The 72089-nt window shown below is 45.0% G+C and overlaps 1 pseudogene across 1 annotated transcript; it reads left to right on the forward strand.

The window, feature by feature from the left end:
- Positions 1-33927: 33927 nt before the first annotated feature.
- LOC308627567 (uncharacterized protein C2orf78-like) lies at positions 33928-46754 on the forward strand (annotated as a pseudogene). Its single transcript has 9 exons — positions 33928-34063; positions 34338-34403; positions 35703-35742; positions 37427-37482; positions 37989-38109; positions 40304-40596; positions 41035-41203; positions 42167-42912; positions 44191-46754. The product of its transcript is annotated as an uncharacterized protein C2orf78-like (transcript).
- The last annotated feature ends 25335 nt before the right edge of the window (positions 46755-72089 follow it).

The raw sequence follows: 72089 nt of genomic DNA on the forward strand, positions 1-72089 counted from the left end.
TTCCTCCCTTCTAAGCATTGTTAACAAGAAGTAGGATTCTGCAAGCTGTTTCTTCCTTAGCTTGCATGTATGTGGGCTGATCTGTTAATGTTTGACAGTTCCTGGATGGTGAGCTGCAGACTTAAGGAATTTTTTTTTCCTAAGAAGAAGATGTTTATAGGTACTTTTTTTTTTTTTTTTTTTAGCTCAGTTAAGATCCAGAAAGAATTAAGAGAGCTTTAAGTAGAAGAGCAGAAAAAAATCCAAATTTGAACTTCTTAAACTTAAGAGCGCTTCAAAAGGAATTGTTTAAGCTATAAATAATGAGTTATATGTAGAAAAAGAAATGACGGTTCTGGTACAGATTCTGTATTCAGAATAAGAAATTGCAGGCAGTAAGATAAGGCATTCTGATGGTTGAGTCACTTCCTGAGCAAGTATGATTCTTTGCTTTCCTAGAATGTAAGTCGAAATTATCTATATTTTCCCCCAAAGCAGGAATCTTGATATTTTGTTTTTTGTTTTCTTGCGGTACGCGGGCCTGTCACTGTTGTGGCCTCTCCCGTTGCGGAGCACAGGCTCCGGACGCGCAGGCTCAGTGGCCGTGGCTCACGGGCCCAGCCGCTCCGCGGCATGTGGGATCTTCCCAGACCGGGGCACGAACCCGTGTCCCCTGCATCGGCAGGCAGACTCTCAACCACTGCGCCACCAGGGAAGCCCAGGAATCTTGATTTTAAATTAAAATCTTAGAAAAGTTGGAGCTACTTACAGAAGTTTCCATGTAGATATTTACTTTATTCTTAAATCTGGAATAATTTACTCCAATGTTTTTCAGACTTTTAAAAATAGAAGAACCTGTACTGTTGTGAGGTTTAAATGAGTGCTTTTATACATACCTGAGGTTGTATTATAATTGGTTATTAGCTAGACTGATTTCCCAAAGAAGGGCACATTATAATATATTCGTGTGTTATTTATTTCCTAGTATTGTAGAAAAGTGACTTTAAGTTTTTTAAATTAATTTTTATGGGAGTATAGTTGCATTGCAATGTTGTGTTAGTTTCTACTGTACAGTAAAATGAATCAGCTATACATATACATATATCCCCTCTTTTTTGGATTTCCTTCCCATTTAGGTCACCACATTGCATTAAGTAGAGTTCCCTGTGCTATACAGTATGTTCTCATTAGTTATCCATTTTATACATAGTATCAATAATGTATATGTATCAATCCTAATCTTCCAATCAAAGTGACTGCTTTAAAATAAAGTATTTCATAACCATATTGAATCATCAAACCTTGCCAAAGTGCTTTTTGAACTGTAAAGCGATGTATAAATTTAAGATTATTAACCCCATAGTCACAGAAATAGACAGTGTGGTGGTTTTCATACTCTGTACATTAGAGCCCAGGATTCCAGAGGTGCCTCAGGGACAGTAGCAGTAAGGCATACACAAAGGGGAGGTAGGAATTCCAGACCCTCCCCCAACACAGCTCAAGTAGAACGACCCCATTTATTTTACCTGTGCTACTGCTATAAAAAAGGTTTGAGGGCAAGTGTGCAGTTTGTGTTCTTTGAAGACATTGTAAGTTTATCCTGTGATGATTTGTGTGATCCATTGTCCTTTGTGATATTGACTTTTCCCCTTCTCCATTTGACAGACAGATGTACTGGTCCTGAGCTGTGATCTGATAACATATGTTGCCTTACATGAGGTAGTGGACCTGTTCAGAGCTCATGATGCATCGCTTGCCATGTTAATGAGAAAAGGTCAGGATGGCTTAGAACCAGTTCCAGGTCAAAAGGGGGAAAAAAAAGCAGGTAAGGAGACTAGAGTTTGATTTATTTGTTTGTTGGGTCCTTATAATTATTATTATCATTCATGCTTTCACTTAAGAAACATTTATTGAGAACTGACTCTACTGTGCTACAGGTTGATGACATAAAGTCAAATAAGACACAGTCCCTGATTTGAAGAGGCTTATAACTATTTTTTTTTTGCGGTATGCGGGCCTCTCACTGTTGTGGCCTCTCCCATTGCGGAGCACAGGCTCCGGACGCGCAGGCTCAGCGGCCATGGCTCACGGGCCCAGCCGCTCCACAGCATGTGGGATCTTCCCGGACCAGGGCACAAACCCGTATCCCCTGCATCGGCAGGCGGACTCTCAACCACTGTGCCACCAGGGAAGCCCTGAAGAGGCTTATAACTATTGATTAGATTCTGTACCATCCAAGAGGCTTTTGTCTGCAGAGAGGCGCACTCAGAACTGTTTGCATTGTGTTTAAAACTCAAATAATTGAATACATATACTAAGAAACCAAAAAATCTAATTTAAGATCAATGTTTAAAAAATAACTAAAATTTGATTACAAATTAAATTAGATATCTTTAAGCAATTAAAATTATTATTACAAATTTAGTATGGTTGATTCTTCTGAATACACCAATCACCCTGAACAGCCAATAAACAAAATAGTCATTAACCATGCTTTGTCTTCTTAGGATTACAACATACTTATCTTGATATTTCCTAGGATTCTAGTAGTGGTTTTTTTTTTTTTTTAGTCTTCAGAGAGTTATAGTAATCTTACCAGACCAAAAAGAAAAGGAATAATACTCTAGTCCAGCCAGGGTTATAGAATTTGGGTTATTGACTTGTTATTGATTTTTAGTTAAGGCATAGTTCATGATTGCTTTTCCCAGAGTATTTCAAACCTGAGTCACTGATTCTATGACTGGGCTACTTTTAATAACTGAACTTATGGGACTTCCCTGGTTGCACAGTGGTTAAGACTCTGCGCTCCCAATGCAGGGGGCCTGGGTTCGATCCCTGGTCAGGGAACTAGATCCCACATGCATGCCACAACTGAGTTCGCATGCCACAACTAAAGAGCCCACATGCCACAACTAAGGAGCCAGTGAGCAGCAACTAAGGACTCTACGTGCTGCAACCAAGACCTGGCGCAACCAAATAAATAAATATTAAAAAAAAACAACACTGAACTTATGACCAAAAAGCTTTGTTAGATCATACTTTTTATATAGGTTTTAGTTTTTCCTGGAATGATGTGCTTTTTCCCCTGGAGTTTTCCCTGGAATGATGTGTTCTTTAGGTTTTTCTTAGTCAGAATTATGTAACCCATTGTCCTGTCATTATACATTGACGCAGTCTGTTGCAATTATTAGAAGCTATGTATGGCTTATTAGTATCTGACTATTATTGATAGAACCACCTAGAATGTTCATTCCTAGGATTTGAGTAATGTAGTTTGTACTTTTAGCTCTCTTCTTCAGGGCATTTGGTTAACTTGTAATTTTGGATTATAGCATTGAAACTTCTTTCTAGTTGCTTTTTGTGTTAAAGCAATCACGGGTGCAGATCAATTGTTGAATCCTCTTTCTACCTTGTTAGTATGTATGCTTCTCACATGGATCAGTCCTTTTGTTCTTGACATAGTTTCTACTTCTGTGAGGTCTGGTTTGCTTACAATTCCCTGTATTCAGCCTTTTCTACCTGTACAGATAAAAACAACTGTGTATCCAGACTTTATAAACATATGTATATTTTAGAAATATTAATGTTTTCTTTTTTCATACTCCTCTACTTATAACAATTAAAAAAAATCAAATACCCTACTATAGTTACTCTTCTTGGTATTATAACTTTTTATTACGTTACATATTAGCCTTTATCTCTTAAGTATCATTATAAATGTGTAGCTTTTCACAGTTTTATTTTAAATTAACTGTAACTATTATCTATCTATTCATTTTAAAATGTTTTGATGCTTAAGTTGTTACAACATGGTTAGTGGAAGTTCCTTTATGTTGGCTCTTCTATTCTCTTTGAAAAGGTATGATGTATACTGGTAACTTGCTGTATGGTTATAGTGTGAATATGGAGGGCAGGGAAGCAGGAAATGGTACTGGAGAGAATACAGGGATTAGACTAAAGAGTTTGAACTTTATCCCCAAAACAGTGGGGAGTTGTTTGAGGAATTTTAAACAAGAAAATGTCATAATCAGATTTGCGTATAGAAAGATTTTTCATTCTTAACATGAAATTTTGAACTCCTCAATATCTGTATTTTGTTATGTTTGATGGCTAAGTTTCACCTAAATGACTGAGTTTTAAATTCTTACCATGGAATGCTATGCATTTCAGTGATAAGCATTTTTTTAAAAGAATCCTAAATTTCTCATTGTGTATTTGGCCTGCCTCTTGGCTGCTCTTATGTGCCAGAACAGCCTGCAGTTCTCTCGTTCTCAGATATTGTTCAATATAGTCTAGATCCCTTAGGTCCAAGTTTCCCAAGCTGTGTTCTTACTGGCTGATTGGAGAATGCCTGATGGCAAGATGTTTCAGGAGCCATCGTTCTCCCTGTTGCCACTTCCTTCTCAGATTTGTAGGAGCTGTAGATACTGAGGAGGGCAGGATCAAACTTATGTTTGGATTTTTTTTTTTTTCCTGCTACAAGCCTTTACACATGATGTTCTCTACCAGAAATGCTCTCCCCTTACCCACAACACATGCACTCTAAATCCAGCTTAGCCTTCAAGTTATTTGCTGAGAGAGGTCTTCCTTGACCCTCTAATATGAAATTATAGCCCCTTGTTTGCCTGCGTATGGCAGCCCTACTCTCTTACTTACTCTCTCCTCTACTGGACTATAACCTCCGTGCGAATAGGGGTCATGTCCAGTTTGTTCACTTTATCCCCAGCGTCTGGCTCAGTTATGGCCGGTGGTGACCTGTAAGTAGATATTACTGAATGGGTTGAAGGGCCTGCCTATAAAGGTAGCTCTTTTTGCCCCCGAGGTAAGAGAAAGTAAATTCAAGCCCTAGATGTTTAAATCCTAAAAATTTGAGTCTGAGCTGTAGTTAGATTCATGAGTGGGTATTATAAGAGCCCGAGTTTCAGCAATATAGGTTTAGCACACTGACACTACATTGCCTATTAATTTTTTTTTCTTTTCTTTTTTTTTTTTTTTGCCACACCACGCAGCTTGTGGGATCTTAGTTCCCCTGCAATGGAAGCATGTAGTCCTAAACACTGGACAGGGAATTCCCATTGCCTATTAATTCGTGTTTAGAAATGTTTTCAAGATTTTTAAATTAAACAGCTACTGCTGTAGCATGGTTGTTAAAAGCACAGGTTCTGGAGTTCAGACTGTGTGGGCTTCAACACTCAAAAACTGTGTGGTCTTGGACAAATTGTCTAACTGACCTGAACTTCATTATCTTTAGCTGTAAAATGAGACTGAATCCTTTGGGGATTTTTGTGTGAGAATTAAATGAGATGTTTGTAAAGCATGTGATCTGCTACTTGACACTATAGTTGGCCCTTCGTATCCGGGTTTCGCAATATGGATTCAACCAACCAGTTGTGCAAAGATTATTAATTTCCACTTACCATCCCTTGCTTGTTAGAAAATCCAAGATTTCCTTCTTTCTCAATTTCAGTGAGAACATAGTATGTTTATTTTGCTTAATTACAGATTAACATGTTTACTAAGGGGCTTTTTTTTTCTGGACATTCCTGTGTGCAAATGTTTAATGCTACTATGATTTTATGACACAAATTATTGACTATTATCTCTATAGTTCCACCGTGTCTCTTGGGATATATGAAATGGAAAAAGTTCTAGGAAATTGTTTTTTAACGTATCCAGTTCACCATAGTATTTCTCAAACTCCTTCCTAGTTCTCAGAGTTATATACAGCTTTGGTTTGGACTAGAATTAGTATATATCAAAGTGCTTCAGAATCTCACAAGTGAAAGCTGTCACTTGGTTGTCACCTCTCAATCAGCTTAGCTCCCTCTGTATTAACAAATGCTGGCAGGCAGTTCTGAGCCTATATTTCTTTTGCTTCAGCTTCCTTGAATTTTCTCAAAGCTCTACTGCAAAAAAAAAAAAAAAAAAAAAAAAAAAGCAAAAGCCTTCTATTCCTGCTTAGGCATCTACTTATCTTTTTTCTCTTCTCAATCCTATTCTCACTGCCCCCCCTTTTTTTTCCTAATTATATCCAAGAGAAGTGACTTGAAATCCCTGCATACTCAAAACTGAAATTCTTGTGATTGAGGAAACAGTATACAGAAATAAGTTCAAATACGCTAGAAATTGTGTGTTACAATGTGACAAGTACAATAATAGGAGCATGTACAAAATACAGGGAACAGTTTAATGTCTTAGTTACAGGGAAATATGTTTTAAAGACATGATATTTGAAAAAAAGGAGTTGAGCAATTTACTTAGGTACAGATTGGGTAGTTGGTATGAAATCAGATCCCTGACTAACAAATGCATTAAATTTTGATGTAGTCATTGAATTTAGGACATACTATGTATAAAATCTATGCTAAGTCCTATATGAGAAGCATAAATAATCAAGATTTGCTCATAAGGTAAAATCCAATGAATGGGGCTAGGTAGTTTTGTTATTCACCAACTTTTATATCCATCTATGGCCTAATAGCACTTTGTGGATAGTTGTTCAATATCACATCAGTGGTAAGTGGTAGAATCAGAACTTGAACCCGTGTCTTCTAACTCCATAGCCTGGGCTTTCTACTTCTTTTTTTTTTAAATTTAGTTTTAATTTCTATCAATGTTTTATATGCCCATAATTTTAAAAGTGATGTAATTCTCCAAGGTATATTATAATAAATAGCAACCCCCATCTTGTCTCTCCTCACCTCACTCAGAGGCAGCCACTTTCAACATTTTTAGCTAATTTTTTTTTCACATTTAACCCCACCTCTCAAATAACATGCTTTTGTTTGTTATGTCTTGATGTTTTTAGTTTTTGGAATTATCTATTTACTTCCCACTATGAAAGTGAAAGATTTAGTTCTATTTTACCACACCTTCTGCCCCCACCACACATATGGAAACTTCCAGTCTCCTCAGCTTCCTAATATAGTTACTTATATTGTAGTGTTGATTAACTGAATATTTGATGTTTACATTATTTTGAATGTATAAATGGTATTCACAGCTGAACCTGTAGTGTGTCGTTACTTTTCTCTTTCTTCCTTTTATTTTCCTACAAATTGTCTCATTTTTTCATTTGTTTGTTTTCTATGTATTTATTACTAATTCAGCCTTAACCCCAGTTGTGTGAATTTCCTCTCATTACTTTCCAACACACTGTTTCCCTCAATTTCAAATTCTTAAAGATCTCTCTCCTAGATTTTGGACTAGTTGCTCTGCTGTGTAACTGTCATTTTAGGTTCACCCTTCACTCTCATATCTTGAACCTCATATTTTCCTCTTTCTTAGTTTATATCCACTTTTTTTGCTGGGGGCGGCTGGGTATAAACTTCCCTTGGAAATCCTGTCCCCTCAAAAATTTGAAAGTATTATTTCACTATCTTTTAGCTTTTCTATTAAATCCAACACCATTGTGATTCTTGATTCTTTTTGTATGAGACCATTTTTTTTCCTTTCTAGAAGTTTATAGGATCTTATTATTTCTAAACTTCTAAAATTTCACATTGATATGCCTTAGTATAGTTTAATGTCATCTCCTGTGTTGGATGCTAATGGGCCTTTCAATCTGAAAATTCAAGTCCTCAGTTCTAAAAATTTTTTCTCAGATTAATTACCTTTAAAAAAAATTAAGTGAACTTTTATTAATACATTTCATGTTCTCTTAGACTGTAATTCTCTATTTTGTTTGCCTGTTTTATTTTCAGTGAGGTATAGTTGGTTTACAATATTATATAAGTTTCAAGCATATAACATGGTGATTCACAATTTTTAAAGATTATACTCCATTTATAGTTATTTTAAAATATTGGCTATATTCCATGTGCTGTACAATATATCCTTTCAGCTTACTTATTTTATACATAGTTCTTCGTACTTCTTAATCCCTACCCCTATCTTGCCCCTCCACCTTCCCTCTCCCCACGGGTAACCACTAGTTTGTTGTCTATATCTGTTAGTCTATTTCTTTTTTGTTATATTTTCTTTTTTGTTTTATTTTTTAAGTTCCACATGTAAGTGGTAACATACAGTGTTTGTCTTTCTCATCTGACTTACTTCACTAAGTAAGCATAATACCTTCCAGGTCCCTCCATGTTGTTACAAGTGGCAAAATTTTCATTCCTTTTTGTGGCTGATTAGTATTCCATTGTGTGTGTGTGTGCATATATATATATATATATATATATATATATATGTATGTGTATATATATATATATATACTACATCTTCTTTATCTATTCATTTGATGGACACTTAGGTTGCTTCCGTATCTTAGCTGTTATAAGTAATACTGCTATGAACATTGGGCTGCATGTATCTTTCCAGAAATGCAAATCAAAACCACAATAAGATGTTACCTCACATCTATCAGAATGGCTGTCATCACAAATTACAAGCGTTGGCAAGGCTATGAAGAAAGGGGAAACTTTGTACACTGCTGGTGGGAATGTAAACTGGTACAGCCACTGTGGAAAACAGCATGGAGGTTCCTCAGAAAGCTAAAAATAGAACTACCATATGATTCAGCAGTTCCACTCCTGGGTATATATCCAAAGAAAATGAAAATACTAATCTTTTTTTTTTTTTTAACCCACCACTCAACTCAAACTTTAAAACGTCTACCAATGTGATCTTACCCCCTCCCAACTCACTACTGTCCCCATCTAAGGTAATTATCAACACCTTACTGAATCTTATTTATCTTTTTTTTGGCTTTCCTTTATCTCAGCTTTATGTATTCTAAAAATATATATTGATATATATGTAATTTTAAATTTTTATTTATTTATTTTTGGCTGCATTGGGTCCCTGTTACTGTGTGCAGGCTTTCTCTAGTTGCGGCAAGCAGGGGCTACTCTTCGTTGTGGTGCACGGACTTCTGATTGCAGTGGTTTCTCTTGTTGCAGAGCATGAGCTCTAGGCACGCAGGCTTTAGTATTTGTGGCACGCCAGCTCAGTAGTTGTGGCTCACGGGCTCTAGAGTACAGGCTCAGTAGCTGTGGCGCACGGGCTTGGTTGCTCTGTGGCATGTGGGATCTTCCCGGATCAGGGATTGAACTTGTGTCCCCTGCACTGGCAGGTGGATTCTTAACCACTGTGCCACCAGGGAAGTCCTGATATATTTTTTATTTGCTTCTAATTTTATTTAAAAAGATAGCATGATGGATGTAATCTAGTGGGACTTACTTTTTCCAATATTATATTACAGGCAGCTACAGTTTCTTCATTTTGAGTGCTATACAAAATTGCACTGTATAAGTACACTACAGTTTATTTATTCACTTTTCAAGCAATGGGGGTTTAGACTGATTCCAAATTTTTGCTATTGTCACCAGTGCTGTTATGAACATTTATACATATTGTTTAATGGGCACATGTAATTGTTTCTTAATAGAATTGCTGGGTCATAGAATATATGAATGTTCAATTTTGGGGGTAATGGTAAACAGTTTTACTCTTTTCCAAAGTGGTTATATCAGTTTCCCCAACTACCAGAGATTTAAAAGAATTCATTGCTCCATCTACCCTCCAGCACTCGGCGTTGTCAGATTCTTTGCGTCAGTTGAGCAGAAGTAAAATGGTATCTTATCTCATTGTGATCTTTGTGTACATTCCCTTGTTCTCTCGAGGTTGAACATTTGTTCACTGGTCATATTTCTTTTCTCTTCTGTGAAATGCCTGTTTATATATTTTGCCTAGTTTTCAATGAGTTATTTGCACTTTTCTTACTGATTTGTTTCTTACCACTCATTTGTCAGTTGGACATACTGCAAATAGAGTTTCCCAAAAGAAAATGGGAAAACTTTTCTCACTTTTTTTTTTTTTTCTTTTTTTTGCGGTACGCGGGCCTCTCACTGTTGTGGCCTCTCCCGTGTGGAGCATAGGTTCCGGATGTGCAGGCTCAGCAGCCATGGCTCACGGGCCCAGCCGCTCTGCGGCATGTGGGATCTTCCCAGACCGGGGCACGAACCCACGTCCCCTGCATTGGCAGACGGACTCCCAACCACTGTGCCACCAGGGAAGCCCCTCTCACTTTCTTTAAAACGTCTTATGAACAAAAATTCTTAACTTTAATATAATCAAATTTACCAAAATTTTAAAAGCATCTTTTGTGTCTTGAACTCCTTACTGCAAGTTCTGAACAATGTTAACTTATATTTTCTTTTTTATTTTTATTTATTTATTTATTTATTTATTTTTCGCTGCATTGGGTCTTTGTTGTGGTGCACGGGCTTCTCATTGCGGTGGCTTCTCTTGTTGCAGAGCATGGGCTCTAGGTGCGCAGGCTTCAGTAGTTGTGGCACGTGGACTCAGTAATTGTGGCTTGCGGGCTCTAGAGCACAGGCCTCCATAGTTGTGGCATATGGGCTTAGTTGCTCCGCAGCATGTGGGATCTTCCCGGACCAGGGCTCGAACCCATGTCCCCTGCATTGGCAGGTGGATTCTTTTTTTTTTTTTTTTAATTAGTTTCTGCTTTATAACAAAGTGAATCAGTCATACATATACATCTGTTCCCACATCCCTTCCCTCATGCATCTCCCTCCCTCCCACCCTCCCCATCCCACCCCTCCAGGCGGTCACAAAGCACCGAGCTGATCTCCCTGTGTTCTGCGGCTGCTTCCCACTATCTATCTACCTTACGTTTGGTAGCGTATATATGTCCATGCCTCTCTTTCGCTTTGTCACAGCTTACCCTTCCCCCTCCCCATATCCTCAAGTCCATTCTCAAGTAGGTCTGTGTCTTTATTCCCGTTTTACCCCTAGGTTCTTCATGACATTTTTTTTTTAAATTCCGTATATATGTGTTAGCATACGGTATTTGTCTTTCTCTTTCTGACTTACTTCACTCTGTATGACAGACTCTAGGTCTATCCACCTCATTACAAATAGCTCAGTTTCGTTTCTTTTTATGGCTGAGTAATATTCCATTGTATATATGTGCCACATCTTCTTTATCCATTCATCTGATGATGGACACTTAGGTTGTTTCCATCTCCGGGCTATTGTGAATAGAGCTGCAATGAACGTTTTGGTACATGTCTCTTTTTGAATTATGGTTTTCTCAGGGTATATGCCCAGTAGTGGGATTGCTGGGTCATATGGTAGTTCTATTTGTAGTTTTTTAAGGAACCTCCATACCGTTCTCCATAGTGGCTGTACCAATTCACATTCCCACCAGCAGTGCAAGAGTGTTCCCTTTTCTCCACACCCTCTCCAGCATTATTGTTTCTAGATTTCTTGATGATGGCCATTCTGACTGGTGTGAGATGATATCTCATTGTAGTTTTGATTTGCATTTCTCTAATGATTAATGATGTTGAGCATCCTTTCATGTGTTTGTTGGCAGTCTGTATATCTTCTTTGGAGAAATGCCTATTTAAGTCTTCTGCCCATTTTTGGATTGGGTTGTTTGTTTTTTTGCTATTGAGCTGCATGAGCTGCTTATAAATTTTGGAGATTAATCCTTTGTCAGTTGCTTCATTTGCAAAAATTTTCTCCCATTCTGAGGGTTGTCTTTTGGTCTTGTTTATGGTTTCCTTTGCTGTGCAAAAGCTTTGAAGTTTCATTAGGTCCCATTTGTTTATCTTTGTTTTTATTTCCATTTCTCTAGGAGGTGGGTCCAAAAGGATCTTGCTGTGATTTATGTCATAGAGTGTTCTACCTATGTTTTCCTCTAAGAGTTTGATAGTTTCTGGCCTTACATTTAAGTCTTTAATCCATTTTGAGCTTATTTTTGTGTATGGTGTTAGGGAATGATCTAATCTCAAACTTTTACATGTCCCTGTCCAGTTTTCCCAGCACCACTTATTGAAGAGGCTGACCTTTCTCCACTGTACATTCCTGCCTCCTTTATCAAAGATAAGTTGGCCATATGTGCGTGGGTTTATCTCTGGGCTTTCTATCCTGATCCACTGATCTATCTTTCTGTTTTTATGCCAGTACCACACTGTCTTAATTACTGTAGCTTTGTAGTATAGTCTGAAGTCAGGGAGCCTGATTCCTCCAGCTCCGTTTTTCGTTCTCAAGATTGCTTTGGCTATTCGGGGTCTTTTGTTTTTCCAAACAAATTTTGAAATTTTTTGTTCTAGTTCTGTGAAAAATGCCAGTGGTAGTTTGATAGGGATTGCATTGAATCTGTAGATTGCTTTGGGTAGTAGAGTCATTTTCACAATATTGATTCTTCCAATCCAGGAGCATGGTATATCTCTCCATCTATTTGTATCATCTTTAATTTCTTTCATCAGTGTCTTATAATTTTCTGCATACAGGTCTTTTGTCTCCTTAGGTAGGTTTATTCCTAGATATTTTATTCTTTTTGTTGCAATGGTAAATGGGAGTGTTTTCTTGATTTCATTTTCAGATTTTTCATCGTTAGTGTACAGGAATGCCAGAGATTTCTGTACATTAATTTTGTATCCTGCTACTTTACCAAATTCATTGATTAGCTCTAGTAGTTTTTCGGTAGCATCTTTAGGATTCTCTATGTATAGTATCATGTCATCTGCAAACAGTGACAGCTTTACTTCTTCTTTTCCAATTTGGATTCCTTTTATTTCCTTTTCTTCTCTGATTGCTGTGGCTAAAACTTCCAAAACTATGTTGAATAAGAGTGGTGAGAGTGGGCAGCCTTGTCTTGTTTCTGATCTTAGTGGAAATGGTTTCAGTTTTTCACCATTGAGGACAATGTTGGCTGTGGGTTTGTCATATATGGCCTTTATTATCTTGAGGAAAGACCCCTCTATGCCTACTTTCTGCAGGGTTTTTATCATAAATGGGTGTTGAATTTTGTCAAAAGCTTTCTCTGCATCTATTGAGATGATCATATGGTTTTTCTCCTTCAACTTGTTAATATGGTGTATCACATTGATTGATTTGCGTATATTGAAGAATCCTTGCATTCCTGGAATAAACCCCACTTGATCATGGTGTATGATCCTTTTAATGTGCTGTTGGATTCTGTTTGCTAGTATTTTGTTGAGGATTTTTGCATCTATGTTCATCAGTGATATTGGCCTGTAGTTTTCTTTCTTTGTGACATCCTTGCCTGGTATTGGTATCAAGGTGATGGTGGCCTCGTAGAATGAGTTTGGGAGTGTTCCTTCCTCTGATATTGTTTGGAAGAGTTTGAGAAGGATGGGTGTTAGCTCTTCTCTAAATGTTTGATAGAATTCGCCTGTGAAGCCATCTGTTCCTGGGCTTTTGTTTGATGGAAGATTTTTAATCACAGTTTCAATTTCAGTGCTTGTGATTGGTCTATTCATATTTTCTATTTCTTCCTGAGTCAGTCTTGGCAGGTTGTGCATTTCTAAGAATTTGTCCATTTCTTCCAGGTTGTCCATTTCATTGGCATAGAGTTGCTTATAGTAATCTCTCATGATCTTTTGTATTTCTGCAGTGTCAGTTGTTACTTCTCCTTTTTCATTTCTAATTCTATTGATTTGAGTCTTCTCCCTTCTTTTCTTGATGAGTCTGGCTAATGGTTTGTCAATTTTGTTTATCTTCTCAAAGAACCAGCTTTTAGTTTGGTTGATCTTTGCTATCGTTTCCTTCATTTCTTTTTCATTTATTTCTGATCTGATCTTTATGATTTCTTTCCTTCTGCTAGCTTTGGGGGTTTTTTGTTCTTCTTTCTCTAATTGCTTTAGGAGCAGGGTCAGGTTGTTTACTCGAAATGTTTCCTGTTTCTTAAGGTGGGATTGTATTGCTATAAACTTCCCCCTTAGAACTGCTTTTGCTGCGTCCCATAGGTTTTGGGTCGTCGTGTCTCCATTGTCATTTGTTTCTAGGTATTTTTTAATTTCCTCTTTGATTTCTTCAGTGATCACTTCGTTATTGAGTAGTGTATTGTTTAGCCTCCACGTGTTTGTATTTTTTACAGATCTTTTCCTGTAATTGATGTCTAGTCTCATAGCATTGTGGTTGGAAAAGATACTTGATACAATTTCAATTTTCTTAAATTTACCAAGGCTTGATTTGTGACCCAAGATATGATCTATCCTGGAGAATGTTCCATGAGCACTTGAGAAAAATGTGTATTCTGTTGTTTTTGGATGGAATGTCCTATAAATATCAACTAAGTCCATCTTGTTTAATGTATCATTTAAAGCTTGTGTTTCCTTATTTATTTTCATTTTGGATGATCTGTCCATTGGTGAAAGTGGGTTGTTAAAGTCCCCTACTATGATTGTGTTACTGTCGATTTCCCCTTTTATGGCTGTTAGTATTTGCCTTATGTATTGAGGTGCTCCTATGTTGGGTACATAAATATTTACAATTGTTATATCTTCTTCTTGGATTGGTCCCTTTATCGTTATGTAGTGTCCTTCTTTGTCTCTTCTAATAGTCTTTATTTTAAAGTTTATTTTGTCTGATATAAGAATTGCTACTCCAGCTTTCTTTTGATTTCCATTTGCATGGAATATCTTTTTCCATCCCCTTACTTTCAATCTGTATGTGTCTCTAGGTCTGAAGTGGGTCTCTTGTAGACAGCATATATATGGGTCTTGTTTTTGTATCCATTCAGCCACTCTGTGTCTTCTGGTGGGAGCATTTAGTCCATTTACATTTAAGGTAATTATTGATATGTATGTTCCTATTCCCATTTCCTTAATTGCTTTGGGTTCGTTATTGTAGGTATATTCCTTCTGTTGTGTTTCTTGCCTAGAGAAGTTCCTTTAGCATTTGTTGTAAAGCTGGTTTGGTGGTGCTGAACTCTCTCAGCTTTTGCTTGTCTGTAAAGGTTTTAATTTCTCCATCAAATCTGAATGAGATCCTTGCTGGGTAGAGTAATCTTGGTTGCAGGTTTCTCTCCTTCATCACTTTAATTATGTCCTGCCACTCCCTTCTGGCTTGTAGAGTTTCTGCTGAGAGATCAGCTGTTAACCTGATGGGGATTCCCTTGTGTGTTATTTGTTGGTTTTCCCTTGCTGCTTTTAATATGATTTCTTTGTGTTTAATTTTTGACAGTTTGATTAATATGTGTCTTGGTGTATTTCTCCTTGGATTTATTCTGTATGGGACTCTCTGTGCCTCCTGGACTTGATTAAGTATTTCCTTTCCCATATTAGGGAAGTTTTCAACTATAATCTCTTCAAATATTTTCTCAGTCCCTTTCTTTTTCTCTTCTTCTTCTGGACCCCTATAATTCGAATGTTGGTGCATTTAATGTTGTTCCAGAGGTCTCTGAGACTGTCCTCTGTTCTTTTCATTCTTTTTTCTTTATTTTGCTCTGCCTCAGTTATTTCCACTATTTTATCTTCCACCTCACTTATCCGTTCTTCTGCCTCAGTTATTCTGCTATTGATCCCATCTAGAGTATTTTTCATTTCATTTATTGTGTTTTTAATCGATGCTTGATTCATCTTTAGTTCTTCTAGGTCCTTGTTAACTGTTTCTTGCATTTTGTCTATTCTATTTCCAAGATTATGGATCTTGGAATTAGAATCTTGGATCAGCTTTACTATCATTATTCTGAATTCTTTTTCAGGTAGACTGCCTATTACCTCTTCATTTGTTAGGTCTGGTAGGTTTTTATCTTGCTCCTTCACCTGCTGTGTGTTTTTCTGTCTTCTCATTTTGCTTATGTTACTGTGTTTGGGGTCTCCTTTTTGCAGGCTGCAGATTCGTGGTTCCCGTTGTTTTTGGTGTCTGACCCCAGTGGCTAAGGTTGTTTCAGTAGGTTGTGTAGGCTTCCTGGTGGGGGGGACTAATGCCTGTGTTCTGGTGGTTGAGGCTCGATCTTGTCTTTCTGGTGGACAGGTCCACGTCTGGTGGTGTGTTTTGGGGTGCCTATGGCCTTATTATGTGTTTAGGTAGCCTCTCTGCTAATGGGTGGGGTTGTGTTCCTGCCTTGCTAGTTGCTTGGCATAGGGTGACCAGCACTGTAGCTTGCTGGTCGTTGACTGAAGCTGGGTGCTGGTGTTGGGATGGAGATCTCTGGGAGATTTTCGCTGCTTGATATTATGTGGAGCTGGGAGGTCTCTTGTGGACCCGTGTCCTGAAGTTGGCTCTCCCACTTCAGAGGCACAGCACTGACTCCTGGCTGCAGCACCAAGAGCCTTTCATCCACCCGGCTCAGAATAACAGGGAGAAAAAGTAGAAAGAAAGAATTAGTAGAAGAAAGAAAGAGAGGGGGAAAGAAAGGAAGAAGGGAAGAAAGGAAGGAAGGAAGAAAGAAAGAAAGGAGGGAGGGAGGAAGGATGGAAAGAAAGAAGGAAAGAAGGGAGGGAGGGAGGAATGAAAGCAAAAGGAAGAGTGAATGGAAGAAGGGAGGGAGGGAGGAAGGAAAGAAAGAAAGGAAGACAGGAGGGAGGGAGGGAGGAAGGAAAGAAAAAGAAAGTGGAAAGAAGAAGGGTGGGAGGGAGGAAAGAAAAAGAAATAAGGAAAGGAGGAGCGGAGGGAGGGAGCGAGGAAGGGAAGGTAGGAAAAAAAGAAAGAGCAGGTAAAGTAAAATAGAATAAAGTATGAAATATAGTAGCGTTATTAAAATTAGAAAGTAATTATTGAAAAAAAAAACGGACCGATAGAACCCTGGGACATATGGTGGAAGCAAAGCTATACAGAGAGAATCTTACACAGAAGATTACACATACACATTCACAAAAAGAGAGCAGGGGGAAAAATCAAAAATCTTGCTCTCCAAGTCCACCTCCTCAATTTGGGATAATTCGTTGTAAAAAGAGGAAAAGGGCGAGAAGTCTGAAATCTTGCTCTCTAAGTCCACCTCCTTAATTTGGAATAATTCGTTGTAAAAAGGGGAAAAGGGGGGAAAGTCTTAAATCTTGTCCTCAAAGTCCACTTCCTCAATTTGGGATGATTCGCTGTCCATTCATGCACTCCACAGACGCAGGGCACATCAAATGGACCGTGGAGCTTTAATCCGCTGCCTCCGAGGCTGCACAGAGAGATTTCCCTGTCTCTGCTCTCACAGCTCCCGGGTCTCAGCCTTGGACCTGGCCCCGCCTCTGCGCGTAGGTCGCCGGAGGGCGTCCGTTCTTCGCTCAGACAGGACGGGTTTAAAGGAGCCGCTGATTCGGGGGCTCTGGCTCACTCAGGCAGAGGGGAGGGAGGGGCGTGGTGTGGGGCGGGCCTGCGGCGGCAGAGGCCGGCGTGACGTTGCAGCAGCCCGTGGCGCTCCGTGCGCTTTCCCGGGAAAGCCGTCCCCGGGTCTCGGGACCCCGGCCGTGGCGGTGTGCACAGGCCCCCCGGAAGGCGGGGCGGACAGTGACCCGCGCTCGCACACAGGCCCCGCGGCGGCGGCGGCAGCGGCGGTGGCGGTGGCCCACGCCCGTCTCCGAGGTCCGCGCCTTACCCGCGGCTCGCGCCTGTCTCCGGCGCTTCCCCAAGCAGCCCTCTTAAAGCCCTCTCCTCGCGCACCAGGAAACAAAAGGGAAAAAAGTCTCTTGCCTCTTCAGCAGCTCCAGATCTTTTCCCCGGACTCCCTCCGGGCTAGCCGTGGTGCACTAACCCCTTCAGGCTCTCTTCCTGCCGCCAGCCCCAGTCCTCTCCCTGCGCTCCGACTGAAAGCCGATACCCGAGCCTCAGCTCCCAGCCCCGCCCGCCACGGCGGCAGAGCAGACAAGCCTCTCGGGCTGGTGTGTGCCTGAGGGCACCGGTCCTCTGTGCCAGAATCTCTCCGCTTTGCCCTCCGCACCCCTGTTGCTGTGCTCTCCTCCGCTACTCCGAAGCTTTCCCCCTCCGCCACCTGCAGTCTCCGCCCGCGAAGGGGCTTGTAGTGTGTAGAAACCTTCCCTCCTTCACGGCTCCCTCCCACTGGTGCAGGTCCCGTCCCTATCCTATTGTCTCTGTTTATTCTTTTTTTCTTTTGCCCTACCCAGGTATGTGGGGAGTTTCTTGCCTTTTGGGGGGGTCTGAGGTCTTCTGTCAGCGTTCAGTAGGTGTTCTGTAGGAGTTGTTCCACGTGTAGATGAATTTCTGATGTATCTGTGGGGAGGAAGGTGATCTCCGTGTCTTACTCTTCCGCCATCTTCGGCAGGTGGATTCTTAACCACTGTGCCACCAGGGAAGCCCTTAACATATTTTCTAATAAGAATTTTAAAGATTTATACTTGACACATAATTTCTTGATCCAAGTAGAATTGTGCCTTGTATATGGTGTGAGGTTGGCATCCAGTTTAATCTTGTTTTCCATATAGATGTCTCTTTTTCCTTCCTCCATTTATTAAATAGACTCTCCTTTCTCCAAGGAGAAAGGGTGAGACTCTTCTAGCGACACATAAGTTATGAACGTATGTAACCTAATCACAAAAGTAACATCTGATTACTTTTGCCGCTTTTTGTTGGTAGAAGCAAGTAGCCAGGCCAGCCCATACTCAAGGGGAGGGAATACAGAAGGGTTGCATGCCAGGAAGCAGTTATCATTCTTAGAGCCAGCCTGCCACAGCTGAACTCACTAGTATGTCTAGGGCCTTAGCTGTGACAGCTGAGTTTCTCTTTCCATTTAGTCTCTTATCATACAGGAGGCTAGCCCAGACTTGTTCACATGGCAGCAGCAGCAGCAGGTTCTAAGAGAATAAGAAAGAAGCTACAAGGTCTCTTGAGGCCTAAACTCAGAACTCACAGTGTCACTTCCTCTGCACTCGTGTTAGTCAAAGCTAGTCGCTAGGCCAGCCTAGATATTAAGGATAGGGAACTAACCTTACTAACCTTACTTCTTTTTTTTTTTCCTGTGGGCACTTTTTTTTTCTTCAAATTTTTTTGTTGTGGTAAAAAACACATAACATAAAATTTACCATCTCTTTTTAAACATAGTTCAGTGGTAATAAATACATTTATAATTTTGTGCACCCATCTCCATAACTCTTCTCATCTTGTAAAACTGAAACTTTATAACCATTAAATATAAATCCCCATTTCCCCCTCCTCCCAGCCCCTGACAAATACCATCTGTTTTCTGTCTGTATGATTTTGGCTACTTTCAGTACCTTATATAAGTAGAATCATACAGTATTTGTCTTTCTGTCACTGGTTTGTTTCACTTAGTATAGTGTCCTCAAGGTTTACCTATGTTGTAGCGTATTTCAGGATTTCCTTCCTTTTTAAGGCTGAATAATATTCTCTTATGTGTATATACCACATTTTGCTTATCTATTTAATTCATAGATGGACATTTGGGTTGCTTGTACATTTTAGCTATTTTGAGTAATGTTGCTAAGGACATGGGTGTAAAAATATCTTGTCAAGACCTTGCTTTCAATTATTTTGGTTATATACCCAGAAGTGGAATTGTTGGATCATATGGTAATTCTGTTTTTAATTTTTTGAGGAACCACCATACTGTTTTCCACAGTGGCTACCATCTTACATTCTTGACCCTATATCTTGATGGGCAAAGCTACAACAAATTTGTAACCCTTTTAAATCTACTACATAGACTGTTAGTTTTGATTTGTTAATGTTTTGTTTTGCCTGTAATTTTCCTTTGTCATATCTTTGTCTGGTTTTAGCATCAGAATCATGCTGGCCTCATAAAATGAGATGGAATTCCCCACTCCAAACATAATGCCTGTCACTGGGGTGGTGCACAAATATATTTATTAGTTGAATGAATGAACGAATAAGTAAATGACTGTAGAGGAGACAGAGAAGTAAAAAACAACTGGAAAAATATATGAATAGTTGATTATGACAGAATTTTTAAAGATGGAAGTTCATAGTTTTGACTGCCTTCTTAACCTTATTTGTATAATCTTTCTCTTAGGATGGACATTCTAATGTTCTTGCTCTGCTTCCCAAGTGACCAGGGCTTGAAACCATGCCTCCTGCATTGGCAGGCGGATTCTTAACCACTGCGCCACCAGGGAAGTCCCCTACTTGTTTAGTTTTGACAAATAAAAATTCTGTATTTAAGGTATACAACATGATGTTTTGACATCATATGTAGATGTTGTGAAATGATTACCCCAATCAAACTAATTAACATATCCATCACCTCCTTAACTTTTAATTTTTGACACAATTTTACATTTACAGAAGGTTACAGGAGTAGTATAAAGATCACAGATATCCTTTACCCAGATTCCCCGAATGTTAACATTTGCTCTAGTATTCTCCCGCTTTCCCTCTTATAATATATATTCAATGTATATCTAATGAATATACAATATATTATATATGTAATTATTATTTTTCTGAGCTATTTATGAGGATAAATTGCAGATATGATTCCCTTTGCCTTTAATACATCAATGTGTATCTTTCCCCCACACCCCACAGTCTCTTAAAACTGAAAATTACATTGGTACCATACTTTAATCTACAGACTTTATTCAGGCTTCACCAGTTAACCTAATAATATCCTTTAGAGCAATACAAAAAAACTTTGACTGCCCACGTTTTAAACATTGTGGTGAGTATGTATTCCATAGCACTCACTCCTGTATTTGGTTCTAAAAGCAATGTGAGCAGGTGCCCTCTCCCCTGACTTAGTCATACAGGTGGGGCAAACGGCTTTGTTTGATTTTCCTTTTTTGTGTGTGATTCAGTGGAGCAGCGTGACTTCATTGGAGTGGACAGCACAGGAAAGAGGCTGCTCTTCATGGCTAATGAAGCAGACTTGGATGGGGAGCTGGTCATTAAGGGATCCGTCCTGCAGAAGTAAGCCCTGGGGTTTTTCTTTTGGGCAATTCTCCTTGTCTTAAAACAAAATAAAGCCACCCAGTGGATGGGAAAGAGGGAATGAAAACTAGATTAAACAGTGTGAAATTGACAAAAGTATGTGAATGTTTTCCCATGAGATAGGATGGAGGCTTTTCTTCACCACACAAGCTTAGCTTTTCCCTGTGTCTTTTCCTGCCAAGGTAGAATCAAATCCTGCATAGGAGCGGGGCACAGCAGCTGTGGAGAGAACAGGGAACCGGACTGTCTTTCCGACAGTGTTATAGAACTTCCTTTTTTTTTTTTTTTTAAATTGTGATAAACACACAACATAAAATTTACCACCTTAACCATATTTAAGTGTACAGTTCAGTAGTGTTAAAAGTATGTGGACATTGTTGTTAAGCAGATCTCCAGAACTTTTTCATCTTGCAAACCTGAAGCTCTGTATCCATTAAACAACAACTCTCCCTTATCTGCTCTCCCCAGGCCCTGGTGACCACCATTTGACTTTCTGTTTTTCTGAATTTGACTACTTGAAGTACCATTTATAAGTGGAATCATGCACTATTTGTCTTTTTGTCACTGGCTTATTTCACTTAATTAGTATAATATCCTCAAGGTTTATCCACATTGTAGCATGTGTCAGAATTTTCTTCCTTTTAAGGCTGCATAAATTCCATTGTGTGTATACACCACATTTTCTCTATCTGTTCATCTATCAATGGACGTTTGGGTTGCTTCCACCTCTTGGCTATTGTGAATAATGCTGCAGTGAACATGGATGTGCAGATATCCCTTTGAGATCCTGCTTTGAATTCTTCTGGATATATATCCAGAGGTGGGATTGCTTAATTTGATAGTTCCTTTTTTTTTTTTGAGGAACCTCCATACTGTTTTCCATTTTACACTCACACCAACCATGATGAGGATATAATTTCTTCATATCCTCATCAAAGCTTGTTATTTTCTATATTTTTGATAGTAGCCATCCTAATCGCTGCACCTAGGCAACCTCGTCACATTTTCTTCAATCAGCATTTTATTGACTGCTTGCTCAGAAGCCACTATACTCAGAGCTTTACTGCCTGATGCCAATACATAGGAATGCTTAATAAATGTTTGGAGCCTGGATGAAATGAATGTAAGAGGAGTAAATTGGGAAAGAAAAATGTCTTACTGGTTGGTGGGTTTTTTCCTGTTTGTTTGTTTGTTTGTTTGTTTTGCTATCCAGCACAACAGAGGTAGGAGGCATATTTCAGAGTATATATTTTAATGAAAATGAAATTAAACTCTAGGTTCAGTTGGCCCAATTACCCCTATGGATAAGAGTTCTATATTAGAGCCTTACATAGAAACACTTGTGGATTAAAGTGGATGCTTCAGATTGCATCACAGAGCTTCCTACTACTAGTTTCTAATTAAATGTGAAAAATAAATTAATTTTAAAAATGGCAGAAATTTCAACAGTAGCAAACACAGTAAGATAATCAAACATAATAAAGCTTAAAAATTGGTGGCCAAGGAAAGAAACAAGATCCTGGTGAGGAACAAAAAGGAATAACACTAGGCTCCCAACTCCACCCTATCACCACTCCCCAGAAGCCATACTGATGTGTTAATGAAACCCTGCAAATTCTCACTAATAGCTCCAGATCTGGAAAGAAGCAAACTGAGTACATATCTGTACATTTATCTTCTTCTGACTGAGAAGCAATGGGAACAACTGCTGGGGAGTAAATGATGCAGCAGGGAAAATGAACAATGAGGTTGACTCTTTAACAGAAACAAAAGATCTAATCCTAAGAAAATGAATAGGTGAAATAATATGAAGCTGGAGACTGTCCTTCCATAGGAATGGGGTAACCCCTTACGTATGTGGAATGAAACAAGAATATTTAACAGAATCTCAGGAAAGAGAAATAATTGGACAACGACTCTACAGTACCTTGGTGAGTTCCCTATACCCTTTCCATCCCTCCCACTCACATCATTCCCTGAAGCCATAGAAAAGTACACAGAACACAAAATAACCAGCACTCACATGGTAGCCAGTCTCAGATACATGAGGATGAGAGATAAGAATTCATCTATAATATATCAAAATAAATAAAACAATCATGAACAAGACCAAAAGAATCAGTGTGTCAACTGTGCAAATGTATAGCAAAAATGAAAGCAAGAAAAATGCCCTGCAAAAAAACAAAAACCTGCCCTGAGAAAAACATAACTCAATGAATAGAAAGAATTTCCTTACAAATATACAATTCTACCACTGCAAAACAACTCAGTAGAATATGAATTTCATAAATAAGAGTTCAGTGATGAGATGATAAAACAACAAAATGAGATAAAAGAAGATATTATAGAACTAAGAAAATAAATTGAGGACCAAATAACTTAATTACAGAATTAATTAATTAATTAATTTAAAAATAGCAAAGAGAATTGACACCACTGAAAATCAAATTATATACATAGAGGAAAAGTTTAAGATATTCAGTAATTTAGATGAAAATAATTGGAATTAGAATCTAACAGAAATCAAAGACAAAGATGAATCAGTATAGTTAACGTCTCTGAAATAGAGAGCTGAACATGTGACCAAAAGATGCATTCAAAGATATAAGGGATTCTTGGTAAAGTAATTTAATTTAAGGATTTTAATATAAAGTTGTAAGGACTGGGTAAATATGACTTCTGAAACCCCACTAAGACAACAGTAAAGGGATTTTAGAAGGGTGTAAATCCAGAAGGCTAAAGAAAATGAAAAAGGAAATAACAACACCAGAAATTGGGAAGCAGAAAACCAGGACAATTTAGCATACCTGAGAAAGCTGAATGCTAAGCCAGAAGTGGGGAAAGGAAAGCTGAGATGCAAGCTGATTTGCACTATAAAACTCTCAAAAGAGTTAAAAACTGATTTGCACTATAAAACTCTCAAAAGAGACTGGCTACCATGTGAGTGCTGGTTATTTTGTGTTCTGTGTACTTTTACTATGTTCTGTGTACTTTTCTATGGCTTCAGGGAATGATGTGAGTGGGAGGGATGGAAAGGGTATAGGGAACTCACCAAGGTACTGTAGAGTCGTTGTCCAATTATTTCTCTTTCCTGAGATTCTGTTAAATAGTCTTGTTTCATTCCACATACGTAAGGGGTTACCCCATTCCTATGGAAGGACAGTCTCCAGCTTCATATTATTCCACCAAGTACATCAAGTAGTGAAGCTAAAAACAGGATTACTTCAAAGTTTGTCTAAAAAGTAGATCCTTAGATTTCCTCCCCCAGACCTCACAACTCTAGTAAGAGACTGGAGATTTATTCTTAGAAGAGGGTAAAATAGAGGATCTCTGGATTGGGGCACCAGGCATAGATGAGGTTGGAGGTACCATGTGGAAAGTGGGGATTAAGTGAATGTGTGTTCTGAGGTCCTCAGCTTCCTTCTTCCACTTGGCTCCTAAATACTAGCAGCCAGGCTTACGCATGTCAGACAAGCACATTAGAAGATTCTCCTCTGTGGTAGCAGAGTCCAAAAGGAGAGACCTAAAGATATAGTCATCAGGGAGTTCCCAGCAGATAATATACTTCTTGGATCTAACTACATTGAATTTCAAAGTTGACAAAGTCCACCACATGTTCAGTGCTCCCAATCACATATTTATTGTGCCAGTCTTAGAAGTTGGACCCCAAAAAAGCAAGGATTACCAGATTTAGAGGCCGGAACAAATAAACAGGTGGGGAAAAAAAACAATAATAGGAAAAAAATCAACTTGAAGGAAACAGAAATTATGCAGAGAGAAAAAAACTTCAAAAAGGTAACATTTATTATTCATATTTGAGCATCTGAGTGCCACTGTTATAGGAGCTAGGGACACAGCAGTGAACAAAGCACACTAACATCCTTGCCCTCATTGAGAGATGAGAGAATATTGCATTCATGAACCCAAAAGCAGGATGCTATATTTAAAAAGGAACATTTAGAGAACACGTAGTGCTGATATTAAAATGAAAAATTTAATAGAAAAGTTAGGAAATTTTTTTGGAAGAATTTTTCACCAAGCAAAATAAAACAACAAATTGATGGAAAATAGAGAAATGATAAGAAGATTAAAGGAGCAGCCAAGGAGGTCCAATATTTGAATATTAGGAGTTCCAGAAGGAAAAAACAGAGAAAATGAAGAGGGAAGAAATCATCAGTGAACTGTTACAAAAAACATTTCTCAGAATGAAAGAAGCTGGGTTTCTAGACTGAAAGGAAAGTGTGCAGCAAAATGCATGAAAAGAAACATAGCAAGTTATCACTGTGAAATGTTATAACCCTGATACCAAAGAGAAAACCCTGCAAGCTTCCAGAGAAGAGGGGGGATATCATATATAAAGGAATTAAAATACCTTTCAATTTCTTAACAGCAACACTAGAAACTATAAAATAAGGGAAGAATGCTTTCAGAATTCTTAAATCTATATCTAGTCAAACTATCAAGTATGAGAGTAGAGTAAGAACCTTTCAGGCATTTGCTTTCCATGCATCTGTTTTAGGAAGCTACAAGAGGATATAGAACACCAAAACCCTGGCATACACTTAGAAAGAGAAAGACATAAGATATAGGAAAAAGAATCCCTAGGATAATGATGAAGGGAGATTCCAGGATAACACCTGTGTATCTGGGATAGATGGCAACCAGACCAGACTGGAATAGGTCAGAAAGATTTGAGAAAATTTTCTTCAAAATGTTCATAATTCTTCTGATGAAAATGATAGAATACTTGATGTGCGTCAACATTTTGAAAGGAGTTTTGAGCACTTAGTTTGGAGTTGAATTATTGATAAGTATCTAGAAAACTAAGAAATGAAAAGACAAGTAATGCCAAGGCAAACAATAAAAATGTGCAGGAGGGACTTCCCTGGCGGTCCAGTGGTTAGGACTCCGAGCTTCCACTGCAGGGGACACAGGTTCAATCATCCCTGGTCGGGGAACTAAGATCCTGCAAGCTGCATGGCGCAGCCAAAATAAAAAAAAAAAAAAGAAAAGAAAAAAAAATGTTCAGGAACAAAAAAACATTAGTTGCTAAATGGCTCAGGTGTAACTAATGTTATATATGCATAATAATGTAATCACTGACTAGCCAAAATTATGATATAATTACTTTGGAATAATGGGAGGGAAGGTTAGTCTGTTGGAAGTATGAGGGAAGAAAAGAGAGATAAACTTCCTCTTTCATAGTTAATAGCAAATACCTAAAGCTGAAGTCATAATAACTTAAACATTGATTATTAAGCTAACCAAAATAATGAAACAATTATATTAGAAAGATAGAGAATACAAGAAGTACAGGTGTATGTAGTGGGGACAGGCTGGTGATGAAAGGAAGCTAAATCCTCATCTTCCATAGTGGTAAATCAACAGATAATATCTGAATTGGAAAACCAAGAAATATCAATATTAGAATGTTACTAGAAATATGAGTAGAGGGCTTCCTTGGTGGCGCAGTGGTGGAGAGTCCGCCTGCCGATGCAGGGGACGCAGGTTCGTGCCCCGGTCCGGGAGGATCCCACATGCCGCGGAGCGGCTGGGCCCGTGAGCCATGGCCGCTGAGCCTGCGCGTCCGGAGCCTGTGCTCCGCAATGGGAGAGGCCACAACAGTGAGAGGCCCGTGTACCGCAAAAAAAAAAAAAGAAATATGAGTAGAAATACTAAATGGATTCACTAAAAGAATTGAAATGGTGTGCTTCTGGGGGACAGAAAATGGGAAAGAAAGGGAATGGAAGACTGAAATTTTTCATTGTAAACCTTGAGAGACTATTTACCTCTTTATGTGTATATTTAACTTAAATTTTAATTTTTTAATTAAAAATAAGATATAATAAAATTTTCTGAATCAAGTGAAAAATCTACAGATTTTGAGAGTATATTGTTATTGTGTTCTATGAAAATTTGGCCAGTTGTATCCTAGTAAACTTACTAAACTTATCCCTAGATAAAGAGCTCTTCAAGGGCTTCCCTGGTGGCGCAGTGGTTGAGAGTCCGCCTGCTGATGCAGGGGACACGTGTTCATGCCCCGGTCTGGGAAGATCCCACATGCCGCGGAGCAGCTGGGCTGGTGAGCCATGGCCGCTGAGCCTGCGTGTCCGGAGCCTGTGCTCCGCAACGGGAAGAGTTCTTCAAGCGTCCAGAGACAAAAAGCTAATCATTTACATGAGAGTAAAAATTAAGCTTATCCCCAAGCTCTTCACTACATTGCATACCAGAGGAACACAATCTGTATTTTCAGAAAAAGAAAGTGGAACACACGAATATTATTAATAATGAAGGTATCATTCAAATATAAAAGCAATAATGGGAAGACATTCTCAAACATGAAAGGAATCAAGAATGTGGCACCTATGAGTCCTTCTTGGGGGGGAAAAATAAAACTTCTTGACAATGAAGGCAGCCAAGAATTCGATCAAAATAAAGAATTTAATGATAGAGAAGCCACGGTAGTCATAAAACAAATGGGATATTTATGTTAAAACAGAAACAAAAAAACAAATAAAACATCTCTGCTGAGACAGTAACAGTTAACTCTGGAAGGTGAAAGTATGGATGATGATTATTTTTTTCTTTGTACTTTTCTGTATTTTAAATTTTCCTCCAATTTTTTTTTTTTTTTTTTTTTTTTGCAGTACGCGGGCCTCTCACTGCTGTGGCCTCTCCCGTTGCGGAGCACAGGCTCCGGACGCGCAGGCTCAGCGGCCATGGCTCACAGGCCCAGCCGCTCCGCGGCATGTGGGATCCTCCCGGACCGGGGCACGAACCTGCGTCCCCCGCATCGGCAGGCAGACTCTCAACCACTGCGCCACCAGGGAAGCCCTCCAATTTAAAAAGTATTAAAAACAAGAAAAACATGTACTACCTTGGAGATTAAGCCTAAGGACCTAAAGTGAGGAGGATTCAGGGTCATGTTATTTCTAAAGATACAGTCCAGTGAATGAAGACATTTCTGTACAGTAAGTCCCCTTCATATGAACCTTCAAGTTTCGAACTTTCAAAGATGTGAACGTGCATTCCATCAACGTCAGGCGTGAGTGAAGTTGCAGCTTGCCCTCTGTCTCCTGTTGCTGATGATCCTTCACCTCCACCACCACCTCCTCTCCCTCCTCCAGTCAGTAACTTCTTGCCTGTTCACTCGATGCCAGCCCCTGTACACCAGCTGTTGTACTGCACTACTATACTTTTCAAGGTACTGTACTGTAAGATTTTAAAAGTTTTCTTTGTTTTTTGTGTTTGTTTTTTATGTATTATTTGTGTGAAAAGTATTATAAACCTGTTACAGTACAGTACTATATAGCCAATTGTGTTAGTTGGGTACCTAGGCTAACTTTGTTGGACTTGAACAAATTGGACTTATGAATTTGTCATCTTCCTAAAAATGACAAATCTCTATGCTCTTGGAATGGAACTCATCCGCATGTAGGGGATTTACTGCATTTGACTTTGCTTTTGCTTTTGGGAAGTGGCGTTCCTGGTTTAGTAGGCATAGATGCCTGCTGGGGAGTATTGCAGCTGGGGAGAGTCTTTACTCTTGCTAAATTAAAACACTTTCTGCAGTGGACATGGCTAATGGCTTTTGTTGGATTGTTTCTTTCTTTCTTACCCGATTGCAAAAACAAACCTAACTGAACTCCAGACCTTTCTCTTCTGTGTTAATTTTGTTGTAATTTTAAAGATATATTTATAAATTCTTTGAATCATTTCCTCTGAAGAAAACTCCCCTTGAGCATGAGCTGGACTTAGGAACTTGCTTGTAGTGAATAGAGTGTGGTAGAAGTGATGGGATGTCACTGCCAAAATTAGGTTATAAGAAGACTGCAGCTTCTGTCTTTGGTGCCCACTCATGCTCTCTTGCTGTCTCTTGAATCACTTACTCTGGGGAAGTCAGCTGCTGCGTTATGACACAGCTCTAGGAAAAGGAAAGCTAGCTGCCATGTCATGAGGACATTCAGGTAGGCTATGGAGAAGCCATATGGTTAGGAACTGAGGACTGCCAGCAACCATGTGAATGAGCTTGGAAGCAGGTATTCTGAGACCTGTTAACAGCCATGTTGAAAGCAGGTTCTTCTCCAGTAGAGCCTTGAGATGACTGCAGTCCCGACCAACAGCTTGGCTGCAACCTCATGAGAGAACCTGAGTCAGAACCACCAAGCTAAACCACTCCCCAATTCCAGAAACTGTGAGATAACAAACGTTTGTTATTTGAAGCCTCGGAGTTTGAGGTAATTTGTTATACAATTATAGATGACCAATAAAATCCTGAATCTCTAGGCTTTGAATCAAGAGGTTTCTTAGAAACAATGAAGTTGAAAGACATCTGGGGAGGAGGAGGGGTGTTCAAATAGGATATAGTTCCTTTCCTTTCAACCTCAGTTTGCTCCCCACATATCCTTTAAGTAGGGAACATCAGTGGCTGCATGTGGGATGCATCCTGCCTCAGCTGGATGCCTTTGCTGAGACCTTGGACAAACCACTAGTTCAATCCAAAACATAAGGACAAGGGACAGTCATCCTATGGTCTTACTAAACTTCAAGGGGTTTTGTTGCTTAAATATTGTCAACAAATAGTCCTAATTTTTCTTTCTTGTGCTCCGAGAGAGAGAGAGAGAGAGAGAGAGAGAGAGGCCTGGGTTAGAAAAAATTCCTGAGAAGAAAAATTACCTCTTGGCCCATGGTGTCCATTGTTATAGTACCGAACGATAAACACTGAGATAAGCTGCCTAGGTCCCCCTTGAAGGAAGGACTCGTTACTTAGCAATAGGGAGTGTAGTACACAGACAGCCTCTAGCTGTCACCAACTTCAGGATCTATCTCATCTGTACAGAAGCACATTGGCTGAGGTCATGCCCTCGCTGGGGCAGCCTGCATCCTGTGACTGAATGAAGAAGAGGTGTAAAGGCTCGGCCATTCTGACAGGCAATACTTGCTTCAGAACTCTGCTGGATTGGCCAAGGCTTTGTAGAACTTACATCTCAGTTTTTCCTCCACCCAATCTTGCTTCCTCCCCTTCCTTACTCAGGTGTTGATCCCTTATAAACATCTTGCTCCCTAAATTCTGTCTCATCATCACTTCTAGAGAATCCAGTCTTCAACACACAGTAACATGGTTTTCCCTGTGGTTTGCCTTGCCTGATAAAGCAAACATTCTCATTCTTGGAGTGATCATTCTTTCAATTGTAGAATAAAACTCCCTGGATGTTTTTTTTTTTTTCTCCGAAAGCACACCTGTTGCACTGGCCTCTGCATGTATAAAAACTGTGATGAATGGTATCTAATAACATTTGTGCCTCTTATAACTCCTGACTGAGAATGTACCAAAAAATGTATATCCATTCAATTAGAGTCTTTCCAGCCTCACATTCCTGTAAGCATTGATTTCTTGTCTGTCTTTCTCACAAGGCCAACAGTTCTCAACCCTGGGGAGCATATTTTAAAATGTTGATGTACCCTAGAAGTTCTTATTTAAATAGTCTGGCATAGGATGAGCGTTTTTTTGAAGTTCCTTGGGTGATTCTAATGTACCAATGTTGAAAACCATTGTACTAGACACTCCTTTCAATTTACCAGTTTGTGGCCCTATAGTGCTGCTCTATAAATATTTGATAAAGAGATAGTTATTTGGTTTATCAGTGTGCAAAGGAATTTTCCAGCTCCCTAGGAATAAATGGAAGCAGTGATGAAAGTGGGTCCAGCACCTGAAACTGCTGCTTGAAACTCTGATTCTCATTCTCCAGGGGCTACAGGTCATGTTCATAGTGGAAGGAGAGGGTTCCAGCTAATGGAGGCAACATCTGCCCAACACCATAGATATGTTCGCAGGACCAAATAAATCAAATGGCAGCCCACTAGTTTTGTGCTGTTGCAGTCAGGCCTAATATGTTGACATTTGAGCATTCAGGGTTGGGTGATTCTGGAGAACTAAATGACATATCAGTTAGAAAGTACTTAGCTGACTGTCTTCCTCTAATAAGGACCCTTGTAATTACATCGAGTCCACCAGGCCACCAGGATAATCTAGGATAATCCACCCATCTCAAGATCCTTAACTTAATCACATGCCTGAGCCCCACGTACTAATGCAAAACTCCCCCTTCCCCTTCCCCAGGCCTCTCTGGGTGCTGGGTCTCTGGGTCCTGTGGGCTCAGAGGCTCATCTTCCATGTTCTGCTCCACCTGCCCTGTGTCCAGTTAAGGGCATTGCCTCCGCTGCCCCCAAGTCCCCAGCTCTCAGGATAATTAAGACCATGTAAGTTAGCAATGTTCAAACACAATTTTCTGTTTCCACATTTTGCTACTCCGAGTGCAGGAGCAATCTAAGGCCTGACTCCAGGCTTTTGTTTTCCCTGTTTGTAAACAAATCAGTTTTCTTTGTGGTCCTGACAAGTCATTGGTTTGCAACACCTTCACGTGACAGAGTCAGGCAGGACCTCTGTAGGTTCAGATCACAATTTTACTGGAAGCAAAACCTGCGAAGTCTTCTTAAATAATGTATCACAAAGTCTTCCACTCTGTGAACACAGGATATCTTTCCATTTATTTGTGTCTTCTGTATTTTGGTTTAGCAATATTTTGTAGTTTGTGGGAGATGGGCTATCTCTGCAGATGGCAATATGGGGACAGAGGTACCATTGCTGGACACCAGGAGGTATCCATGGACAGAAGGAGGATGTGGAACTAAATGGAAGAGTATTTTCCATACTATGTGGGACGTGAGGCCTTAAGCAAAGTAAAAAGGAACAATGAATCTCCAGATATCATGGAAGAAACTGGTCTGATTAATTTGACTGATTAAATTGTGCTTAATTTGTGATATAACAGTTTTGTTTTCAAATCACAATCAACTTGAACATAATCTTACTGCTTTTCCCCACCTAAAAATGTATCATAAATTAGGTATCTTTTCTTTCTTTGTATACATTTTTTGTAAGACTGAATTTTGGTCCTATTTGATAATGATTTATCATGTGATTAGCAGACACAGAGAACAGACTTGTGGTTGCCAAGGGGTAGGGGGGTAAAGGAGGGATGGACTGGGAGCTTGGGATTAGCAGATGCAAACTATTATACATAGGATGGAGAAACAAGGTCCTACTGTATAGCACAGGGAACTATATTCAATATCGTGTGATAAACCATAAAGGAAAAGAATATGAAAAAGAATATATATATATATGTGTATATATATATATATATATATATATATATATATATATATATATGAACCACTTTTCCATACAGTAGAAATTAACACCACATTGTAAATCAACTATACTTCAACAAAATTAAAAAAAAAATTTTTTTTAAACATCAAAAAGAAATCACGTGATTAGATGACTCTTACAGATTCAATGTTTTAGCAATGGGAATAAAGACTCGGGGAGATGGTCTGTGAGGGGCCAGGTTAATTCTAAATGGTTGGATTAAATTGTATTGCATCTAGAAAGTAATCACCCGGTGTCTGCTTTTTGCTGGATTCTTGGTCATTGTAAAGACAGAGCCCAGCGCTCCTGTATTATCTAATTAAGAAAAACTGAAAAAGACGCATCTCTAGCTGAAAACTGTGATCCGTGTTCTGTGAGGCTAAATTTCAAGTGTAAAAACAAAAGACAGTGGAAATAATTTATCTCAAGATAAGAACAAGTTTATACAGCATGCAACCCGTGAGCTGGGCTTTCAGTTTTCGTGGAGCCAAGCACGCTCATCTCTGGGCTGAAAGGAGGGCATGTGGATGTCGCTGGAAGAGTGAAAACAACATAGGCTGTTTTTTTGTTTTTTACCTTTTGGCCCCGCTACGCGGCATGGGGGATCTTAGTTCCCTGACCAGGGATCGAACCCACGACTCCTGCATTGTGAGCGTGGACTCTTAACCACTGGACCGCCAGGGAAGTCCCCTGTTTATTAATCCTGTAGATGTAACTTGTAGGGAATAGGAGGACCCTGATGACCGCACTAATGGGCAAATGCACAGTATGTCCACGAGGTGGCGCGAGGATGATATTCTGTGACCTGTGGAAAGATGTGCGGTATTTGCCTGCAGTGCTCCCAGCAGCTGTGCTGATGAGCATCTTGCGTGGCGGGGATGGCTGGGTGCTGAGACCAGGATGAAGACAGTCATGGTTTGGGGGAAAGTTAACAGCACGGAGCTGAAGTCTTGGAGCAATGACGGGGTAGGCCCGGCAGCTATTGCGTCCCTGCAGTGAATCCATGTATGGCCCTAAGCAAGATGCCGAAAGAGCACAGTCCCCAGCAGAGAGGTCCAGCAAGGCAGCAGTGTAACCAAGGAGACCAGGGAGAGGTTCTCCTAATAAGGAAGAAGAATGTAGGGCCAAGCGACACAGGGGGGACTGTTCCAGTCCCAGTGCACCAAGCCCGCAATCCCAGAGAGGCTGTGGGTCTTTAAGTGGTGCTTTCCCAACAGTCACTACAGGTGCATCTTACGCAGGCTTGGGCATCATCGTTAGTGTGAAAAGCACGCGGAGAGTCCACATGCTTCTGGTCAGCTCATAGATGCTGAGCACGGAAGGCAGCACCTAGGACAACTGGGTCACCTTCTGCCAGTTCTGGGTCATCACTCCTTAGAAGCCGGCCCAACACACATAAGTTTAGTGCATTTGGCAGCATTATCGCGGGAGCCCTAGAAATCCTGAAATCCTTGAGCTATGCACCCTGGGGACAGTGACAAATAAGAACTCAAGGTGCCTGGTGCTCATCCCCCTTGCCACAGCTCTCTGGCGCAGCCATGTTGGAGAGCATTGCTACTCACCCCCATCTCCCCTCCAGAGTGGACTAGTCCACCTCCAGACTGCTACCCGAGCAAGGATAGCCACCTCTCTCAATGAATACACACATGTGACAAAGAAAAGGAAGACTGGAGGTAAAAATAACATATGGCTACTAAGGGTTATTTTTATTTTTATTTTTAAAAAATACTTATTTATTTATTTGGTTGTGCCGGTTCTTAGTTGCGGCAGGCAGGCTCCTTAGTTGCAGCTCGCAGGCTCCTTAGTTGTGGCATTTGAACTCTTAGTTGCGACATGCATGTGGGATCCAGTTACCTGACCAGGGATCAAACCCGGGTCCCCCTGCATTGGGAGCCCAGAGTCTTAACCACTGTGCTACCAGGGAAGTCCCATGGGTTACTTTTAAGTGGCAATATGTCAGTGTTCTCATATCTTCTGAATTTGAGTGTCTTCATGGCAGAGGATTCTCAAGAACAGTAGAATGCACTGCCTACAATTAAATCTCTCCCACTAAGAAAAGTCTTTTAAACAAGTGTGAGATCCCATGCCACTGATGGCCGATGTCGTTGCACCATCATTGCATCGTGGAGACTGAAATGGTCTTGGAAGAGATCAGGAAGACAGTGGCATTCGAGATGAGCTTCGGAACGGGCAGGAGGGGCGATGGGGACCACGCCACTGAATCACAGCCTGCAGGTCAGGACCACTCGTAGGCTGATTCATTCGCATTGCTTTAGGTCACCTTGAGCAACAAAGCCAAACCAAGGGCTCTGTTTCTCATTTCTTTCATGTTCCTCTCCTTTGACTTCCTTCAATTCACCAAGAAGAATGGCCCAGCAGCACCTTGGTCCATCCTTGTTATCCAACCATATCCACGACCCCTCACCCTGGGTCCACATCTAGCAAAGCCCCCTGAGTAAGTTCTGAGAGGTGCCACCAATGTCCCGTTGGTCACTGTGGGTTCTCTTAGACCCCCCCAACTCAACACAGGACCTGTTAAAGGATCTTCCCAGTGACAGAGCAGAGGAAGGTCAAGGTAAGCTCGCCTCTCTTTGATAGAAATGCTGCTTTCTTGGTTTCTTTCCTTTTCAGTCAAATTTGAAAGCTGACCAGGTACATTAGGGATGATATATACCATTTCCATGGCGGGCGGGGAAGGGGAGTATTGAGTGAGAGTCTTTTACCGACTGATAACTGATCCAAGAGGGCATTTACAAATGACGGCATCAGTCATAAACTACACGGCGGGGGAAGTTTCGCTTGGCAGTAGTATCCCTCCTTGGATGAAGAACTTTGGCATCGCCGACCAAACTGGACTCGAGAGACACACCTTTCAGGAAAGCTTGTGCCTTTTCCAAAGGTGTCCTCTACCCTTGTTTTGGGGACCTTTGACCTGACCACAGCTTTCCATCTGGTTTCCTAAAGTCACCAAGAGAACAGAACGGAGAGCTGTGTGAACAGGTCCTCATCGTGTTTTCTTTGCAATTGCAGGTGGTGTCAGGAACAAGGGAAAGTGGGACGTAGTCTGGAATCACTCACTTTCTGAGGAAAAAAAACATGCTGGCTTTCGTGGGCAGAGCTGGCCTCAACCAGGTTCCAGCTGGGATTGGCCAGGAGATGAGTCCACAGGGATGGGTCAGAATACAGGCCAGAGACACGGAATTCCCCAGGTCTCTTCCGCCTGGGGCCAGGAAGGACAAGTTTCTAGTTTTCACCTGTTTCTGGAAGTTGCCTGACAACCAGTCCTTGTCCACACACTGTTGGCCAAGTGTTGCCTGGCTCAGAAACACTTTTAAACTGAAGAGCCTTCACACTGCGTGGCCAGGGCAGCTGTAGGACATTCTAGTTGCAAAGGAGATGAGACAGGCATGGACCACAGTGGAGTTCAGGAAAGAGATGGGGGCTGATCCCAGAGTCGAGGTGGTCCTTCCTACTCTTCTCTATGACCGAGAGTCATCAATTTGAGAGTTTCTTCAAAATTGTCTTGGAATTCTCAGGCCCAAATTCTGTGTCCTCCCACTTGTGGGGGCAGGAAACTCGGACGTAGGTGACCACTGCAAGGGCACTGCCTGTATCTTCCTCATCAATTCTCACCCCAGTGGTCAGCCCTAGACAACCCGTCTTAGGCCCCATAAATGTCTAATGTACATCCCCCCACCCCAGACTGGGATCCAGTTCAGGAGTGGAGACGGTCCCTCCTCAGCTTGTCCAGGCCTGCTGGGTCCACACCAAGCCAGGGGCCTGCCCAGGTTCTAATTCAGATCAGGAATGAGACGGGTGGGCTCCTGAAGCATCCCTCCCTCACCCCTGACCCTGCTGTTCTGATTACATCTAGGACAGGTGTGCCCGGCCTTGCTCTTCATCTCTGCTGACAGGTGGGTCCCCTGCTGGGAATCCTCTAGGACCTGGGTGTTGACCTTACTGTCTGTGTCCCCAGGGCCTCACTTAGGGCCTGGCACGTGTATGTGAGGCCAGGAAGAACTTACAAATGCATGGTCAGATCAGGCCATCTAACTACTCCAAAGCAAGGAGCAACAAGGGGAGGGGAGCTTATGTCTTCCTCATCTTCTGATCTCTAGTATTGCACTGTCCCATGGTGGCCACGAGTCAGAGGTGTCTGCTCATATTTAAATTAATGAAAGCAAATCAAACGAAACATTCAGTCCCCCATCACACTAGCCCCGTTTCAAGGGCCCAATCAATAGAGAACATTTCCATCCTCACAGAACATTCTTTTGGGCAGCTGCCCACCACTGGATCTGTTCCTTGAAGTCATTTAACCCAAAGCATGTGCATCACGGTTGGATTTGCAGGCTAATCAGACTGGAGGCTAGAGCTAGAAGGATCTGGTGGAAACGGGGAAGTGACGAGTTGAAGGCGAATCCTCTCGGTGAAGGTTTGCAACTGTGATCAATGTCTTGGTGAAGGGCTCTGGCTCCAGGGAGCCCAGGGGAGGCTGAGAACCCAGAGGAAGGAGCCAGATGATGCTGAGTGAGCCAGCATGGCCTCCACTGGAAGGGGAGGCACGGGTGAGCCACTTTCTCTAATAACTTTATTGCTTATGTTTGTGTCTCTAAAGAATGGCGTGTGGAGAGCATACACGACTCAAGTGAGGACAAAGACTCTCCAGGTAGGGACAAATGCTCAGGTAGGATCCAATGGGCGAGGGTCCCCAGCAGCAATCAGGATACACATGCCCCTGTGGAGACTGAGGAAGAGGGATATGAAATAAGAAAGAAGAAGGAAATATGTGTGAGGGCTTGTTTTGCTCTTTGCATGTATTAATGACATAAGAGTGGGAGATACTAAGCCTATGGCGTTCAAATGTATTTTGCTATTTAAGATTATCTTTCCCATAAGAATTGGTCTTTTCTGCCTTTGCCAAAGTAAAGCCTTTGCTTGCATTTGGTTGGCATCTCTTGGGAGTAAAGCACAAGCGTTATTGGTTTGGGGTTTGGGGGTTGAGCTGGGATGAGGCCATCTGGTGGGACACGACTCCCTCACGAACACTTGAACCTGGACACAGTTCTCCGTGTGCGATCCCGGTGCTAGGTGAGAAGCAGACGCTCTCCCTCTGCACATTCAGGTCTTGTGGCGGCACCTTCATGTCCTGTCCTCAGGTTTACTCCTGGTTTAAGGGCGCTCCCGGGGGTGGGGAGGTTAGACATGATGTCCTCCCAGCTTCCTGTACGGGTTCCTGGGTCCTCCTGGAGAGGTGAGGGGGAAGCACACCCTGGAGCACATTTCTCGCCTCCACTGCTCACCCACAACCCAAATACTGGGACCAGGAATGAGGCCTATGTTCAGCTGCCCCCGGAGCCCCTCCATGGCTGGCAGGAATTCTTGAGGATGCTGTGAAGGGTTGTCGGGCTGGCCCCACACACTTGTCCTCATAGCCCTGCTGACCTGGTCCTCTGGGACTGACCTGCCCCAGGACAGAGCGTCTGGAAGGCAGGGCCAGGGAGTCACTTCTCCTCTCAGAACCCACTGCTGCAGCCAGGCAGCACTGCCCCTGCTCCCCCATACCCCAGCCATGCCCACTCTGTGCCCTTCCCCCAGGCTGGCCCAGGTCCCCTCCTCCCCAGTCCTTCCAGGACTCCGGGACAGTCTAGCAGGTACTGTTTACTCATGTGGGCATATATCCTCCTGCTGGAGAACCCTTGTTGCATCACTTGCAGACCAAGAGAATTTGGACAAGTTACTTTACCTCTAAGCTTGTGTTCATCTTCAGAGCATGTATGGGGTTGCTATAAGGTTCAAATGTCTCCCAAGAACCTAAGGTCACCCCAGGACAGGACAGTCACTCACTACGTGGATCTGGTTGTCAGTCTCTCCCACAGAGCCCAGCACAACCACGGGATCATGGTAGGGGTTCCCAGGATAGGATACGGTGGTGGAATACCCATGATTATTCCTTCCACGTTCCCATGTTGGAGAACAGTGATGGATGGAGGTTGACAAAGAGACAGGAAATGGGCTTTTACTCAAGAGAGAAAACAGGCAGGGAAGTTAAGTCCTGAAGGGAGGGGGAGAGATGGAAAGCAATTTATGCAGTGACATGGGGACAGTGACTGCCTTTTTGGAGAAACAGGATGACACAGGCATTCATCTCTGGCCACAGTTATAGAGTTTGAGGGCTGGGAAATGATGTTGGAGATCAGAGACCCACCCCCACATTGCCGAAGTGACACGATGGAGGACCTAGGCGAGAACGTAGAGATGGGGACAGAAAAGGTTCAAAGGTCAGGCTTTATCCCACCAGGCACAGCAGGACCCTGAGTCCTCACCTAGACCCTGACCCTCCCCACCCTCCCCTTTCCTTTTCCAAGGTCACCCCACCGCCATTCTGGCAATTCTCCATGCAGAGCATTACTTGGTGGATTTTGAAGACTCCTAAAGAGAGAGCGACAATCTACATGTGATTTTTTTTTTTTTTTTTTTTTTTTACCGGGTGATCAAATGTTTATTTTAATTCTTACAAAATACTATAGAAATGAACCCAAACTAAACAGATATGTACATGTGCATATCTACATGTGATTTATTCCTCTTTCTGCCTCTTTAAATTCTCTTTCTCTTATTCATGAGCTCCTCTTTGTAGCTCTTCCCCATCCCCTCCTTCCCCCTTTTTATGATTCTCATCCAGAAGGACCTGGTCTTGTCCAGGCACTTGAGGTCCTGGGATAGGCTGTAAAATCTACACGATCTCCCTGCAGCCTTCCTCCCCCACTTTCTTAGCATTGCGCTGGCTCCTGACACCCCCAGCTCCACCCATCTGCATCACTGAATCCTGTTAAGTAACAATGAATACCCTCCCAACCTCCTCCCCCAACCCCACCACATCCCACCCCCTCACCAGGTAGGAGGCGGGGCTGAGGGTCAGGAGGGATGGATCCACCCTCCTGGAGGGGCCCCTGGGAAGTCTGGCTCTGCCCTGGACCCCCCATCACCCCCATCACCCCCACCACCTCCACAGCACAGGGAGATCACCTCGGTGCTCTGTGATCACCTAGAGGGGTGGGATAGGGACGGTGGGAGGGAGACGAAGAGGGAGGGGATATGGGGATGTATGTATATGTATAGCTGATTCACTTTGTTATACAGCAGAAACTAACACACCACTGTAAAGCAAAAGGCTTAGCCAAAAGGCTGAGATGAAATAGACAAAATAAACTTTAAGCTAAAATTACTGTCAAGTATCAATTTTACTAATATAGTAATTCCAAAGGACCAAGGAGCAGGGCAGTGGCTTTATTGAGAACCCGGGATTTCCGAGTGTCCACCATGCCCAGTCACTTTTAAGTCATCACCACAGCCCTATAATTCAGAGATTTAGGTGAAGTGACTTGCCCAGGATCACACAGCTAAGTGAGAGTCTTCTGGGACCCACAGTAACTTTGGCAAAGGCATCTCTTGCTATACTTAATCACTGCCACCATCTGACACTCACAGTCTTTCTTTTTATACTATTCTGTTTCCTTGGGTCAACGAATCCGACCTCTGAATTAAGGTTAAATAGAAACTAGTGGCAGATCAAAAGCCCAAATCGCTTCAAGATATTCTTTTAATTCCCCCAAGTAAAGCCTTTAGTCACAAAAATATAGAACAATATAGAAAATTACAAATCAAGTGACCTTAGTGTTCACAGGCAAGCACTTAACACATTTTAATGTACCATGATCGTATTAAAATAGAAATAACTAAGAAACATTTTCTACGGAGAAGCTGCCCCTGCAGCAGGCAGCGGGAAGGGACAGGAAGGCTGCGTGGCGCCCAGGCCCCCGATGGCCTAGGTCTCACCCCACAGTGCACTGTTGATGCGACGGAGCACTGCTTCTTTCTCTGAGTCTAGGTCTTCGTCGGTGACCCGGAAACCCAGCTGAGGGGGTGAGGGCAGCCTCAGAGTCTCCCCTCGCCTGTGCGGCAGCAGAGGAAACCTGCGTTTTCGGGGCCTGGGACTGTCAGGTGTGGGAGAGCAGCCCCTCCAGGGCCGTTTCTGCCCTCTTATTGCCTCTACATCTTTGTCAGCCTGGCTTTTTCTCTGGGAAACCACCGGAGTTGCAGAGGGTGATGGAGGGCCCTCCTCGCTCCCATTCTTTGAGGACTTCTGGGGCAGCCCTTGCAGTATGGTGGGACACCTCATTCTCTTCATGGGCAGGAAAACTTGGGTGGAGATATATAAGCTCGTGATGGCGTTTCTTTTGGGGCAAGAGATCATACAAGTGTGGAGTGTCCTGTTGCAGCTGTCTTCTGCCCTCTTGGCGTGGAGGTTTCTCTGCAGAGGTCCAGGGCTGGGCACGAAGAAAGAGACCCCCAGGGGCCTAAATGCAGGTCGTGCATCCCCGGTGCCATCGGGGCCACTTCTCTGGTTGTCGTTCCCCCCTATGACTGTGGGGACTTCCTCCTGCTGGCCATCCCTTTCCCGCTCTCTCCCAGGGCCCTCAACACCGACTGCTCTGTGCTGCAGTTCGGGACACAGCTGGGTGTCGTGGGCGGCACTGGCTGCCCCCGCGCCACACTGACAGAGACTGTGACCACTGCGGACACTGAGCTGGGGGACATCATGGAGGTGAGAGCACCCATCACCGCCTTCTTCCGATGGCCTCGCCTGCAGGTGGAGATACGGACCCCCAGAAATGCCAGCTGTCCTGCCAAGAAGCTCATCACTCTCAAGGCAAACACCTCCAACCGTCAGACCCCGGGAGATTCAGAAGCGCAAGACGGTCCAGGTGTGCATCCTCACCTGTGTGCCCCAGGGCCTGACGTGTACTCTGCGCATGTGCCACCCCTCCCTAAACTATTGCGTCCCGCAAACGCAAGCCCATTGTTCGCTCACAGGTTGCAGAGCTATAAATACCGGCAACAGCCCAAACGGTGCGCACTTCGCTTTTGGCCGAGTTGGCAGCTGAAGGAGAGTGCTCGGAGCCCAGCTCTCTAGCCAAGGACCGATCTCACCCAAGTTCTCTACGGGCAGTTACTTAGGTAGGCCCTGCCCCGGGCACTGGGGGACCAGCACCTGCCAGGAGGGCTCGGCTGCCCCCAGCCCGCTCCCCGCGCCCACCGACTTCCCGTGGCCGGCCCGGGTCACCCAGCTGTCTATGGCCGGCTATCCACTCGCAGGCCAGCCCACAAGTGTCCAGTGACTCTGCATCTGCGCTTTGCCACAGAGTCTCTGAGACCCCATTCTACCATCCCGCAGGCCCTGCGCTCCTTTCTGGGGGTCCGTATCTCCACCTGCAGGCGAGGCCATCGGAAGAAGGCGGTGATGGGTGCTCTCACCTCCATGATGTCCCCCAGCTCAGTGTCCGCAGTGGTCACAGTCCCTGTCAGTGTGGCGTGGGGGCAGCCAGTGCTGCCCACGACACCCAGCTGTGTCCCGAACTGCAGCACAGAGCAGACGGTGTTGAGGGCCCTAGGAGAGAGCGGGAAAGGGATGGCCAAGCAGGAGGAAGTCCCCATTATTATTGGTGGTGGTGCTATAACCACTTTACAGATGAGCAATCTGAAGGAATCAGATCGCTTTTTTCTTTCCAAAAGCACTTCAGAAATTCACTTTCGGGTAATCATTTTGAGGTAGGATGAGAAACCAGGCTTGAAGAGGGTAAAAATGACTCTTTAAATTTACCACTTGGACTGAGCTATATGTGAACTCTAGGTAAGAGCGTGGGAACTGCACAAGCAAAGTGAGACACTGAAGATCACAATGGTAATTAATAGCCGTACTGTTTTCTAACGGACAAAGAAAATGCCTATATTATAAGTTCTATTTCTCCTGCTTTCTGGCAGTGTCATGCTCAGAGCAGCGTCCTGGCAAGGAAGTCAGGATACTTAGGTTCTGAAACCTGGTAAGGATACTAACATAATGAGAGAACTTGAACAAGTCAACCTGACCTCTCTGAGCCTCCGTTTCCTTCCTCATGAAACGAGACTGTGAAAATAGAAGTTCTCTAAGGCCCTCCTAGTTCTAAAATGCTTCCAGTCTAGGAAACAGCATAGAAGTCAATACTAGTGCAGGCTGAAGGGAAAGATAGGGCAGGGAGAAGGTTGCTTCCATCCTAGAGAACAATGTCTGAACCATACCACTTGGGTCTTCTGCCCATCTGTGCCCAAGATGGGAGCACAGGCAGTTAATACAGAAGAGTGTAAAACTGCTCAGTCCTTACAACTATCATAATGTCTGATTTTTGGATTCTCAGTAAGTATTGACAGTAGAGGTGTCCTGAAAGCAAGAACCATCCTCAAACATAGTGAGAATTTATCAATCTCCCTGATTTTTTCATCACCCCCTTGTTCTTACAGAAATTGCCCAAATCCATCTGTACTTGGAACTCTGAATTCTCTGCAGCACTCTCTTCCTGTAGTGAGCAATGCAGCTTCCCTAACAACAAGTGTCTGCAACTTCTCCAGAGTCTCTGCTCCTGCCGTCAGTTCGGCATCAGCTACGGCCACCTCTTCCCAGACACACATGGGTAGTGCCTACCTTCACCAACATTCTAGCACAACTATGTTATCTGGAGTTACTGACCAGAGCCAGATCTCCACTTCAGCTGCTTCCTATCCAGGTGTTTTTGAGTGGGGCATCACAGGAAGCACTGAAAAGAATTCTTCTTCACTCGGAGACTTTACTCTGGCACTCACTGACCAGCACACAGCTGCTTCCTCCATGTTTATGGCAGCCCAGTATGATAAAACTGCAGACACCAATAACATGGCCCCTCTATATCCATCACTTTCTGCCAGCCTTGCTCAGGGAACACCATCTCAGATTCCAAATCAGGGACATAGCCTGTCACTTCCCTACCAGGAAGGAAGCCAGGTATCTTACTATAACCACGGCACACTGGGGTCTTTACTGTATGGAGAACTTGGTTCCCGCCTGCAATCCTATGGCTCTGTGTCATACACAGGAAGTAGAGCCTCTGTGCCACGAGAAATGGTAATGGTACTAAAGGAGATTCAGCCCACCAATATCTTACCACCAGCTTCCACCTCTGGAATCTACTACCCTGTGTCTGCTCACCGCATCACAGAAACAAGTTTTCAAGGTGAGTACAAACAGCAAGAAAGTTGAACAATGAGGTCAGCATTCAAAAATGGGGTCAAATCTACAGCTGGGAAGTGGTGTATAGACAGGTAGAATTTAGATCCTGAGCCCTTAATAACCACTACCTTCGCTCAGGGCTCTCTGTTTTTAGATTCTACATAAGAGCACCTAGGGCTTCCCTGGTGGTGCGGTGGTTAAGAATCCGCCTGCCAATGCAGGGGACACGGGTTCGAGCCCTGGGCTGGGAAGATACCACATGCTGTGGAGCAATTAAGCCCATGTCCCACAACTACTGAGCCTGCATTCTAGAGTCCGTGAGCCACAACTACTGAAGCCCACGTGCCTAGAGCCCATGCTGCACATCAAGAGAAGCCACCACAATGAGAAGCCTGCACACTGCAACCAAGAGTACCCCCCACAAGCCGCAACTAGATAAAGCTCGTGCACAGCAACGAAGACCCATTGCAGCCAAAAAAATACATACATAGAATAAATAAGTTCATAAAATAAATAAATGAGTATAAATTTTTAAAAAGGAACACCTAATGCAGGTGGGAAGGTGGGAGGGACACTGTAAAGGTCATCTATGCTACATGTACAAGAACCCCAAGAGCATACCAATAGGTACCACAATTTTCACTGCTGTAGCCGATCATTCCCCCTGTACTACCACACTGTATCTCTCCCTTCCCTAATCTACTGCTAGAGTCTCTTTGGAAGGTGTTTCAGAACTCTTGTTATGATAGTGCCTGTTTAACTGTCCTCACTTCCTTAATACATACCAGGATTTAAGACGTTAGGGTACGAGATCCTGTCCAGAGCAAGCAGGCTAAGACTCTGTCTTTGTTCATCTATTTCATCAGGAAGGGCTCTACTCCCTCTCCTAGTTCATGGTGTGAAGTGTTCTTAGCCTCTCAGGAAAGTGGGGAGAATTGCACGGAATCTATATGAGAATGCTAGGCTTTGTAAAACATTTCATTTTTGAAAAATAAGACTCATTTTTTAATTGACTTATAACAATCCTATGAAATACAAAGAAAACCAAGAATCAGTGACAGGAAATGATCACCAGTAAGAATTACAACAGTCACCACTTATCTCGTAGCATAGAACACTGTCCATGATCCTTAAGAAGAGTTAGTAGAAATGCCTTGCCCATCTTGCCCCTAAACACCAACACAGCAATCATGTACCTTGAAAGGTACATGATTGCTGTGTTGGTGTTTAGGGGGAGCATCTCACTTATCAGAGACTGACTTCTACCTTGACTCCTTTGTAGGGATGGAGACTTCCCTGGTGATGAAAACTTCCCTGGGATGGCAACCTCCAATCCAGACGTTTTGTGTGACACAAACTCAAGAACTCACCGAGTCCCGCAGGAGCAGAAGTATTCAGATAATTGAGAGAAATCCACCACCTGAACTTGGGGACATTTCAGGGACAGCTCCAGTCCAGAGTGCCAGTAGTCTTCTGGCCCTGCCTCCAGCTCCAAGGCAGGGACAAATAGAGAGTAAGAACTTGGAGGATATTACAACCAAGCTTTCAAAGCCTCTGGATGCCTACCAGATCCCAAGAGAAAACCAAGAGCTTCCACTACTCCCTTCAGAAATCCCTGATATTCACCAGCTCCCGGGCTGCACTGACCCCGTCAGCCAAGAGGAGCAGCCTGGTTCTGAAAATGCTCATCTGGGAAAGGACAGCCTGAATCTTGAGGACCTAGGGACACTTGAAAATGGGATGGAATCTAGCAGTGGTTTTGCAGACACTACTACACTGGCGGAGCATATTCACCTTCCCCAGCTCTTTATTTCATTGAAAGATCTTCATCAATCCAAAGATCCCAACGTGATCAAAGCCAAAGACACCAGGGTCATTAAAGTGAATCAGGTGCAGGAAAAGCCAAGTGTCATAAAGGTTCCCTCTGATCAACCCAGGAAGAACAAACATAAAGCCTCTGAGCCTATCAGTGGTGCTCCCAAGGCGAAGATCCAGCCCAAGAATCCACAGTGCCTGTTAGGGGGAGAAGTGGTTCTATGCAGTGCTGCAGTCAGTGACAGGGCTCCTGTGAACACGGCCAAGCATTCTAAAGGCAACCCTCAGAAAGCTGCATCCAGAAAGATCAGCAAAACTAAGAGCCACGGGCAGGAAAAGACCACAAGGACCAGAGGAAGAAAGAAGACTGAAGAGAAGAAGCAGTCAGGGAACAAAGTCAAGGCAGAAGAGAAGCCAATAATTCCCAAGACGAAGCGAAAGGAACACCAAACTGAGCTTATCCACGAGAGCATTAAAAAGCCTCAAACCTCCCTAGGCATGTGCAAGATGGAGTCTGTGAAGGTATTTCATGCACTGGGGAAGAAGAATGATAAGAAAACTGGGCTCTCTTCCTGTCGGGTCTTGGGAAATTCAAGCAACCCTAAAGACCCCCAGCCACCCCCAGCTATCCAGCCATGGCGGTGTACCCCACGTGAGGGTAAGAGTCCTGAGAAAACTCAAGTTGAAGCCCAGAAACCAGACAGCAGTGCTGAAAAACAGTGTCCATCTCCATCCCAGTATGAGCTGCCTCCACCTGAGAAGGTCAAGTTGGTACCTCTGCCTTTTTCTGCCTGGGACAAGCCTCAAGCTTGACCTGCTCCTCAGAGGCCACAGTCTCTGGCCTCACATCGGCCTGCTGTGGCGGACCGTGCCCAGCCTGCTTCTTCTAACTCAGCTCAACCTGCTGCAGCCAGTTCATCCCAGCCAGCTCCTGCCTCTTTGCCAGGTCCTGCCAAACCAGCTCAGCCAACTGTGACCAACCCAACCCAACCGGGTTGGACCGCCCATATCCATCCTTGTGTCCCTCAGTCTGCTGCTCCTAGGCCTGCACCCTACAAAACTTCATCTTTCGCTTTTCTCCAGCGGGAGCCTGTTCCCCCTGCTGTGACTAAGCGCCAGTTCCCACCCAAGCTCCAAACCCCATTTCTACTCCAAGACTTCAGCAAGCAACGAAGACCATGGAGGGAACCCAACGTTTCTGAGCCAGTCATGTCAAAGCCCATCGAACAAGAGCAGAGACCAGAGCGGGAGGCCATGAAGAGGCGGGCTCAACAAGAACGTGAGATTGCCGCCAAATACACCTCTTTGGGGAAACTGCAAGTTTTCATTGAGAGGCAAAAGGAAATGGAAATTGCTGACTACTACGGATATTTATAGTAAGAGCTGCTAGGATTGTTCGTGCCACCTTGGGTACCAGGTATAAATTTCTCTCTTTATTTTGATATATTTTAAGACAATAAAACTGAATAAATGAATGTCATCGAATTAATAGATGAGTAATAAACCTTTTGAATTTTGAGATGCTGTTAACTGTGGCGTGCTTTAATTTTTTTTGTTTTGTTTTGTTTTTGATGGGGTTGGAATCAAAGTCTGCATGAGAAAGGAAGGACTGAAAGTCGGATGGGAGAATGAAGGAAAGGGGAGGAAAGGGGTAAAAACTGAGCAAAGAGGAAGGAACGTGGCCCAGGGCTAGGAAGGCCAGAAGAGATTTATGGATTTATGAAAGGAAGCAGGAGTGAGGATGAAATGGCAGAAGTAAAAAGCAGGGTCAGAGGTCAGGGTTGAAAGAACAAAATGTGAGTAGAGTTGAAGATGACAGAATGTGAGTCTAGGTTGACTAGGAGAAATAGAAAAAGTCTCTTGGGGAGGTTGGCCTTAAGTCTCACAACCACCACACAGGTATTTAAGAAAACAAGAGCTTCAGGACACATCTCTGAAAGGTTTGAGTTGCCTTATGCAGGTGTGATTATAGTGGGGGTATAGGGAAATCTACCAGAGAGGTGGCTAGGGCTCAGAGTTATCCTAGGGGATAGGGCCTGGTATGTAAATCACCATGTACTCAACACTTAAGCACCAGGGCAGCTAATGCACTATTCAGTTAATCCTGGCAACGACAGGCAAGGCCAGTATTCCTGTGCCACTTCACTTAGAGACGTGCAGCAAAGGGCTGAGGTCACATCGCATGTGGAGGTACAAGGCCTCAATTTGAGGCCCAAATGCCTCTGAAGTCCTCAGTATTTGCAAGTGCCTGCAGGCGTCCAACCTGGCTTTCAGAGCACAGCATGCTGAGGTTACTGCTGGACGACATCAGACTTCTGGACAGGTCTAAGTATTAACTTGAGGGGCTTCCTCCATTGACCAGGGGGTGTGCCACCTTCTGTAAACATCACCATCAACTGAAACGCACGAGAAAAATCCGACGGAAGCGTCCACTCTCACGGGTGAGAGCGGTGGGGGCACGTGCACTGGGCAGCCGCTCCAACAGCCACAGGACGCAGGCGCCCAGCGGTTCAGGGGCTCCCTGGGAGGCCTCGTGGGACAGCTCGAGGGAGTGAGGTTGGGAGATAGCGGCAGGGGTGGGCGTCAAAAGGAATGACGTGGGGAGAAGGGAGAGATGGAGGCAGTGGATAGTGGATAGTGAAAATGGGAAAACTGGCAATTTTCATTTTCAAAATTATCTTTTTGAGATGTCATTCACATGCCATAAAATTCACCTTCTGAGACCGCAAATTCAGTGTCATTTCGTACATTCTCAAGCCTATGCAACCATCACCATCATCTATCCCATCACGTTTTCATCACCCCAAAAAGAAGCCCCCATAACCATCAGCAGGCCCTCTTCATCCCCTCCTCCTCCAGTCCCTGCAACCACACATTTCCTTTCTGTCGCTATGGTTTTGGCTTTTCTGGACATTTCATGAAATAATACAAATGTGACCACTGTGTGGGGCTTCTTTCACTTAGCATAATGTTTTCAAGTTCGTCCGTGTCGTAGCGCGTGTCAGTACTTCATTCCTTTTTATGACAGTGTAATATTTCACATATACACCACATTTAAAATATCCATTCATCCATTGATGGGCATTTCGGTTTTTTACACTAATAATCTCCATTTATTGACAGTGTATTCTGTGCCAGGCAGCACCAGGCTAAGTTACTGACCTTATTTCACAGATAGAGGCTTGGAGAGTGTGAAGAGTTTGCCCAAGATTAAGAGCTGGCAATTGGGGGAACTGGGGTTTGAACTCAGGTGAACTTCAGAGGTAATAAATTCACATGACAGAACATTAGAAAAGGTACACAAGGGTACTCAAAGAAAAGACACCCTTTTCCCCACATTCCCCAGCCACACATTTCCCTCCTCAGAGACATCTGCTTTTGCCGTGCCGTGGAATCTTCCAGAGAATTACTTATACCTCAACATGTATGTATCACAATTTATTGACTAATCTGTCCCACTGATTTGAAATGTCACTTTTATGGTATAATAGATTCTTATACGTACATATGTTACTCTTTTCAGAGCTGTCCTGACTCTTTTTTGCCTATCTTTTATGTTTGCCATTTCTCTAAACTTCTTTTTATCTTCTTTTTGATTTAAAAAACTGTTTCCTTTTCTTGTTTGTTTCTCTTAAGGCATTATCCATTATGTTCATTCACTCGTATTATTTTATTTAATTTATTTCTGTTTGGCAGTGTCGGGTATTAGTTGCAGCATGTGGTCTCTTCTTTGAAGTGTGCGGGCTCTTTCTTGCGGCTCGTGGGCTCTTTAGTTGTGGCGCGTGGGCTCCATAGCACGTAGGCTCAGTAGTTGCAGTGTGCAGGCTTGGCTGCCCTGCGGCATGTGGGATCTCAGTTCCTCAACCAGGGAAGTCCCCACTCTTGTATTATTTTAAATTTAGTCAGCTTTTCTGAATTTTTTTTCTTTTATTTTGAATTCTGTCCTGAGTTCTATCATCTTACCTAATCCTGGTTTATGCTGTTCATTCACCTGATTTTTTATTATGGTAAAATATACATAAAACCAAATTTAGTATTTCAACCATTTTCAAATATACAATTCAGTTACATTAGATACATTCACAGTGCTGTGCAACCATCAGCACTATCCAAATTCAAAATAATTTTGTCAAGGTCTTCCCTGGTGGCACAGTGGTTGAGAGTCCACCTGCCGGTGCAGAGAACACGCGTTTGTGCCCATTGTTTGCTCACAGGTTGCACAGCTATAAATACCAGCAACAGCCCAAACAGTGTGCACTTCGCCTTTGGCCTAGTTGGCAGCTGAAGGAGAATGCTCGGAGCCCAGCTCTCTATCCAAGGACCGATCTCACCCAAGTTCTCTACGGGCAGTTACTTAGGTAGGCCCTGCCCCTTACCCCACCCCAGGCACTGGGGGACCATCACCTGCCAGGAGGGCTTGGCTGCCCCCAGCCCGCTCCCCGCACCCACCGACTTCCCGTGGCTGGCCCGGGTCACCCAGCTGTCTATGGCCGGCTATCCACTCGCAGGCCAGACCAAAAGTGTCCAGTGACTCTGCATCTGCGCTTTGCCACAGAGTCTCTGAGACCCCATTCTACCATCCCGCAGGCCCTGCGCTCCTTTCTGGGGGTCCGTATCTCCACCTGCAGGCGAGGCCATCGGAAGAAGGCGGTGATGGGTGCTCTCACCTCCATGATGTCCCGCAGCTCAGTGTCTGTAGTGGACACAGTCACCTTCAGTGTGGCGTGGGGGCTGCCAGTGCCACGCACGACACCCAGCTGTGTCCCGAACTGCAGCACAGAGCAGACGGTGTTGAGGGCCCTGGGAGAGAGCGGGAAAGGGATGGCCAACAGGAGGAAGACCCCACAGTCATAGAGGGGAACGACGGCCACAGAAGCAGCCCCGATGGCCCCAGTGATGCATGACCTGCATTTAAGCCCCTGGGCGTCTCTTTCTTCGTGCCCAGACCTGGACCTCTGCAGAGAAACCTCCATGCCAAGAGGGCAGAAGACAGCTGCAACAGGACACTCCACACCTCTTGTATGAGCTCCTGCCCCAAAAGAAATGCCATCACGAGCTTATATAGCTCCTCCTGAGGTTTCCCGCCCGTGAAGAGAAGGAGGGGTCCTGCCATACCGCAAGGGCTGCCCCAGATGTCCTCAAAGAAAGGGAGCGAGGAGGGCCCTCCGTCGCCCTCTGCAGCTCTGGTGGTTTCCCAGAGAACATGCCAGCCTGACAAAGATGCGGAGGCAACAAGAGGGCAGAAACAGCCCTGGAGGGACTGCTCCCCCACATCTGACAGTCCCAGTCCCCGAAAACGCAGGTTTCCTCTGCTGCCGCACAGGCGAGGGGAGACTCTGAGGCTGCCCTCACCCCCTCAGCTGGATTTCCGGGTCACCGAAGAAGACCTAGACTCAGAGGAGGAAGCAGCGCTCCGGCGCATCAACAGTGCGCTGCGGGGTGAGACCTAGGCCATCGGGGGCCTGGGCGCCACGCAGCCTTCCTGTCCCTTCCCGCTGCCTGCCGCAGGGGCTGCTTCTTTGTAGAAAATGTTTCTTAGTTATTTGTATTTTAATACGATCATGGTACATTAAAATGTGCTAGTGCTTGCCTGTGAACACTAAGGTCACTTGATTTGTAATTTTCTTGATTGTTCTATATTTTTGTGCATATTTTGGTGCATATATTTTGGTGCATCTGCTCTAGGTCTTGCTTTGTGGTTACCATGAAGCTTACGTAATACATCTCATAGATTAAAATCGTCCATTTTAAGCTGACAGCCTCTTAACCTCAATTGCCTACAAAAACTTTACCTTTTTACTCCCCACTCTTCATGGTTTTGATGTTGTTATTTACGTCTTTTTATATTGTGTGTTTGTTAATACATTACAGTAGCTATAATTATTTTAAATACTCTTTTCCTTTGACTTTTATAATTAAGTGGCTAACACACCTTCCTGTTACAGATTTAGAGTTTTCTAATTGTATATTTACCTTTACCAATGTGTTGTATACTTTTATACGTTTTCATGTTGCTGATTACTGTCTTTCCATTTCAGCTTGAAGAATTCTTTTCAGCATTTCTTTCAAGGCAGGTCTAATGGTGATGAACTCCCTCAGCTTTTGTCTGCCTAGGAAAATCTTTATTTCTCCTTCATATCTGAAGGATAACTTTGATGGATAGAGTATTTTCAGTTGGCTTTTTTTTTCTTTCAATGTTTTGAATATGTCATTCCACTCTCTCCTGGCCTGTCGGGTTTCTGCTGAGAAATCTGCTGATAGTGTAATGGGGGTTCCTTTGTAAGTTAAAATCTTTTTTCCCCTGACTGCTTTTAGAATTCTTTATCCTTTGATTTTTGACAATTTCATTATAATGTGTCTTGGAGAAGGTCTTTTGCATTGAGATAGTAGGATGCTCTTTTAGCTTCAAGAACTTGGATGGTGTTGAGATTAACCTGGTATAAATTCAAGTTAGAGTGTTTTAATTTTAGGATGTTAAAGGTAATCCCCATGGTAAACACAAAGAAGATAGCTATAGAATATACCCAAAAGGAAGTGAGAAAGTAATTTAAATATTTTACTGTAATAAATCAGCTAAACGCACTCAACGAAAGATAGGAATGCAGGAAATGAGGGGCAAAAAAGCTTTGGGCATATGGAAAACAAATAGCACGATAGCAGAAATAAGTCTGGTTTTTTTTTGTCAGTAATTACTTTAAATGTAAATGGATTAAACTCTCCAATCAAAATACAAAGATTGGCAGAATAGGTAAAAACATATGATCCAACTATATGCTGTCTACAAGAGACTCACTTGAGATCAAAAGACTCAAACAGGTTGAAAGTTAAAGGATAGAAAAAGGAATTCCAAACTCAGTGAGAAAACTCAAATAGTAACCAAAAGAGAGCAGGAGTGTCTATACCAATATCAGACAAAATAGACTTTGAATTTAAAATGGATCAAAGACTTAAATACAAGAGCTAAACTATACAAATTTCTGAAGAGAAAAAGGGATAAATCTTCATAGTCTTGGATTTGGCAACAAACTCTTAAATATGATAGCAAAAGCACAAACAACAAAAGGAAAAAAAATAGGACTTTATCAAAATTAAAATCCTTTGTGTTTCAAAGAACACCATCAAGAAAGACATAATACAACCTTCAGAAGGAAGGAAAATGTTTGCAAGTCCTATATCTGATAAAGCCTAGTTTTCAGAATATGTAAAGAACACTGGCAACTCAACAATAAAATGTCAAATAACCAAATTTTAAAAATGAGGAAAAGAATTTGCATAGATACTGCTCCAAAGAAGAGACACAAATTGCCAATAAGCACATGAAAACATGTCCAAAATTATTAGTCAAAATTATGCAAACTGAAACCACAGTGAGATACCACTTCACACCCACTAGTATGCATATAATTTTTTTAAAAACAAGGGTTGGCAATGATGTGGGGAAATTGGCACTTTCAAGCACTGCTGGTGCAAATATGAAAAAGAAAATAGTTTGGCAGTTCCTCAAAAAGTTAAACACGGAGATAAAATATGGCCCAGGAACACCATTCCCAGGTATATGTCCAGGAGAAATAAAAAACATATGTTCACACAAAAACTTGTACATGAGTGTTATATTGTCATATCATTATTCATAATAGCCAAAAAGTGGAAACAACCCAACTATTCGCCAACTGATGAATGGAAAAATAAAATGTGTTATATCCATACAATGAATATTATTCAGCCATAAAAAGGGTGAAGGACAGATACATGCTACAACATGGAGGCACCTGGAATACATTTTGCTTACTGCAAAAGTCAGACACAGAAGTCCACACATTGTGTGGTTCTATTCATGTGAAATGTCCAGCATAGGAAAATCAATAGAGACAGAAAGACCCAGGGCTGGGGTGAAAGGGGAGGAGAGAATGAGAATGACTGATACTAGGTATGAGGTTTCTCTTGGGGATGATGAAAATGTACTGGAATTAGAGATGTTGATTGCAAAACCTGAGTATACTAAAAGCCGCTGAATCACACAGTTCAAAAAAATGTGAATTGATGGAATGTGAATTATATCTCAATAAAAAGATAATATGCCTTAACATTTTTATAGTCATTACTCTTGATCAGTTTCATGATGGAATTCCCACAGTGACTTCAATGGAGTGGCTTGTATGGGATGATATTTGAGGCTCAACCCTTTGGGACTAGATGTTCATTTTGAGCTGTTGAATGATGGTGAGGGCCAGCCAGTATATTTTCTTCACTGAGGATCAATCCCCATATGTATTCTTGGTTAGAATCCTTGTCTTTTTCTCTTCATATTCCTGAAACGAGTTCCTAGGAAATACATTCACAATGGCGAGAGGTGTTGACATCTTCCTGGCAAAAGTCTTAACTAATTCACAGGTCAAACTTCAGATCTCCTTATTACTAGCTGCCCGGGGAGCCCCCTGAATCAAAGTAGGGCTTACGAAGATGGACCTTGCATTTTAGCGTGCACTTAAAATACCCAACAGGCTGATTGCATGGGGAAAATAACTTTATTTACATGAGACAAGTACAAAGTCAGCACAACACAATGAGGAAGAGTATGGGCGCTGGTGCCTGATGGCCTGAAATCAAATCCTATTTGAAAGCCACGTGTACCTGGGAAGGTTAGTTACTTAGCCCTTCTGTTTCTCAGTTCCCTGGCCAGTGATATGGAAATATTAATAGGACCTGCTTATTTGTATTATGTTCTGAGGCTAAAAATTAGTAAATACAAAGCCTGAAGAAAAATGATGGCTACTTCATAAGTGCTACCTACTGAAATGTTCAAGTATTAAATGCCTGGAAGAATAAGCAGGTTGTCTCCAGAAAGGGCACCTAGGAGGCTACAAACGGAGGATAGAGCCTACTTTTTCACATTGATGACATGAGTAAGAAGTTTTAGAGCTCATGGAAAGAATACTATTTCTTGTGATGCACTGTGGGGTGGGCAGAGTAGGGGCTGTGACCCATATTTTATGGTTCAGGGCACTGAAATTTAGAGAGATTGAGTAACTTGCCCAGAGTCACAACACTGATGAGTGATGGGTCTGAGGCAGGGGAGGGAGTTGATTCCCGGCAGATAGAGATTCCTGAACATATGGACATGAGATCATGCCCTGGATACACAAACCAAGAGCTCTCCTCACTTCCTTTCCCACATCCTCCTGCCCCAAGGGTGCTGCAAGGAGACAGCTGGTAGTCGGAGGAGGTGCCTGGCCCAAGAGAATGGCTCAAATCTGGACCCACCTCCTGGCTCTACATTTCAATCCCTGACCCCAAATACAATGCCTTTCCCCCAAATGAAGACCACCTGATGGACCGGGGTATCCAAATATGTGTGCATCTCCCCTCCCTTCCCCCTCAGCACTTGATTCTAGCAGCTGATTTGCAGTGAGACTTCCTGGTGGTCAGGTGACCACCCTGAATGACCAGTAGTCTACTTGACTCCCTAACTGACTCAGAACCCAGGACATTCCAAACCAACTGCCACATGACAGTTGCACAGAGAATTAGCATCATCTTCAACTGACCAAACCTGGATGATGAGCAGTTAATATTCATTAGCTGGGAACAGGGTCTACTGGGCTGGTGTTTTGGTGGCTTAATAGATGACGTTTACAGGCCCCCAGGGTCTCAGTGACTAGAAACTGACCAGTCGTCTGAACAGCTTGGACTAAGGCCTGGCTAAGAGCGGGCAGTGGCTGCACGGGCTCTGAGTGGGCACCTTTCCTGCCCAACCCTCCCTCAGCCAGATCCAGGCTCTGCTGTACAAACGACAGCCATTACTCCTGAATCTACTAACTGGTATTATTTCCACAGTACCTTCGATGGAGTGGTTAGTGGCCGTGCTATTTGTGTCCCTACCCTGTTGTTTGGCCAGATGCTGATTCTGATGTGTCTGAACGACCGCTGCAGATGGCCAGCAGATTAGCTTGATCGCAGATGATATTCTTGTGTATCCTGTGTTTGATTCCTTTTTAATCTTCCTTTTCTTCTTGCTACCCAAGTCATGATCCTGGAAAACACAACAAAAACTGAGAGAACTATTGATATGTTGCTGGGAGAAGACCATGCGGAGGTGTCAATTCATTCCCAGGTCACACGTCTGTTCTCTTTGTTCACCAGCCTCCTAGGGGAGTCTAGGGGAGTCAAGTGAATCAAAGCTGGGCTTGAGAAGAGGGTGTTGCAATGTGGTGTGCACTTACAACAACCAGCAGGCTGACTGCACGGAGACATGACTTTATTTAGTGAGATAATATAGAAAGGGAGCATGGCACAGTGACCGACAGAGTGGGGGCTGGTGCCTGATGGTCTGGATTCAAATCATACCAGAAGCCACATGAACCTGGGAAAGTCATGCAGACCCTCTGTCCTCAGTTCCTTGTTCTGTGATAATGGAAATGTTAATAGGGCCCACGTGTTAGTATTACGTGATGAAGCTTAATACAACAAATCAGGTAGACCCTGACGAAAAATGATGGGTACTTCATAAGTGCTACCTAAGTGTTCAAATAGTAAATGTCTGGAAGAATAAGCAAGAAATGTGGTAGTGCTGTCTCCAGAGAGGGGACCTGGATGCCACAGGCCAGGGGAGCGGGGAAGGTTATGGGTGTGATGCTTTAGAGCTTGTGAAGAATATGTGTTATCATCTCCTGTGATCCCCACATCAGCTCCATGGGGAGCTCACAGCAGGTGCTGTGATCCATATTTAATGGTACATGGCACTAAATGTTGAGATTTTTTTTTAAATTTTTTGCTTTATAACAAATTTAATCAGTTATACATATACATATGTTTCCATATCCCCTCCCTTTTGCGTCTCCCTCCCACCCTCCCTATCCCACCCCTCCAGGCGGTCACAAAGCAAATGTTGAGATTCTAAGTGACTTTCCCAGAGTCGCAAAGCTGATGACAGATGGATGTGGGGCAGGAATGTGGTTGGTTCCCTGGGACAGAAATCCCTGAACCCCTGAATCCTCTAGATGGTGCCCTGGACTCCTGAACCCAGGGCTCCCCTCCCTCCATCCCCCCAATCCTCCTGCCTGCCCCATGGTTGCTCCAAGGGCAGGAGGGGTCTGAGCCAACAGGAGGGCCCGTGCCTGACCCGCTGCCTCCCTTACATGTTGATCCCTGACCCCACAGCTGTTAAATATCCCTGAAAGAAGGTCCCTTGAAGGATCAGGGGGTCCCATCTACGTCCCTCCTCCCTCTGCTTCTTCACACACCGGGTGAGCCTCCTGGTGGTCTGACCAGTGGTTGGCTTGTCTCCACGTGGCTCAGAGCCCCGGTCTCTCCAAGCCAGCTGCCCACATGGCACGTCTCTAACAAATTAGCTGGGTCTTCAACAACCAGCCCTGGATGCACAGTTAGTGCTGATTAATGAGGACAGTGGCCTGCTGGGCTGTGCTTGGTGGTTTAGTGGGTGAAGCTGGCATGCCCCACTGTCACCTGACTATTGATGTGAGCAACTGTCTGAGTAGCCTGGGCTATGGCCTGGCTGGGGAGGGGCCGTGGCTGCACTGGCTCCGAGGGCGCACCTTCCCTGCTCTTCCTTCCTCATCAAAATCCAGCCCCTACAAACTCCTCATCCATGCCTAGACCCTGCCGTGGCACAGGAGAGAGGCCCCTGTCCTCCTAGAGGGACCCCTCCATAGCCACAGTCTAGAGACCCCATCCCAGGACTGTCTCTGAGGATGACCCAGGCCCTCCTAATCTCTGTCACCAAATGTTCATTCCACTAACCCGATGGCACTGCCCCTTCTCTCCATATTCCCAGGCAGCGCCCAAACACCCAGTGATCCTGTCTACATCAACCACTGGAAATACTGCCACGAAATCCCAATTTCCTTCCTTTCTGAAAACCTCTAGATTTAGACTGCTAATATTTGCTTTTGGATTTTGACATCGACATTCAGAAGTGTTTAGCCTGTAATTTCTCCTGTCCTGTAATATCTGCTGCTGGTATGACATGAGTATTCTCCTGGTCCAATGAAAGCAGTGTGGGTGTGTTCCCTCTGTATCTGTTCTCTGGAAGAGTGTGTAGGAGACGGGCATCATTTCTGTCTTAAATGCTTGGTAGAAATCAGAGGAAGCCACCTGGGCCTGAAGTTTGTTTTGTGGGGAAATTTTTTTTGCATCTCTTTCTAATTGAAGTTTACTTGGTGTATTGCACAGGGCACAGATCTTAAGTGTAGAGCTTCATGGTTTCTTGTAAATATAAACACATCTGTTACCAACACCCAGTTCAATATACAGGATGTCCCCAGCACCCTGGCAGCCCCCTGTAGAAGGGGAGAAGAATAAGTGCTAACTTATTCGGTTATAAGAATGAAATCAGTTACTCCATGTATATTCCAAGTGCAGTGATTTACACACAAACAACTCAAAATTAGTGTGGCAGCACAATCAGAAAGTAGTGGAGGGCGCTGGAGGGCTGGGAGAATCCAGTGCCTTTGGGATTTCTGCTGTGGAGGTCTGGGGCCAGAGTAAGGAAGCTGAAAGGAGCTTCTCAGAAGCATCTGGGCTTTTACAGGGGGAAAAACTACTGCTACCCAGAGTGGAGCACCCATTGTAATTCACTGAGCCCTCCCTTTGTGGAGGGTACTTTTCTATACTTGTGTGTTATTCTACATAGAAATGTTTAAAAAATAAACCAAGGAGGAGATCAATTTTGCTTGATGTGAGAGCCTCCAGTGTTAAAAATGAGACATATATCTAAAATTAATGCTAAATCTGTACAGCTCAGACAGGAAGTAACCGGCACAAACTAGCTGACTCAGGAGCGGAGTGGGAGCAGAGAGGCGGCCCTCCTTCCTTGGCCTCGTGTCTCATTTAAGCTGCCAGACGCTGCACAAGCTCCATCCCCTCTGAGTCTCAGGCTGAGGCCTCCAGGTCAAGGTCTTCACAGGTGTCAGACCAGAACCTGCCACACAAAGGCAGGGACTGGAGTCAGTGGGGAGGTGGGCTCCCTGGGGTTGGTGTGTGGGACCCAGGGGCCTACTCAGACCCTGGAAGTGACTTTGGGCCCTGACATCCCCAGGGCACTGGGGCCTGTTTGCTGCTCTTTGCCAAGTGTGTTCTGGTAGCAGGGAGACATGTCCTACAGGGGCAATTTAACCTGGGCATTTGGCCAGGCGGCGTTCAAGTGACTGGTCCCCTGAACAGTGAAAGTGATGCAGAGGAAAGGGGAGGCTCTGGGGCTCCAGGGTGAAGAGCGTGGGTCCCTCCCACCTGGGTGCTCTGAGGAGTTGGGAGGTCTGATGACACAGGTGGGAGTAGTAACCCTGTCCCTCCAGCCCTACTCAACCCGACCCATCAAGAGACCTGCACAGTGGAAATGAACAATTAATTGTTAAGTCACATTTTACCCCCAATAATTTTTTTCCTAACATCCCCACCAAGCCTTGCTTGCTTCTTTCACTTTAGAAAAAGATTATTCAGTGGTAATAAAAAAATAAAGTTTATGGCCTAAGTACTCCAATGTGAAAAGGTTATAGAAAACACTGCTATGTAAAATATAATGAGGGCTTCCCTCGTGGTGCAGTGGTTAAGAACCTGCCTGCCAATGCAGGGGACATGGGTTGGAGCCCTGGTCTGGGAAGATCCCACATGCTGCAGAGCAACTATGCCCAACTACTGAGCCTGCGAGCCACAACTACCAAGCCCACGTGCCACAACTACCGAAGCCTGTGTGCCTAGAGCCTGAGCTCCGCAAAAAGAGAAGCCACCACAATGGGAAGCCCGTGCACCGCAAAGAAGAGTAGCCCCCGCTGGCCACAACTAGAGAAAGCCCGTGCTCAGCAACGAAGACCCAATTCAGCCAATAAATAAATAAATAGATAAATTTATTTAAAAAATAATAATAATAAAATAAAATATAATGAAATAAGGATTTCCCTGGTGGGCCAGTGGTTAAGACTCCGTGCTCCCAATGCAGGGGGCCCAGGTTCGATCCCTGGTCAGGGAACTAGATAACACATGCCCCAACTAAGAGCTTGTATGCCGCAACTAGGAGTCCGCATGCACAACTAAAGATCCCACGTGCTGCAACTAAAGATCCCACATGCCACAACCAAGACCTGATGCAGCCAAATAAATAAATAAGTATTTTAAAAATAAATAAATAAATAATGAAATATAATCAAATATATAATTTTTTTTACTTATTTACAAATTTGGAAATTAAAGAAACATAAGCAATTTATAATTCTGCCCCCTTACCCTATCCCAAATGAGCATGGCATTGAGTTTCCTTCCATTTTTGTGTGTGTGTTTTGTTCTTACATACATATGACAAATCTACAGAACCTCAGCCTGAGAAACGTTGCCATGAGGTGACTCAGGCCCTCCGCAGGGCTCTGTAGAGGCTGAGGGGCCCCCAGGGGTTGGCTCCCTCCCAGCTGGGTGTGGATCCTGCAGAGTCCCCTACTTGATCCTGAGACTACTACGGGCAGACAGGGCTCTAAGCTGGCCCAGGTGAGCTGTCCTGATTGCATGAGAAGGAGTCCCAGGTGCCTCTGTCCTTCTCACCCTTTTCCTAGGAGGCCTGAGGGAGGGGGAGGGTCAGGACCACGCCATGCTACCTCATCGTATCCAATGTTAGCGGATCTAGCATTCAGCCGCTGAGTGGGGGATGCCCCCTGTTGCTGTTAAGGGGGTTGGTGGAGCAGAGCTGGGTCCCGCACTACCAAGATATTCAATGAATCCTGGAAGACTCTTACAAACGTGTATGACGTGAACAACGCAGCCTGGAGTCAGGCACAGGTGGCCTTACAGTAACCTACAGCCCTCTCCTCCAAATGGAGGAGCCATTGGAGGGTTTGGCCCAGCAACCTTAAAAGGTTATGTGGAGTGGGTTATCGCTTCCAGGAAAGAAGTTCTCAGGGCACCCTTCATTTGTCTGCATAGATTTTTACCATCCTCTTGTCTCCTTGCATGCAATACTGGCCACCCTAGTGTGCTCCTCAGTTTTGCTGGTTCTACCAAAGTGCCAGAAAGAAAGTTAGGAAGCAATGGAACCCACGTGCCCTTATTTGCCTCCCCTCCGCAGTTTACTTGTTTCATACTCCCATTTCCTCTTGTTCTTCCACTTGATCTCCTTCCTTCATTCTAATAGAGTAGGAGAGAATTTCTTGACAGCTGGAGAGAAAACAATGGCACATGTCAGAGGCGCCCAGGGCAGGGCTACACCCATTGGTGGCAGTGGTGGGAGGGGGCAGGGCAGAGCCAGACTTCACAGGTGGGGCTGGGGTGGCTCCAGCAGGGTGGGCCCAGTCCTTCTGACTCCGACCTGCCTCCTGCCCCAGGGAGGGGGGCACTCAGGGCTGCTCAACACGATTCAGTGATACAGACAGGGTGGTGGGCGGGCACTCTGGAGCCTGGGCAATGCTAGGAAAGTGGAGGAGGATGGCTGCAGAGGGTTTGTACAGATTTTATAGAAGATCCCAGGACCTCAAGTGCCTGGATGAGAACAGGTCCTTCTGGATGAGAATCATTAAAAAGAGGGAAGGAGGGGACGGGGAAGAGCTACATAGAGGAGCTTATGGATTAGAAAAAGAGAGAAAATGTAAAGGAGATGGAAGAGTAAGTAAGTTACATGCAGATTGTTGCCCTCCCGTTCAGAGTCTTCACTGTCAGCAAACGAGTATTTTAGTGCCCAAAGACAGCAATGATACTGGGGGTGGGTGCATGTGAAAGGAGAGCTGAGAATCAGAGTCAAGGTCAGAACTCGGGGCCCCTTCTGTCCCCATCTCTCCCAGGGCCTTGATGGCTTCACCTCTGCAATGAGGGAGAGGGTCTAGGATCTCTAGGGCCCCTTTCCCAGCCCTCGAATTCTGTAACTATGACCAGGAAGCCATGCCTGTGTCCTCCTGTGCCTCCAACAGCCAGTCACATCTCCACGGCTTTCTGTGCACAACACTGCCCTCCTCCCAGCGCCCTCCTCTTCCTTACTTCTTCCCTTCCTTGTCGGCTTAAAGTCCCTTCTCCTTGACAACCTCCACCAACCACATTGTTCTCCAACATACGGGAACATTGCAGGAACAATTGTGGATATCCTGCCACTCTCCCTAATCAATCAATGGATCGATAAACCAATCCAACCAAATGCAGGAAGCACCTGTCATGGACCTAGGGTTTCGATGGGCCTCCTGGGAGAGAATGGCAGCCAATTCCACATACAACTTATCTGTCCTGTGCCTGAGGCGATGACCTTAGTTACTTGCTAGATACTTAGTCCTCACAACAACCCTGTACGTTTTCTAGCTCCTTAGAGGGGATGAACACAAGCTTAGAGGTAAAGAAACTTGTCCAAATTCTCTTGGTCTGCAAGTGATGCAACAAGGGTTCTCCAGCAGGAGGATATATGCCCACATGAGTAAACAGTACCTGCTAGATTATCCTGGAGTCCTGGAAGGACTGGGGAGGAGGGGACCTGGGCCGGCCTGGGGGAAGGGCACAGAGTGGGCATGGCTGGGGTATGGGGGAGCAGGGGCAGCGCTGCCTGGCTGCAGCAGTAGGTTCTGAGAGGAGAAGCGACCCCCTGGCCCTGCCTTCCAGACGCTCTGTCCTGGGGCAGGTCAGTCCCAGAGGACCAGGTCAGCAGGGCTATGAGGACAAGTGTGTGGGGCCAGCCCAGCAACCCTTCACAGCATCCTTGAGAATTCCTGCCAGCCATGGAGGGGCTCCGGGGGCAGCTGAACATGGGCCTCATTCCTGGTCCCAGGGTTTGGGTTGTGGGTGAGCAGTGGAGTCGAGAAATGTGCTCCAGGGTGTGCTCCCCCCTCACCTCTCCAGGAGGACCCAGGAACCCGTACAGGAAGCTGGGAGGACGTCATCTCTAACCTCCCCACCCCTGGGAGCGCCCTTAAACCAGGAGTAAACCTGAGGACAGGACATGAAGGTGCCGCCACAAGAACTGAATGTGCAGAGGGAGCGCGTCTGCTTCTCACCCAGCACCGGGACCACACACGAAGAGCTGTGTCTCCAGGTTCAAGTGTTCGTGAGGGAGTCGTGTCCCACCAGATGGCCTCATCCCAGCTCAACCCCCAAACCCCAAACCAATAACGCTTGTGCTTTATTCCCAAGAGATGCCAACCAAACGTAAGCAAAGGTTCTGGTGTTTGGCAGTGGCAAAGGCAGCAAGAACTGGTCTGGAAATGATTATCTTAAATAACAAAGCAAGAAAAGTTGATTACAAACACAGCACCCTCAAAGCCCACAGACGTAATACACCTCTTCCTATTAGGTCGTTAAAATACAGAAAACATGGGACTTCCCTTGCAACGCAGTGGTTAAGAATCCACTTGCCAATGCAGGGGACACGGGTTCGAGCCCCGGTCCAGGAAGATCCCACATGCCACAGAGCAACTAAGCCCGTGTGCCACAACTACCGAGCCTGTGCTCTAGAGCCCACGAGCCACAACTACTGAAGCCAGTGCACCCAGAGCCCATGCTCTGCAACAAGAGAAGCCACTGCAATGAGAAGCCCGTGCACCACAACAAAGAGTAGCCCCCACTTGCAGAAACTAGAGAAAGCCCGCACACAGCAATGAAGACCCAATGCAGCCATAAATAAATAAATAAATAAATAAATTTAAAAAAATACGGAAAACACAGAACAAGCCTCCATGTTTCATCTTCCTTCTGATTTTACACCTTTCTTGCTCAGCCTACTAAAGCAGTTGAGCCTTGTTCCCTACATGGAGAGTCTTTTTTTTTTTTTTTTTGCTGTATGCGGGCCTCTCACTGTTGTGGCCTCTCCCGTTGCGGAGCACAGGCTCCGGACGCGCAGGCTCAGCGGCCATGGCTCATGGGCCCAGCCGCTCCGCGGCATATGGGATCCTCCCAGACCGGGGCACGAACCCGTATCCCCTGCATTGGCAGGCGGACTCTCAACCACTGCGCCACCAGGGAGGCCCTGGAGAGTCTTCATCCTCGCTGCTTGAGTCATATATGCTCTCCTCAAGCCATTCTTTAGAAACACAAACTTGCGCAGTAATGTTGTTAGAGAGAGTGGCTCACTCCTTCCTTCTACTCCAGTGGAGGCCATGCTGGCTCACTCGGCATCACCCGGCTCTTTCCTCTGGGTTCTCAGCCTTCCCTGGGCTCCCTGGAGCCAGAGCCCTTCACCAAGATCATAGCTGCAAATCTTCTCATGAGAGAGAGGGTCCCTCTTCAACTTCTCACTACCCCAATTCCCACCGGATAAGTACCACTCTCACCTGCAAATTTATCAACCTGAAATTCCACCTGTGATTGAAACACTTTGAATTAGATGAGTTCAACCAATAAACCTGTGCCCAGATCAGGTCAGCTGCACAAGACAGTGTCCTGTGAGGATGGAAATGTTCTCTCTGCCTTGTTGAATATAGTGGCCGCTAGCACATAACTCTATAAGGCACATGAAACGTGGCTGGTGTGATGGATGGACTGAATGCTCATTTTATTTATAATTAATTAATTAGTTAGTTATAAACAGGCAAATCTGGCAAGGGAACACCACACTGGATGTCACGGCTATAGAATCCAAAGATGAGGAAGACATAGTCTCCCCCGCTCCGACTTGTTCCTTGTAAGTATAGTTTGCTGGTCTTATCCGACCATGCATTTGTAGGTTCTTCCTGGACTCACGCACACGTGCCAGGCATTAAGTGAGGCCCTGGGGACACAGACAGTAAGGTCAACACCCAGGTCCTAGAGGATTCCCAGCAGGGAGCCCACCTGTCAGCAGAGATGAAGAGCAAGGCCGGGCACACCTGTCCTAGATGTAATCAGAACAGCAGGGTCAGGGGTGAGGGAGGGATGCTTCAGGAGCCCATCCGTCTCATATCTGATCTGGATTAGAACCTGGGCAGGCCCCTGGCTTGGTGTGGACCCAGCAGGCCTGGACAAGCTGAGGAGGGACCGTCTCCACCCCTGAACAGGATCCCAGTCCAGGGTGGGGGGATGTACATTAGACATTTATGGGGCCGAAGACGGGTTGTCTGGGGCTGACCACTGGGGTGAGAATTGATGAGGAAGATAAAGGCAGTGCCCTTGCAGTGGTCACCTACGTCCAAGGTTCCTGCCCCCACAAGTGGGAGGACGCAGAGTTTGGGCCTGGGAATTCCAAGACGATGTCTAAGAAACTCTCTAATTGATGCCTCTCAGTCATAGAGAAGAGTAGCAAGGACCACCTCGACTCTGGGAACATCCCTCATATCTTCGCTGAGCTTGCCCCGTGCTAGTGCCTGTGCCCCTCCCCACCTCCACTGCACCTGGAGTGTTCTACAGCTGCCTGGCCACATGCTGTGAGCTCTCTTCAGTTTAAACGCTTTTCTGGGCCGAAAAATCCTTGGTTAATATTGTCTAGAAAAGGAGTAGTAGTCATGCAACCTCTAGAAGCTGATGAAAAGTAAACACTGGTCCCTGTCCCAACATGAGGGAGAAGAGGTCTCAGAGCCTCCTGTCTCTGGCTGGACCCTGTGGTCCATTCCTGCTGACCCAGGTCAGACCTGACTCCTCTTCTCTGCCTCTCACCAACTGCCATGATGCAAAGTGCCGGGTATGTTCCAGTTGATGGAGAAGACAACAGAATAGGAAGGAAGCTCCCCTCTGCAGACAATAAGGTGGATGTCCCTGTTATTCTCACTGCAACCACTGCACCTCATCCTCCCTCACCCCCACCCACATGGGAGGAGCACAGAGATAGGGATGGCCATGGCTGGACACAGGTGGTGATGCTCCACTGATTTTTCCCATCTGAAGACTTTGGAATCTATCACCCCTCTTCCTTCCCATGGCCTGGGTACTCTTGTGTCTTTCTTGTGTCTCTCTCTATATTTTCCCTCTCAACGTCCTGCCCAAGGTTCTGGGCCCTGATGTCTCCTATGGAACCCACTGGGCAGCTGCTCTTGGTATCTCTCACTGTAACCTTTAATCACACACGGCCAGGGTCCCCTCAAGCACCCCTGTGAATCTGTGATCTAGAGATGAAGGATTTCTAGGATAATCTTGTTATGAGAAACTTGCTTCTGGGGGGAAAAATTGATATTTTTAATCAAGTAGTCTCTTTTTTTTTTTTGCGTTATGCGGGCCTCTCCCGTTGCGGAGCACAGGCTCCGGACGCGCAGGCTCAGCGGCCATGGCTCATGGGCCCAGCTGCTCCGCGGCATGCGGGATCCTCCCGGACCCGGGCACCAACCCACGTCCCCTGCGTTGGCAGGCGGACTCTCAACCACTGCGCCAGCAGGGAAACCCTAGTCTCCTCTTTTTATTTTGTGGGGAAAAATATCAACACTCCTGTAGGACAATCAAATTCTATTAAAATGCACTGGAGCCGTGAAACAAAAGGATCCTCAAGTCAGACTCTGCCTCATTTTATATTTGTTTTGACTTCAAACAACTCCCTTGACTTGTTACTTGCTAAGGCTTCAGAAGAAACCCAGACCCTATTTCCTCTGGCAGGTTTGACAGGGACATGAGTGGCGATGTTCCTGTCCCACTGCTGAGTTCCCCTCTCCCCACCTTGCAATGCATAACCTCCCATTCATCCTCCCAGGAAGGGAGCCCAGTGCCTACCCTGACGCTCAGTCCCTGAAGGAGATCTCTGTACAGTGTTTCGTGCCCAGCACACAGAAACCAGGGTTGGCATAAGTGATGGGAGACTGACTTTCCACATCAGAATGGCATTTCCTATTCTTGGCAACATTTTCTGAAGCAAAATACAAAAAGTTGGAGTGAAGCTCCTTCATTTATCCCTGGAGGATCCTCCTTTCTCAGATTCCTCCAGAACTGGGTGTGACATGTGGGTTCACCTGGGGCTCCTGCAAAAGGAAGGAATGCTGCTGCAGCACCCAGCTGAGATGGGGGAGGATTAATTCTGAAGCCTCCTGTAATAACAAAAAGAAGCTTTGGGAATGTGGAGAGGGACAGGAAGGAGGCATCCTTGAGAGAGTACCCTTTTAATGTTAAAGTATCTGAAGGAGCAAGGGCTGGGATTACTGCAATCTCAGGCCTGCTGAGCATCCCACACAAGGATTGAGAACAAGGATTAAAGTCATAATTGACATGCCAAACTCATAGGAGAAGTTTAGAGTCTGTCCCAAGAAGCAGAGGCACCAGAGAAACTCCACAGGATTTGGAACTGAAGGGTTAATCTACAGGGCCTGGTTCCCTATTTGCTGGTCCTACAACTTTTCAGAATACCCCCAGGTTCTCAAGCCTCCCATTTCTCATAAGTCAAATAAATACAGTTAGAGGTTCTTTTCTTGTATTTGATCAACCAAAATGAGGGGAACATAAAGGCCAACTCAGAGTGGAGATTTATTATTAAACGAATACTTAATGTCTCAGTAATAGTGATTCTGAAGCCACAGTTTTGTCCATTTAGAACTCTGTGAATGTTTTCCTGGAAGGCAACAGTATTTTCTTCCAGTTTATTGAGGTGTGCTTAGCATACAGTATACTGTACATATTGAAGGTTTGCAGTTTGATAAATTTGGACATACATCCTAGAGTATAATAATGATGGTGTCTGGTCTCTGTCCCTGGCTCCTGGCACAAAGCTTCAAAAATCCTTGGAATTTCCTGCATGCTAAGATAGCCTTTGTTATGCCAAAGAAGTGACTCATCTTGGATCCCTGGATGGCCTTAGGATGGGAGTGAAAGGCCAATTGCAGGATTAGATGGTTGTAACTTCAAGCCAAAGTGACCTCCAGGGAGAGGGGAGGGGGCTGGAGATTGACTTCAGTCATTCGGCCAATGATTTGATTAATCGTGCCGACCTAGAGGTCACATCCTAGAATTAAAGCTTTCCTTGTTTGACCCATTCCAGAAACGTTGAGGCCAAGCCTATATTCTTTAGGGGAGACATGTATGTAGGTGATTGGCCTAGGACTCTAAAAGTAAAAAAGTAGAAAATAAAAAAGAGATTTGCTGCATGAGAAAAGACTAGTGTATAGAGTGTGGGCTCCTGTTGTACACTCGGGATGACCTAGCCCCCTCCAAGTCAAGGTGGGTGAGAAGTAGCAATTCCAACAGACAAGGATGATCCTCCCTATTTTCCCTACCTTGGGCTCATTTTATCCTGGCTGCATCACTTAAACTCAAAACACACTTTTAATATTCAGGGGTCAGTCCCTGTAGCCATCACATTGTGCTATCCTCCACACCCTATGAGTGGGTCCACAGGAAACTGTAAACAGGTCTGGCTTTCCATGTCACCACTCACACAAGCCAGTGCTTTACCACACTTGATCTACAGATCACAGACACGTGAGGATTATGCAAAAGAACAAGAACAAAGCTTTATTGTAAGTTATGAAGACAACACAAGGGTTCTGGAAGGAAAACAGGGAGAGGGGAGGAGTCAGCTACAGGCAACAGGGGGCATCCCCTTGTTCCAGGACTGAAGGGGACGAGGCTAGGGCTTCTTGTTTACTGTCCTGAGGACTCTGACCGCTGGGATGGGACAACAGCCTCAAACCATCCACCTTTGGGGGGAAGACTGCAGGCCCGGGGGTGGGAAAGGAATGCTGTATCTCTGGGTGCCCAGTTTGCTCCAGGATTACAGAGGTTAAGGCTAAGACGTCCATTTCACATTGAAACAGGGTCCACACGAGGCCTGGCCTGGGAGGACCCTGCCCAAACTTATTGGCTCAGGCCAACTTTCTCCTCTTACACCCCAAGGTAATGAATCTCGGCCTGGAGGAGAATGACTTGGTCGATTGCTCAGTGGTTTTATGTCCAGCTAAGCGCCTTGCCCTAACAGCAAGGTTGCAGCTTGCTGTGCCCACTGTGGAGGTGAGGCTGCTAGGAGTACAGGCCGGAACCAACACGTCCCACAAGGCAGCCTTGACTGGGCATCGGCTGGGCCCTCCGCTAGAAGTAGTGGGGCCCTGCCTGGGTGTGCCCCCAGGGATGTGACTTAAGATGGGGGCAGTAGTGTCTTCAAACCGACGCTTATTCTTATTGCTGGGTCCCGTGGTCACCATGGGGGTAGGTCTCGTGAGGAGGGCCCCGGAGTTCAGGCCCACGCTTCCCCAATTGCTGTGTGTGGTGTTCGGGGGTCCCCTGGTTCCTGCTGTAATGCTCAGAGCTGAAAAGATGCAGCTCAGATCTTGGGTAGCCGCTCTCCTGCCAAAACCCAGCTGCGTGCTGGCATGGGTGCCCACGGTGGAATTTGTCGATGAAGAACCCCAGAAGATGCTTCTGCAGGGCTGGGTCCCGTGGTCACCATGGAGGTAGCTCTGGTGAGGAGGGCCACAGAGTTCAGGGCCACGCTTCCCCCATTGCTGGGTGTGGTGCTCACGAAACCCGGATCCTGCTGTAATGCTCAGAGCTGAAAAGAGGCAGCTCAGATCTTGGGCAGACGCTCTGCTCTCAAAACCGAGTTGGGTGCTGGCATGTGTGCCCACGGTGGAATTGGAAGATGATGAACCCCCAGAAGATGCTTGTGCGTGGCTGCGCTTAGCTGGGGGGGGGGCGGGGCTGGAGCAAAGGCGAAGTCTGAAGCTCTCCATTTCAAATAAAGGAGAGAGCTGTCATAGGCGGGGGTTCCTCACTGCTGCCAATTATGGGCCCCAGAGATGGGCTGGGTAGTGGCTCCAGGGCTCCCAAAATCGAGCTGGGTGCTGGCATGGGTGCTCATGGTGGAATTTGTCGATGATGAACCACCAGAAGATGCTGGTGCGGGGCTGGGTCCCGTGGTCACCATGGGGGAAGCTCTGGTGAGGAGGGCCCTGTAGGTCAGGACCCCACTTCCCCCATTGCTGTGTGAGGTGCTCAGCGGGCCCAAGTTCCTGCTGTAATGCTGAGAGCTGAAAAGATGCAGCTCAGATCTTGGGCAGCCGCTCTGCTCTCAAAACCCAGCTGGGTGCTGGCATGGGTGCCCACGGAGGAATTTGTCGATGACAAACCCCCAAAAGATGCTTGTGCGGTGCTGGGTCCCGTGGTCACCATGGGGGAAGCTCTGGTGGGGAGGGCCCTGGAGTTCAGGCCCACGCTTCCCCCATTGCTGTGTGTGGTGCTCGGGGGACCCAGATTGCTGCTATAATGCTGAGAGCTGAAAAGATGCAGCTTAGATCTTGGGTAGCTGCTCTGCTCTCCAAACCGAGCTGGGTGCTGGCATGGTTGCCCACGGTGGAATTTGTCGATGATGAACCCACAGAAGATGCTTGTGCACGGCTGCGCTTAGCTGGGGGAGCTGGAACAGATGAGAAGGCTGGAGCTCTCCGTTTCAAATACAGGAGAGAGCCATCAGAGGCGGGGGTTCCTCACTGCTGCCAATTATGGGCCCCAGAGATGGGCTGGGTAGGGGCTCCATGGCTCCCCAAACACAGCTGGGTGCTGGCATGGATTCCCATGGTGGAATTTGTCAATGATGAACTCCCAGAAGATGCTGGTGTGGGGCTGGGTCCCGTGGTCACCATGGGGGTAGCTCTGGTGATGAGGGCCTGGGAGTTCAGGCCCACGCTTCTCCAATTTTTGTGTGTGGTGCTCAGGGGCCCCCTGGTTCCTGCTGTAATGCTCACAGCTGAAAAGATGCAGCTCAGATCTTGGGCAGCTGCTCTGTTCTCAAAACCCAGGTGGGTGCTGGCATGGGTGCCCACGGTGGAATTTGTCAGTGATGAAACACCGGAAATGCTTGTGCGCGGCTGCTCCTAGCTGGGGGGCCTGGAGCAGAGGCGAAGGCTGGAGCTCTCCGTTTTTAATACAGGAGAGAGTTGTCATAGGCAGGGCTTCCTCTCTGCTGCCAATCAGGGTACCCACAGATGGGCTTGGTACTGGCTCCAGGGCTCCAAAAATCCAACTGTGTGCTAGCATGGTGCCCATGGAGGAATTTGACGATGATGACCCCCCAGAAGATGGTTGTGCGGGGCTGGGGCCCGTGGTCACCATGGGCGTAGCTCTGGTGAGGTGGGACCTTGAGTTCAGGCCCACGCTTCCCCCATTGCTGTGTGTGGTTCTCGGTGGCCCCGAGATTCCTGCTGTAATGCTCAGAGCTGAAAAGATGCAGCTCAGATCTTGGGCAGCCGCTCTGCTGTCAAAACCGTGGTGGGTGCTGCCATGTGTGCCCATGGTGGAATTTCTCGATGATGAACCCGCAGAAGATGCTTGTGCGTGGCTGCGCTTAGCTGGTGGAGCTGGAGCAGAGGCGAAGGCTAGAGCTCTCCGTTTCAAATACAGGGGAGAGCTGTCATAGGCGGGGGTTCCTCACTGCTGCTAATCAGGGGCCACAGAGATGGCCTGCGTATTGGCTCCAGGGCTCCCTAAACACAGCTGAGTGCTGCTGGCATATGTGCCCATCGTGTAATTTCTCGATTATGAACCCCCAGAAGATGCTTGTGCGTGGCTGCGATTAGCTGGGGGGGCTGGAGCATGGACGAAGGCTGGAGCTCTCCGTTTCAAATACAGGAGAGAGCTGTCAGAGGCGGGGGTTCCTCGCTGCTGCGAGACGGGTGAGGGTCTGGAACTTACAGTCCACGTAATGGGCAGGATTGTGGGGAGCGGGGCAATAGGGCTGGTGACGAGAGGGAGGCTCTGTGGGGTGAAGATAGGAGAGTCCACACACACGGGTGTGCTGGACTCCATTCGGGAGGTGCTGGGAGCCGCAGGATAGGCAGGTCTGGCGTCCACCGCAGCTGTGACGGATGCCTCGGGCTGTAAAGGGGTTCCTCCTGACCCCTTCCTAGGAGGTCCCGAGATGAAGCAGGGAAGGGAAGCCGCAGCAGTGGCAGGAGCGGGCCAGCCAGGAGCCAGGCTTCGGAGGATGCGCCGGAGCGCTGCTTCCTTGCTTCCTTCTCCGAGTCTAGGTCTTTGGCGGAGACCCGGAAACCCAGCTGAGGGGGAGAGGGCAGCCTCAGAGTCTCCCCTCGCCTGTGCGCCAGTAGAGGAAACCTGCGTTTTGGGGGCCTGGGACTGTCAGATGTGGGGGAGCAGTTCCTCCAGGCCGGTTTCTGCCCTCTTGTTGCCTCTGCATCCATGTCAGGCTGGCTTTTCCTCTGGGAAACGACCGGAGCTGCAGAGGGCGACAGAGGACCCTCCTCGCTCCCTTTCTTTGAGGACTTCTGGGGTAGCCCTTGCGGTATGGCGGGACCCCTCCTTCTCTTCTCGGGTGAGAAACCTCGAGTGGAGCTATATGAGCTCGTGATGGCATTTCTTTGGGGGCAGGAGCTCATACAAGAGGTGTGGAGTGTCCTGTTGGAACTGTCTTCTGCCCTCTTGGCATGGAGGTGTCTCTGCAGAGGTCCAGGTATGGGCACGAAGAAAGAGACCCCCAGGGGCTTAAATGCAGGTCGTGCATCACCGGTGCCATCGGGGCTGTTTCTCTGGCCGTCGTTCCCCGCTATGACTGTGGGGTCTTCCTCCTGTTGGCCATCCCTTTCCCGCTCTCTCCCAGCGCCCTCAACACCGTCTGCTCTGTGCTGCAGGTCGGGACACAGCTGGGTGTCGTGCGCGGCACTGACTGGCCGCGCGCCAAACTGACGGTGACTATGTCCACTGCGGACACTGAGCTGCGGGACATCATAGAGGTGAGAGCACCCATCACCGACTTCTTCTGATGGCCTCGCCTGCAGATTAAGAAAGGACCCCCAGAAAGGAGCGCAGGGCCTGCGAGATGGTAGAATGGGGTCTCAGAGACTCTGTGGCAAAGTGCAGATGCAGAGTCACTGGAAACTTGTGGGCTGGCCTGCGAGTGGATAGCCGGCCATAGACAGCTGGGTGACCCGGGCCGGCCACGGGAAGTCGGTGGGCGAAGGAGCGGGCTGGGGGCAGCCAAGCCCTCCTGGCAGGTGATGGTCCCCCAGTGCCTGGGGTGGGGTAAGGGGCAGGGCCTACCTAAGTAACTGCACGTAGAGAACTTGGGTGAGATCGGTCCTTGGATAGGGAGCTGGGCTCCGAGCATTCTCCTTCAGCTGCCAACTCGGCCAAAGGCGAAGTGCACACTGTTTGGGCTGTTGCTGGTATTTAGAGCTGTGCAACCTGTGAGCAAACAATGGGCAAAAACGCGTGTTCTCTGCACCGGCAGGTGGACTCTCAACCACTGTGCCACCAGGGAAGACCTTGACAAAATTATTTTGAATTTGGATACTGCTGATGGTTGCACAGCACTGTGAATGTATCTAATGTAACTGAATTGTATATTTGAAAATGGTTGAAATACTAAATTTGGTTTTATGTATATTTCACCATAATAAAAAATCAGATGAACGAACAGCATAAACCAGGATTAGGTAAGATGATAGAAGTCAGGACAGAATTCAAAATAAAAGAAAAAAAATTCAGAAAAGCTGACTAAATTTAAAATAATACAAGAGTGGGGACTTCCCTGGTTGAGGAACTGAGATCCCACATGCCGCAGGGCAGCCA

This window comes from Mesoplodon bidens (assembly GCF_964165515.1).
Source record: "Mesoplodon bidens genome assembly, chromosome: 14".
NCBI lineage: Eukaryota > Metazoa > Chordata > Mammalia > Artiodactyla > Ziphiidae > Mesoplodon > Mesoplodon bidens.